This window comes from Cryptomeria japonica, chromosome 11, assembly GCF_030272615.1.
Source record: "Cryptomeria japonica chromosome 11, Sugi_1.0, whole genome shotgun sequence".
Classification (NCBI taxonomy): domain Eukaryota; kingdom Viridiplantae; phylum Streptophyta; class Pinopsida; order Cupressales; family Cupressaceae; genus Cryptomeria; species Cryptomeria japonica.
The window spans coordinates 692,384,896-692,456,984 of record NC_081415.1 but is presented as its reverse complement, the minus strand read 5'-3'; the positions used below and the strand labels follow the sequence as shown (position 1 = coordinate 692,456,984).

At 38.2% G+C, this 72,089-nt stretch overlaps 2 protein-coding genes across 2 annotated transcripts; both read right to left on the bottom strand.

The window, feature by feature from the left end:
* Positions 1-32,457: 32,457 nt before the first annotated feature.
* LOC131038131 (uncharacterized) lies at positions 32,458-43,776 on the bottom strand. The gene is made up of 3 exons (XM_057970458.2): positions 43,245-43,776; positions 41,134-43,055; positions 32,458-32,717 (listed from the first exon to the last, which is right to left on the bottom strand). Exon 2 carries the CDS (start codon positions 42,924-42,926, stop codon positions 41,145-41,147), a length of 1,782 nt encoding a protein of 593 aa, XP_057826441.2. The 5' UTR covers positions 42,927-43,055; positions 43,245-43,776; the 3' UTR covers positions 32,458-32,717; positions 41,134-41,144.
* On the bottom strand, positions 34,729-36,439 carry LOC131859766 (uncharacterized). Its single transcript, XM_059213802.1, has 3 exons — positions 35,791-36,439; positions 35,463-35,678; positions 34,729-35,360 (listed from the first exon to the last, which is right to left on the bottom strand). The coding sequence occupies exons 1-3, from the start codon at positions 36,425-36,427 to the stop codon at positions 35,116-35,118; spliced, it is 1,098 nt and encodes a 365-aa protein (XP_059069785.1). The 5' UTR covers positions 36,428-36,439; the 3' UTR covers positions 34,729-35,115.
* Positions 43,777-72,089: the final 28,313 nt, after the last annotated feature.

Sequence of the window (72,089 nt, the reverse complement as noted above, 5' to 3'; positions counted from 1 at the left end):
TTGAGCCCAGGTGGGTATACCTTTTGTGAATTAACTTCACACTTTTAAACAACAAACCCACAGCAAACCAAACCAGTCCAGAAAACCAGTGGATTTATTCACCTTGAAAGCAACTGAAAACAAAGAATGAAACAATACTTAACTTCAGCATATTCGATCAACAAAGCATGCAATAAACAGCTTCGATTAATACCAGTGCTTTATCCAAGGTTACAAAGTCACCTAACTCAAATAAAACTCCTGAAACAATATATCTATATGCCTCCCATCTGCTTGGTTTCCATTAATCCTTACATATGCCTGGCACATACAAGAATTTTATCATTTCACACTAAACTATGGTCCTCAAAATCCAAAGTTCCTCCCAAAGAATTTACTGGTATAAGTGATCTTGCATATTTAATTTCCCTCCTAAAGAGAAAAGCTAAAAACACTCACACTGAGATTGCTTTGCAATTCCATTCAAATAGAAAAATCCTAGATCGTTCAGAATGAAAACAGTAAATAAATTTGTGAATAAACTTTGAAGACAACACAGAGTTTTACTCAAAAAACTGATGGCCTGTATATTGATATTCATTCAAAAAGATTTTACAAAAAGTTATGTTTCTCCATTAACTTCGAAAAGCTCAGATAATTTTTCTGCAACATTTTCTTACAAAATTTTGTGATCCTTTTCCCTCTAGTCCTGGTATCCATTTATAACAACATGGATGCACAAAGCTTCGGACTTCTCGAGGAGAGTTTGTTACAATTATTTCCAAAATTGATGTGGTTACAATTTTTGCGTAAAGCAGTTATGTGCTCTTTTCAGCTTCCCCAGCAGTCTGTTCAACGGGTTGTTCAGTTGCAACCTCTTCTAGCTCTTTAGGGACGCTCTCCAACTGCTCCGAATCTTGGGTGGAATATTTAACTCCCCACTCGTTGTATGTCTCTTCTGTCGGCCATGAAAAACTAATCACATCATTTTTAACTTTAGTCAACCTTTTCCAAGAATTCCTCAGTTTGTTGACTTCTGAGTTAAGAAAACTATAATGTGATTTAATTCTTTCTATTTCCTGTATGGTTATAACAAAGAAAGAGGTATCATCCAAATCAATGATTCCCTTGACTCTTGCTGACAACTTGGCTTCTATCTCATTGAGCCATATTTGCTTATCTTTCAGCTGATCTGGATTGGCAAAAATTCCTAGGAGCAACTCAAAAACCTGATCAGTGTATTCCTTCTTGCATAAATTGACCTTCCTATCCACATTGTCTACATCTGCAGCCAATTGCATCAAAACTTTAGCAACATCAGAGGTAGATTTTATAATGGGATTGGCCCTTGCTTCATCACAGGAAACACACATGAACTCTAAATCTTGCTCCCTAGGCCTCCATCTGTCAAAAATGGGTGTCAAAATGGCCTTATCTCTCCTTAATTCATTCCATATCTCCATGACCTTTCCTACACTATTGTGAAGCAGTGAGGCATTTATAGTGTCTGCAAAACTAGAGATTGTGGCTTTTATTTTCTCCTCATACTTCCTCGCATAAAAGGCCTGAGTCTGCTTTAGGTTCTCCAATTCTTGGGGAGTTATCTCAATCATTTGAGAACTGGAAGGCGCAGGAGATGGTGGGAGCTCAATAATGGGGCTAGTAGGTGGAGGTCTTGCAGGAGAAGAGGCGATCATCAATGTTGAAGACTCACCTTGTTGGCGTTGTCCTACCAGCTGGCTCTGCAATTTGGCAATGATGCTATCTTTGCCTCTTATCTCCTCCTTGGCACTGTCATAGGCCTTCAAAACTGTTTCCAATTTAATCTGGAGGGCCTCCTTTTCTTTGGCTTCCTTTTCAGCCACTGCAACACTGAATTTGGCAGTCTCTAACACAGTGCTAGCAGCCTCTACTACCCTTGTACTCTCTACTCTTTTAATCATTAATCCACCAATGTGACTTGTCCCTGAGGTGTCTTTACCTTTCTTGTTCTCATTTTTTTTGAGGGACCACATGACTAGTGCAGCATTGTCCTTACTGAATGTAACCCCTTCCATGGGTTTAGTCTCTTTTCTTACTGCATCTAACACCAGAGCATCAGCAATATTCCACTCTGGTAAAATGAGCACTCCCGCTTGTGCTACTAAATCTCTTCCCTATTCAGGAGTGATGGTTTTGAATTCTTCCATCATCTCTTGTTTTATTTCTTCCTCCACTGAGGCTGGATCTTTATTAGGCTGCTCTGCCTTTCTTGCTTCACATCTAGCATTATATTTATCTATATGCTACTTCCAGATAAATTGCATGAATGCTTCAGATGTGACAAAGCTATCATCAGCTAGAAAGGCACTAGTGGCCTTCTTTATCTCAGGATCCCACTCCTGGCCTTTAAGTTCAGTTGAAGTGATGTCCATCTGTGCTTCAGTGGGCTCTTCTGGCATCCCTTCTTCCACTTCATCATAGGTATATGCAATCTCCCCCAAGCTGCCCAACTGAGAGAGGTATTCAGTTGCTGCTTGTTCATCTCCTATGTGGAGAGGGGATTGGGATGGGGAATACAGGGGTGTATCTGATTGCACTTCCTTCCCCACCCTCTGCTTCTTTGGGCTGTCCTGAATGTCAATGACATCTTGTACCTTCCTCTTTCCTTTGGATGAAGAGGGTTCTCCTATTGTAGACACCAACACACTGTAACCTGCTTTCTTATGCAGGGTGTAGTCACCAGGAGGGATTGCTTTAGTGGAAGCTGACTTTCCTAAAATCATTCTTGCCTTTTCAGGGTTATTCTTAATTACAGCTTCCCTCTTCTCCTTTAGTGTTTGCATCACATCCTCAAAGCAAACAATCAAAAATTTTATTTTTTCTTCCAATGGGAAGAAGCTAGACAATGGGTCATAGCTAGCATCAAATTGATGCACAAAATCCAGGGCTTTCTTGTAAGCCACCCATTTTTCTTTGCTCAACTCCTGTTCATCTAAATCAAATTCATTCCTGATGAGGTCTTCAGGAAAGTGGAATTGATGAGGCCTACCTCTGCATGCTACCTTCTTCCGGAACACACCATTGTAGAAGTCCTCTGGATCAGCACATCTAGACACTGCAGTGGACAAATGGTAGGGTTTGAGGAAATCCTCAAAACAATTCCAGCCTCCCTTGGTGATTACAAATTGGTGGGCTATTGCAGTTGCAGGGAAAATAGTCCCTTTACCTCTGCCTGTTAGCTCTGCCTCTTGTAGGCCACCAATTTGTCTAAGAATCTCAGCTATTCCCACTTTGAGGGGGACCTGGTATGGTAACAAAAATGGGGTGCCTCTGAAACCAAAGACTCTGAAAACTGTAGAGACTGGATATAAGTACATATCACCCCAGTTATGAACTATCTTGATATTCTCTGCGAATTCTTTTGGTCTTAAGAATTCCAGAAGAACCTTGGGGACTCTTGGGTTGTCAGAGCAAAGGAGAGTTCTTATTTTGGATGCAAAATATTTATCAAACTTTAAGAAACTAGCATCCTCTCTGTCCCATGACAACACAGTGCTCCATAGTTGTACCGGCATCTTCTCTCCTTCCTTCTTTTTTACCAGGTCCATTCCACTGGCGAAATAATCACCACCTTTGAAGAGAAAGAGGTGCATCAAGAGTGAATACCATCCGAATGGCCTATCCACCTTTCCATTTTTTATTCCTATCAACCCTCCATGGATAGCATCGGCAATATAAGAAGCATAATCAAATGTAATAGCAAGAGAAGGATTCAAAATTTGAACAATCATTAACAAATAATGGTTTGGCATATTGGATTCAGCATCCTCTCCTAGAACTTGGTAAAGTGCCCAATACATCCCTTTCGTCCTCAAGGTAAACATACTAAATGAAAAAGGCTCTTGTGTGTTGGGCCCTACAACCGCTAACCCTCCTATTTTCAGAAAAAGTTCTTTAAGAGGCCCATTCCTAAGATGACTCCTCTATGCACTGTACACTTGGGCTAATTGTGTGAAGTTTATGGGTTCCAAGAAGTTTGTAAACTCACTGAGCCCAAACGCTGTTCTCAACTCTTCTGCATTGATCTCCACGAGGGTTTTCCCATTTACATCCCGGATGCACCTTGTGATTGAATCATAGTTTAATGCCATTTGGGTTAGCAAGTCTGTATCCATGAATACTCCTGGGACTACCAACTTCCCGATATCTAGTTCGCAAATGCTATTTTGAGGAGCAGGAGAATTCCTCATCCCAAATCCGACTCTAAACAGCCCCAACCCTGACAGTCCAACCTGTGGGTCTCTTAACCAATTACCTTTATCATATAATCCTTCTCCTATCTTCAAACGGGGAGCCCTAGGTACTAACTCTTTGGCCTTAGATGCCTGGTTAGTTGACAGCGTCAACTGCTCTAAAAAGTCATCACATACACTTCTTTCTAAATAATCAACCTTGCCAGAAAATTCCCTTTTAGGAGCCATTTGAAATGCAACAAGATGAATATCACTTCTTAAACACTCCTGTAACACGAGAATAATTTCACTTATTACAACACACAAGAATAGCTGCAAAATAAGAAAGAACCTGATGCTTGCTTGAAGGAATTCGCTCTGCAACTGATTCACCTTCTCTGTATTTGAAAAAGATAACTCTGCGTTACTCTTCTGCAAAATCCTTTTAAAAGATACCTACACTTGGTTGTTAGGAAATCAAATGCTTGTACTCTGGGCCTTAACTATAACATTGATTCCGCATGCTTCGGCCGTCCCTTCAAAATCAAATTCATACGAGAATTCATATTTTAGCTCCAACGGGTCGCAGCCTTCCTGCAAGTGTCTCACTGTTAACTTCATTTTGACGGCTTTGTCTTTAGTCTAGGTCCCGTCTTTCTATTGGCTACATAATACCACGCGGCATCCGACCATTGGCTTAGAAAATCCCTTCGCATTCTGTTTTGATACTGGCCGAATGTATCCCTTTATACTGTGGCGGGCCCATGTTTTTCCCTTTTGGCCATGTCATCATCATAACACGTGGACGGCTCTCGTTAACTCTCGCTATTTCGCGGCCTTAAGAAGTGAGCACCTCACTTTTGCGAAATAGCGTGGGCCGTTGGATCATGCTTCAAGTTGATCACTTTTTAATCCTTCGAAAAGGTCCTCAGGAATGGTGGGCCCGCTGAGTTGTCACTAACACCTGGCACCTAGTCACCTGCCGTGCCGATTTGTCGCTCTGTCACTTGCCAGAAGAAGAACCATGGGGGCCCCACTTTCGTCTCAATAGGTCTATCTCCCACGTCATCATCAAGACACGTGGACAGCTGATGTTCATTCTCGCTATTTCGCGGCCTTAAAGGGTGAGCACTTAACCCTTGCGAAATAGCGCCGACCGTCAGATCATCTCTGCAGTCGATCGGTGTTTAACCCCTTGAGAAGGCTCTTAGAGATGGTGGGCCCACGGACACGTCATGGACACCTGGCGCCTTGTCACTTTCGGAGCTGACCTGTCAATTTTTCATTTGTCAAGCAGGAACCATAGGGACCCACAGTTTCCTTTTAGACCGCGTGTCATCAAGACACGTGGACGGTCCTTGTTCATTTTCGCTATTTCGCGGCCTTAAGAAGTGAGCATCTCACCCTTGCAAAATAGCGCGGGTCGTTGGATCATGCTTCAGGTTGCTCAGCTTTTAACCCCTTGAGAAAGCTCTCAGAAGTGGTGGGCCCACGAACACGCCATGGACACCTGGCGCCTTGTCATTTTCGGAGCTGACCTGTCAATTTTTCATTTGCTGGAAGGAGCCACAGGGTCTCAATGAATTGTAAGAGCTGTCCCTGCCAGGTCATCTCCACCTGTGAGCTGACTCATCTTTGGGGCCCACTTTTGAACCTTTAATCCTAACCCGCTGACTGTGGTGACTTGTGCCACGTGCTGCCTTCTAATACGCTAGAAGAAAACCACGGAGGGGGGGGGGGCCTACCTTCTTTGACGACCACATCCTTTACTTCCTCCGTCATGACACATGGACGGCTGATATTCATTCTCTCTATTTCGCGGCCTTAAAGGGTGAGCACTTAACCCTTGCGAAATAGCGCCGACCATCAGATCATCCCTCAAGTTGATCGGCGTTTACTGGGCCCGACACTTTAGAATGAAATAATACAAGGCGAAAATTTTTCAAATAATCAACGTAACCGCCTAGATAACTAACAAGGGGGGACACTCCCTACGACCCCGCGACCCATAATCTAAGTGAAATAAAGTAACGGCAAAATAGAAACCAGAGGGTTTAACACAAAAAGATAAGGTCTAAAACTTTTAAAAAACCCTTAAACCCTCTAGGTTAAGAACAAAGAAGCTGAGGCACCAGGGACTACACCTTATTCAAAAAAATTTTAAAAATACCACAGCCAATTATGGGAAAGAAGAACCCAATTTTAAAACAGTGATAACAGGGCCTATGTGGTTTCTACCATCGTTTCGTTAACGGTTATTCACGCCATGCGCAACCTTTGACAAACTTGATGAAAAAGGGTGCCTTCTTATGGACTCCTGAGGCCCAGGAGTGTTTTGAGAGGTTCAAGGAGCTCATGACTTCATGTCCAGCACTTGCTACACCTAACTTCTCGAAGTCATTTGAGTTACAATGTGATGCCTCTGGTGAGGGCATTAGGGCGGTGCTTATGCAGGACAAGCACCCTATTACTTATGAGAGTAGGAAACTCCCTGTACCTGAGAGAATCTACAGCATTTATGATAAGGAAATGTTGGCCATAATGCATGCACTGGCCAAGTTTAGACAGTACTTAGTGGGCAGCAAGTTTTGCATTAAGACTAGCCACAATAGTTTGAGGCATTTCCTTGGGCAGCGTGACTTAAATGACAGGCAACAAAAGTGGGTCAGCAAACTTCAAACTTACAACTTTGATATTTCCTATATCAAAGGCACACAGAATGTAGTTGCAGATGCCTTGTCACATCGTCCCCACCTAAATTCTATGGTCCAGATAGTAGAGGATTGGCAGCATATTATAGTGGTAGAGTATGCCAAAGATAGTTGGGTTGTAGGTGTGATAGAGGGGTCAGTAGTGGATAGTAAGTATACAATTGTAAATGAATTGATCATCTACAAGGGGAGAGTGTACTTGATCCCAGGATCGGAGTTGAGTAGGGTACTGCGGTTTTTTCATGATGAACCGATGGCAAGACATCCCGAGTTTTTCAAAACCTACAGACAGGTTTGTGAGCGCTTCACATGGAAAGGGCTCAACGCGGATGTTCTACAGTTTGTTAGAGAGTGCCCTATTTGTCAGCAGAATAAAGAAGGGCATACATACCCTGTTGGTTTACTTCAGCCACTTCCAATTCCTAACAGGAAGTGGGAATGTTTGTCTATGGATTTCATCACAGGGTTGTTGAGAGCACAGGGACATGATTGCATATTTGTGGTTGTGGATCGTTTGACGAAGTATGCTCACTTCTATCTGATCACCACCGCTTATTCAGCTATTCAGGTAGCAGAGTTGTTCTTCAGAGAGGTATTCAGATTACATGGCTTGCCTCGGACTATTGTCAGTGATAGGGACACTCGGTTTTTGAGCCACTTTTGGCAGGAGCTTTTCAGACTCTGTGGGACCGAGCTTACACCGAGCACCAGTTACCACCCTCAAACCGATGGCCAAACTGAGATAGTTAACAAATGGGTGGAGGGATACCTCAGGAACTATATTTCAGGGCAGCAAAAGGCGTGGGTGAAGTGGATTTACCTCTGTGAATACTGTTGCAATACCACTCACCACATGTCCATTCAGATGACACCATTTACAGCACTGTATGAGTATGAGCCTCCTAGTTTCATTGACTTATTGCTGAGTGACAGTAGGGTGCCTAGTGCGGGAGACCTGATACAGGAGAGCCAGGACATTGTGAAGACTCTTAAGGAAAATATAGCCAAGGCACAAAATCAGCAAAAACAATATGCTCATTAGAAGAGGACAGAGAGGTCATTTGAGGTAGGAGACATGGTGTATTTGATGTTGCAGCCTTATGGGCAATCTACTCTCAGGAGGAGTGGAGCAAAGAAGCTCAAGCCACGATATTATGGCCCTTTCAAAGTAACCAAGCGTATAGCTGAGGTGGCTTATGAGTTGGATTTACCGACAGATAGCAGAGTACACAATGTGTTTCACGTGTCACGTCTCAAAAAGGCGTTGGGACACCGTATTGTTCCTTCCACGGTCTTACCACCCCTGGATGATAAGGGGAAGTTGATACTCGTACCTGGGGCTATCATTGAGTTCAGGAGGAATTTCAAGAGACGTACTATCACAGAGTACCTGGTGAAATGGAAGGATTTGCCGATAGAGGATGCTACTTGGGAGAGCGAGGAGATTTTACAGCATCCAGAGTTGAGATTGCTTGAGGACAAGCAATTTCAGGAGGGGCGGATTGTGATGTCCCCTTCTAGTTGACATCTGTCAGCTAAGTAGATTAGCCTATCACTGACCCTCGTAGGCTGATGATGTTGGTTAGAGGGTCCTTAAGAGTTTGATTCGTCATCTTCAAAGCAAGCACTCCAAGACTGGTTTTCATTTGAGGTCTTCAGGACTGTTGGCATTATGTGAACCGGCATGGCATTATGTGAACCGGCATGAAGACATAATGATATTGTATGTTGTCATTGATGTCAATATGAGACATAGTGTGAACCGGCACATGTGATAAGTGAAGAGAGAGAGGAACCGGCATTTGTATGAACCGGTTTATATGCCAAAGTGAAGCGGCATATTTGTTCAAGGTGAACCGGCATGTAGTTATGGGAACCGCCACATGGAAGCATTGTATGACTACCGGTTGGTAGGTAGCTTCCACTTCAGGATTTCCGGTTGGAGTTACCTCAAGTCTGTGTGACTCAATCGGTGATCTTTGTGTGATGAGTTAGCAGTATGATGGAGGACAAATCATGTTGCCACGTAAGCTCTGTGTGCGTGAAGGATCTTGCATGAAGATGAATATTCCTATCTACCTCGAAAATGTGCAAAGTCTGTCAAACGGTGATAACGCGTGATGGGTTATCAGCCCCCATGAAATCGGTGGATAATGGACGATGGAGAATGTCTTGAGATCGATTCAAGATTGTTGCATTTAATGCAGTATGATTCAACGGTCAGGATCGAACCGTTTGAATTGTTTAACCTAACAGGTTTAGGGTTTAGGGTTTTTGCTACCGACCTGTATGTTTCCTATAAGGTCGATGTTGCGTTTCTTTCTGAGGTTGTTGGCAAAAGTTGTCAGTGTGTATCCAAGGGAAGTGATACGTAATTCTTGCCAGACCAAAGAAGAGAAGAGATACTTGCAAAGTGAATGTGCAGAAGGAAAAGAGGAGCCTAAATGGATCTGCATTAGCACTGAGTGTTGTTAACAAATCATTATAATTCCTGTTGATCTCTAACCACTTCAACAGTCGTAAAATCCCCTAACAAAGTAGCCTTAACTGGCTTGATTCAAAATCTCTTAAATCGGGTGGTCCTAACAGGCTTGATTCAAATCCCTTAACCGGGTAACTCGAGGCTAATGAGTTCTGAGAAGCTACAGAGCTTAGGAGATCCTTTCAGCTATTGAGTTCTTGAAATCCTCTAACAAGGTGACCCTACCGGGTTTAACCCTTAACCGGGTGATCCCTAACAGGATCGGTTCCTAGTAGAACCTATTGTAATGTCTTTAACCGGACAAGGCTCCTAACAGAGCGGACTTCTAAAGAGTTCAAAAAGCAGCTTGTGGGTATTCATCCCCACCGTGGTTTTTCCCAGTTGGGTTTCCACGTGAAAAATATGTGTGTCATGTGAAATGCTTTTGTCTTGTGATGCTTTGTTTTACTTGTTAAGCATATGAAGGTTCTATGTTTTATGTATGTCTATAAAACATATTGAACTCGCTGTTGTGAAGATCTGATGGTTAAGTTTACCCGTTTATGCATGAGAATATAATGATGTTGTAGTATTGAGCTAAGAGGGTAGCTTATTGAGTGACCGGTTGATGACTGATTGAGTTGTACTGGATGTTACCGGTTGCACTCTGTTTTACCGGTATCCCTGTTTGTCAATCATTTGGGGTATTTGCTGTCAAACTGGTTTTGGACTGTATTTGAGTTTGTACTGATTCACCCCCCCCCCCTCTCAGTACCGATTTGGTATTCGTGGTTCATCATTGACTTATCAATTGGTATCAGAGCACTCCAGGTCCTCTGTGTTGCAAGCTTAACTGCTTGAGGAAAATATCCTAGTCAAATGATGAAGAGGGAAGGTCCAAAGTTTAACAAGGAAAATTTTGGTATATGGAAAGACAGGATGAAGATATTCATCAAAAACATGGGTGTTCAACACTGGAGTTATGTTGAAAATGTATATGTTGTTCCTACCGATACTCTCACTGATGACCAAAAGAGAGAGATACAAGAAAATGGGCAAGTCATGGAAGCCCTCATCAGTAGTCTATCTAACATTGAGTTTATTGATGTTCAGGACAAGGCAAATCCCAAAGAGGTATGGGATGCTCTTGAAAATATCTACGGTGGTGATGAACATGTAAAACAGGCTAAGGAAGAAAGATTGAGAAGGAAGTTTGAAGACATGCGGATGGTTGAAGGAGAGACCATTCAGCAGTATGGAATAAGAATCAAAACAGTTATTGGAGAAATAAAGAGTGCAGGTGGCAAAATAGAAGATTCCACTATGGTAAGTAAAGTCCTGAGATCCCTGTTGTCGGTCTATGCAATAAGGGTCACTGCTATTCAGGAGCTGAGATCAATAGACAAGTCTAAGGTGTCCTTGGATTCCATCATAGCCAAGTTGACAGCCTATGAACTGAATAGTTTTGATGGCAGTGTTCAAAAGACAGAATCGTCTTTTAAAGCCTCTGTTATACCATCCAGAAAAGGAAAAGAGGCTAGCACTAGTGGGGAACCTAATCAGAACAGAGAAATGAAGGATGAAGAGTTTCTGATGGAATTTGAAGCTCTTCTTGCCAGGAGATTTCCAAAAGGAACTAGTAAATACAAAGGTAAGCTCCCTTTGAAATGTTTTTCCTGTAACCGGATAGGACATATTGCTATGAACTGTCCCAATAGTGACAACAAGGATAAACCAGAAAGGTTCAAGAAATTCAAAGGAGGAAATCGGAGAAACTATTTTGTGGCAGTTGATGAAGGTGTCACAGATGAGGAATCAGAAGATGGAGAGAATGAAGACATTGTGTTTGTTGTTGTAAAGGAAGATGTGGCAGACAAGAAGGCTCTTGTCTCCCGGTTTGATAATTCCAATGAGTGGATCATTGACAGTGGTTGTTCTCACCATATGACTGGTGACCGGAGCAAGTTTTTATCCTTAGAGGAGTATGATGGTGGTGTGGTTCGCTTTGGCAATGATGCACCATGCATGGTCAAAGGCAGAGGGTCCATCTCTTTGAATGGAAAGAGTAGTGTTGACAATGTGTACTGGGTTGATGGTCTCAGACACAACCTTCTAAGTGTTGTCCAGCTAAATGACAGTGGCCTCACTTTGAAATTCAAGAATGGAGCTTACAGAATCAAGGGAAAAGATGGTAAATTGGTGGCCACCGGCATGCAGACTAAAGGTAACTTATTTCATCTGAATGCAAATATAAGTACATGTCTTATGGCTAAGTTTGATGATAGTTCGATATGGCATAGGAGACTCTGCCATATAAACTTTGATAACATTGTAAAGGCTAGTAAGATCAAGGCAATTAGAGGGTTGCCGATGTTGAGCAAACCGGACAATACCTTATGCAGAGAGTGTCAATTGGGGAAAATGTCTTCCTCAACCTTTAAAGGTAAATCTTTCACTGCTGACAACTTGCTTGATCTTGTGCATACTGATTTATGTGGTCCTATGAAAACTAGAAGTGTGCAGGGTGATAGGTACTTCATGATTCTCACTGATGACTGCTCAAGAATGATGTGGGTCACATTCTTGAAAGACAAGTTTGAAGCCTTTGTGAAATTCAAAGCTTTCAGAGCATTAGTGGAGAAGGAAAGTGGCAAAAGGATCAAGTGTCTCAGAACTGATCAAGGAGGGGAATTCACTTCCGATGAATTGAACAAGTATTGTGAAGAATTTGGCATCAAGAGATAGTTGTCTGCCCCTCAGACTCCACAGCAAAATGGCCTAGCAGAGAGAAATAACCGAACAGTGGTTGAAGCAGCTAGAACCATGTTGATTCAAGGAAAGGTAGCTCACACCTTTTGGAGAGAAGCGGTGAGCACTGCAGTCTACACTATGAACCAGGTACTCATCAAAAAAGGTGAGGACAAAACTCCTTATGAGTATTGGACCGGTAAGACACCTATGGTTAACTACTTTAAGGTATTTGGTAGCAAATGTTACATCAAGAGGAGTGAACATCAGGGCAAATTTGAAGCTAAATGTGATGAGGAAATATTTCTAGGATATTCCACCAAGAGTAAAGTTTTCAAGTGCTACAACAATAGGACTCAGAGAATTATGGAAAGCATCAATGTAAGAGTTGATGAATCCTCTGAGAAGACTGAGGAAACCGGTAGTGAGCAAGTTGTAAATGAACCGGTTGCAGCCTTCTGGGAACCGGTTGTCAGTCAACTGAGTACCAGTAACAGTGTTCCTAAACTAATGAATGCTGATACTGATGAAGATGAGGATGAAGAAGAAAAGCAAGAAGAACCAGTTAAGACCATTCCTCGGTATGTCAAGTTGAATCATAATCCCAAGCAGATCATAGGTGATAAGGATCCAGGAATCCTTACTAGAAGAAAGATCAGAGAAAACTCATGTATGATCTTTGAATTTGAGCCTAAGTCATTCAAAGAGGCTCATAAAGATGAAGACTGGATCAAGGCAATGGAAGAAGAACTTGACCAGATAGAGAAAAATGGAACATGGTCCTTGGTACCCAGACCAAAGCATAAAAATGTCATTGGCACCAAATGGGTGTTCAGAAATAAGTTGAATGAGGATGGCACAGTGATTAGGAATAAAGTCAGATTGGTATGCAAAGGATATGCTCAAGAAGAAGGAGAAGACTATGGGGAAACCTTTGCTCCTGAAGCCAGATTGGAAGGAGTTCATGTGTTTCTTGCATATGCAGCTTTTAAGAGGTTCAAGGTATATCAAATGGATGTAAAATCTGCATTCCTAAATGGTGTACTTGAAGAGGAGGTGTATATTGAGCAACCAAATGGGTTTGCCCTATCTGAAGACAGTGACATGGTATGTAGGCTACATAAAGCATTATATGGTCTAAAGCAAGCACCTAGGGCATGGTATGAGCGCCTACATTCCCATCTTGTGAAGATTGGATTTGAGAGAACAAATGAAGATAGCAATATCTACTTGAAGTTTGAAGGAGATCAGATCCTGATCTATGAAGTTTTTGTTGATGACATCATCTTTGGTGGAGATGACAAGATGAGTCATGAGTTTGCTGATGAGATGAAGAAAGAGTTTGAGATGTCACTCATAGGGGAGATTAAGTTCTTCATTGGACTGCAGATCCAGCAGATGGGAGATGGAATCTTCATCACTCAGTCCAAATATGTCAAAGAGGTGTTGAAGACTTTTGGCATGGAAGATAGCAAACCGGTTGGTACACCGATGGTGACCGGTTGCAAATTGACAAAAGAAGATGATTTTGTACTGGTTGATGAGAAAGAATACCGATCAATGATTGGTAAGTTGCATTATGTAGTGCATAGCAGACCGAATATTGCACATGCAGTTGGCATTACTGCAAGATTCCAAAAGAGTCCAAGAGAATCTCACTTGATTGTAGTCAAGCAGATCTTAGGTATCTGAAGGGACCAGTTGACTATGGATTGTGGTACCCATACAGCAATAATTTCAATCTGAAAGTGTTCACAGATGCTGATTGGGTAGGTAATGTGGATGACCGGAAAAGCACAACCGGTGGTGCATTCTTTCTCGGTGGTAGACTGGTCTCATGGATGAGCAAAAAGCAAAGTTGTATCTCTCCGTCTATAGCGGAAGCGGAGTATGTTGCAGCTTTCATGAACTGCACTCAGACAATCTAGATGAAGCATGTACTGGAAAGCTTCAAGATCCCTGTATCTGAACTGGTAAGTATATTCTTTGATAACACAAGTGCCATCAATATATCAAAGAATCCGGTTTTACATTCTAGAACCAAGCATTTTTAGCTTAAGTATCATTTCTTGAGGGAAAAGGTTCAGAATAAAGAGATTGCACTGGAGCATGTGTCCAGTAAGAGCAGTTAGTAGACATATTCACCAAGCCTCTCCCAAAGACAATATTTGTGCATTTGAGAGGTGAATTAGGGGTATTGCCCCTTCAGGAGGTGAACTAAAAGTGATTGTTCCACATCAGTCAGGTACTGGAAAGACAAATTTTTGGTTGATTGGTGTGTTGAAGGATGCTACTCCTTAGGGGGAGCAGCATGATGAAACAGAGATGATTGTACCTCCACTTTGGCATTGTTGTCAAAGAGGGAGAAGGAGTGAAGCGAAAAGATATCTACAGCAAATGGGGAGAAGATGTGAAGCATAGAAGATATCTTTTGTATATTGCCATCAATGCCAAAGGGGGAGATTGTTGGCATTATGTGAACCGGCATGAAGACATAATGATATTGTATGTTGTCATTGATGTCAATATGAGACATAGTGTGAACCGGCACATGTGATAAGTGAAGAGAGAGAGGAACCAGCATTTGTATGAACCGGTTTATATGCCAAAGTGAAGCAGCATATTTGTTCAAGGTGAACCAGCATGTAGTTATGGGAACCGCCACATGGAAGCATTGTATGACTACCAGTTGGTAGGTAGCTTCCACTTCAGGATTCCCAGTTGGAGTACCTCAAGTCTGTGTGACTCAATCGGTGATCTTTGTGTGATGAGTTAGCAGTATGATGGAGGATAGATCGCGTTGCCACGTAAGCTCTGTGTGCGTGAAGGATCTTGCATGAAGATGACTATTCCTATCTACCTCGGGAATGTGTGAAGTCTGTCAAACGGTGATAATGCGTGATGGGTTATCAGACACCATGAAATCGGTGGATAATGGACGATGGAGAATGTCTTGAGATCGATTCAAGATTGTTGCATTTAATGTAGTATGATTCAATGGTCAAGATCGAACCGTTTGAATTGCTTAACCTAACAGGTTTAGGGTTTAGGGTTTTCGCTACCGACCTGTATGTTTCCTATAAGGTCGATGTTGTGTTTCTTTCTGAGGTTGTTGGCAAAAGTTGTGAGTGTGTATCCAAGGGAAGTGATACATAATTCTTGCCAGACCAAAGGAGAGAAGAGATACCTGCAAAGTGAATGTGCAGAAGGAAAAGAGGAGCCTAAACGGATCTGCATTAGCATTGAGTGATGTTAACAGATCATTGTAATTACTGTTGATCTCTAACCACTTCAACAGTTGTAAAATCCCCTAACAAGGTAGCCTTAACTGGCTTGATTCAAAATCCCTTAAATCGGGGGGTCCTAACAGGCTTGATTCAAATCCCTTAACCAGGTAACTCGAGGCTAATGAGTTCTGAGAAGCTACAGAGCTTAGGAGATCCTTTCAGCTATTGAGTTCTTGAAATCCTCTAACAAGGTGACCCTACCGGGTTTAACCCTTAACCGGGTGATCCCTAACAAGATCGGTTCCTAGCAGAACCTATTGTAATGTCTTTAACCAGACAAGGCTCCTAACAGAGCGGACTTCTAAAGAGTTCAAAAAGCAGCTTGTGGGTATTCATCCCCCCTGTGGTTTTTCCCAGTTGGATTTCCACGTGAAAAATATGTGTGTCATGTGAAATGCTTTTGTCTTGTGATGCTTTGTTTTACCTGTTAAGCATATGAAGGTTCTATGCTTTATGCCTATCTATAAAACATATTGAACTCACTGTTGTTAAGATCTGATGGTTAAGTTTACCTGTTTATGCATGAGAATATAATGATGTTGTAGTATTGAGCTAAGAGGGTAGCTTATTGAGTGATCGGTTCATGACTGATTGAGTTGTACTAGATGTTACCGGTTGCACTCTGTTTTACCAGTATCCCTGTTTGTCAGTCATTTGGGGTATTTGTTGTCAAACCGGTTTTGGACTGTATTTGTGTTTGTACTGATTCACCCCCCCCCCCCCCCTCTCAGTACCGGTTTGGTACTCATGGTTCATCATTGACTTATCAAGGACTCTGTTTGAGATACTTTCTATTTTTAGCAGTCCTGTTATTTATAGCCAGTGGGTTGGGCAGGGGCAGAGTATGGTTTGGCAGTCTCCAGTTCAGATGGCAGGGAGATATTAATATTTAATTATTTTAATTAAATATTAAATGGGCAAACTTTAATGTTTTAATGTTTTAAAAGTCACTTTAAGTTATAACTTGAGTGAGGATCTATTTCTCATCAGATAGGGTCAATTTTTATATTAAATAAAAAATGGTTTATTTTTTACACTTCAATAGTCAAAAATAAATAATAAAAGTTAAAACATCATTAAATGTCACAAATCGCACCTTTCTTGGGAATTGCACCAAACCCTTAAGTGGAGAAGATTGAAGAAGATTTTAGGTCTTTTCATTACGTTGAGTTTAGATATTTTGGAATTGAGCTCTGAGACGAGTTGTTGGCCAAGGGTTTCAATAGAAGATTCTTCTGCAGTGATCGAAGGTATCGGTGCAGGAAAATGTGGGATTCTTGTACAACAGCATCAGAGGCTGTGAAATATCAGTTGATCTTGTTTATTCAGTTGGTTTCATTTAGGGATCAAGTTTGTGCTAATTAATCAGAGAGTCATCGTCAGTCTTCAGTGTTTTGTTGAAGCAACGAAAGGGAAACAAAGATACACAAAGGGGATATTATTTGGTGGTTGTACGGTTGCTTGGGAGTTGCGCCAATCACCTGAAGGAGGTTGCGATCTGCATGCTGGAGGGTTGCAAAAATATATTAAAAGAAGCAGAAGGTGCGCCTAGCCTGGACTCTTCCATTAAGCTATCATGCAAGCTGCTCGGGCCAGTCTGGAATAAATTACAACATGTTGTCATAATGGACTGTGTATGACCAACAAGAAGGAAATAAGGGGTTTCAGAATTTCTTGGTATTTATCAGTTCCCTCTCTAGTAGTGTTTGTTTATGTATTGAGGTTAAATAAAGGTTAAATAAATGTAATGAGGGTTTGATCAGTTTACTATCGAATTATAATTGATTTCTAGCAATTCCCCATAGTTGCTTTTTGAGCTTGTAATAGTCAAAGTTATACTTGTTCAAAAAATTGTAAAGAACAAACTTAAAACACAACAAGTTCAACTAAACTTCAGTTGTAAGAGTTGAGGGCCTTTTGAGGTTCTTACAAAAGACTTGTTCACAAGTTATGACAAAAATGGATGAGATACAAGGCTTGGACTACTATGATACGAAATTATGAAAATTGTATGCAAATTTGAAATTAGGTAATCTTAATGTGAAATTACCATTATTAGATCCATCTTCTTTATGATGCTAAAATCAAAGAACATATCATGTTTAATAACACTACCTTATGCGAACTTATAGCAACAATAAATAAAAGAAATCGTCACCATAAGATAACAGCAAAGAGGCACAAATCAGCAACATAAAAGGCATCACATAACACAAGATTGACATGGAGAAACTCTTGCAAAAAAAAAAATCTACCAAGAAGAGAGGTCAATTATGCATTATCTTTGAAACAAGATCACAATTTGTCACACAATTCCATTCTCCTCTTTGCCTCCAACATAGCAACACTTGTGTACCTATGAACAACCTCTTTATGCTCTAACTTGTCTTTGTTTTTGCAAAGTAACTTTACATTCAATTGTTTCTCATTATTTCCACATCCAAGGCGCTGATTTTATAGACTTGTAAAGAGATCTTAAGTACCAAACATGATGCCCAAAGATGACTTTTCATTCCAAACATCCCAACCCTTGATATGCATCCCCATAATGTGAAACAATGCCAATTTGCCTCCAAAATTTTCCCTCCAACTTAGTTGCTCAAACTAGGAAATGAAACATTACATTAAATGCCACAAAAAACAAAATACTAAGAAACAACAAACTAAAGAACTTGTGAAAAGCTTTTTCCAATAGCAAAAACATTTTGAGAAATCTATGTTTACTGGCATTAATAGTAGCTCCAAAAGCAAGTAGAGATTTGTCAAGGCAGCCCTTTACCTTCTTACATTCAATTTAGTTGGTTATCCAACAAGAAAGTATTACCAAATTGAGCATGGGTAACCTCCTTGACACCACTAACAACCTTAATTTCAATAATGTGCTTGGCTCTCCTTTTTGTTGAGAGGGATCTACTCAAAGCCTTAGCTAGAATAAAATACAATGTGGGGTTAAGGGATAACCTTTGTGGAGGTCATTCACAAACTTAGTTGCTTATCCAACAAGGTGGTGTTACCAAATTGAGCATGGGTAACCTCCTTGACACCACTAACAACCTTAATTCCAATAATGTCCTTAGCTCTCCTTTTTGTTGAGAGGGATCTACTCAAAACCTTAGCTAGAATAAAATACAAATAAGGTTAAATACAAATAGTGGGTTAAGGGATAACCTTGGTGGAGGTCATTCACAAACTTAGTTGCTTATCCAACAAGAGAGTGCTACCAAATTTAGCATGGATAACCTCCTTGACACCACTAACAACCTTAATTTCAATAATGTCCTTAGGGAGTGAAAATTTCTCAGCATTTAATATTAGAACTTAAGGATTTGGTTATGGGTATTCCTTCCTTTTTTATTTAGGCCTAACAAGCTTGTTGAGATCTATTAAAAGGAATTAAAGGTTGTTGGAGGCATGCGGTCTAAGTTAACTTCTTCTTTTTTATCTATGCAATTGGAAGCCATGGATATTTTCAATGTGCTCTATGTTGGGCATTGGAAACTCGTGATTGTGGATCCTCGTGGAGTTAGTTATGTTTTGGTAACTTGGATCTTTTGTTTGACAATATGTGAGCATCCTCTTGTTTGGTGGTTTTGTTCCTTTAACTTGTGGTCATTTGCAATGAAAAGGTTTTCTTGTTGGATGGTTACTTTTTGACATCCTAGTCATATGAAAACACTTGCTATTTGGACTACGGAATGGATTGCTTATGTTGGCTTCATTGTTTTAGCCTATGGTTACATGAAAGCACTGGAGGATAACACATTGACCTCTTTGTGAGCTGTGGAGATGATATGTTTCATATGTTAGAAGCTCCTAAACAACTTGGTTTTCTTGTTGAGTTTGTAATTTTCTCTTGTTTTAGCTGTGGGTTTGTACATTTATGCTTATTCCATTGTTCACATGACTTGTTTGATGTGAATGACTGGATGTTTAAGTAGATTTCAGATTTAGAGAAATGGTTTTGTAGGTTTTACATGTTAACCAAAATCTATGATATGTAGATCTATGGTAAGATTGTATTCAATGTATTGTGGATGAAGATAGTTACAAGTTTGCATAGTTGCTTGAGAGGTTCTTATTGATCATTTTTTTACTGTGTTTTAAGTTTTGATTAGATAAACACAGGAGGGGCCCAGACCCAAAACAAGTCAGCCATCAAGGCAAATAGAGTGAATCTCACAAGGGGCGAGATTGAGAAAGAGAAGAAGAAGAGAGAGAGAGAGAGAGAGAGAGAGAGAGAGCTTTTGACAAGAGCTAGGAATGGCAAGAGACAAGGGTCCTGACCCTATATCACAAAATTCTCTTTCACCACCCCCAAAAGAATAGAGGGAGAAGGATAATGGCAAGAGACAAGGGTCCTGACCCTATATCACAAAATTCTCTTTCACCACCCCCAAAAGAATAGGAGGAGGAGGACAACCTTTCCTCCTTTGGCAAACTATCGTCCAAGCAATGCTATCACCTTTGAGCTTTGAGTTGAAGAGATAACTATTGGTTAAATTTGCTGGAAAAATTTTAAGAAGCGCATACTACGTTTCAACAATAAGTGGCTTAGTCTTGATAATAGATTGGTTTTAATCAAATCTATATTATCTCTAGCCACCTTATTTATCAACTAAAGATTTACTATGACCCTCCTTCCATTTTCTATTCTTTAGATAAAAATATTGGGGATTTCTTATAGCAAGGGGCAAGTAAACTCACTAAAAGAAATTTCATCTTGTGAATTGGTGCCAAAGTTACTAAAGAAAAGCCACATCATGGTTTGGGCATTCAATCTGTAAGCACCATAAGCGCTCCTCTTCGGGCAATGCTTGTTTGGATCCTACTGAATCCTCCTATGACGCTTTGGAAGCAAATTATCCTTACAAATATAAAATAGTGATGGCAACCAAGGTATGAGTTAGCTTAATAGCATTTTCTAGAAGTCAAGTGTCTCTAAAATATGGTTGCTGATTGTTGAACTATCGGTTTAAGAAAAAATAATATTTCTTGGTACGTCATAAATAAACGCAGCATTAGATGCTGGGATGAGCCTGTCCTAAGTAACAAGCTCCTTTATGCCTAGGGGATCTTCTCTTATCCATGTAATAATTTGGAATTGAATAAATTGTGCATCGCATTAATTGGGAGGAAAATCATCCAAAATGGTTTATGGCTGGATAAAGAACAACGGATAGTGGTATCTAATAAAGAAACGATTCATGGGCATTACTCGGATTGATTCTAACAATGAGAATAGCTTTATTTGGGGCAAGATAAATTCCAAGGGCTGTGTTGACGTGTATTTTGTACACCATCATACACAGAATAAAATACCTAAAGATATCTTATCCTCTCTTGAATAAGGTCACTAACTGCTGAAGATTCGCAAGAAGGATCAGTTAGGATGACTCCAATGTTCTGGTTAGTAGGGTCTCTACGTGTGGATAAGCACCAGTGGTCGTTGTGATTTGCTGTGTCCTCAAGGGGCCTTACGTTATCGAAATTTTTTTTTTGCTAAACTAAACAAGCTTTTCAAAAAAAAATAACAAAAAGATAGTGTTTTGCGAGAGGTCTAATCTGGTCTAACCCTAAGAATGACTTCATGTGGACAAGACTTGGCAAGATTCTACCAACTTCAATTTTGCCATAAAATAACAACTCAATTGAAATTGATGCGATCTTCTAAGGTAACAAATGATTTTTCAATGCATCAAAGATCAAAGACACTACCACGAAGGTACATATCCAAGATACAATAATGATTGAAGGTTAAGTGATTCAAGTATCTCCAGTTGACCACACAAGGCGTTCCTACAATCAGCAAGAAGCTAGTGGTTTGGAAAGCGAATCCTACCAAAGATCAAGTCCCACACTTTGTCCTTCGAATTAACACACTACTTTGATTGAGAATGATTCAAGTAAATTGAACAACCATGAAGATAACCAAGAAAGTTGCAACAAAACACCATAACTTCAATATTTCATTGATTTCAAAGTCATCATGTACAACAATTGTTTGAATCCCTTTCCTCAAAACTCAATCTTGCTACAAAAGTAAATTGCTTCTAAACTCTAATCTCTCTAATACATCAAACTCTCTGATATCTAACTATTCACTATTACAAAATGAAATGAAAATGAAGGTATAAATAACATCCTCAATTACAATGAATGGTCCAGATCAAAAACAGATCAACGGTCAAGATCATGACACCTAAACCCTAATTAGGGTTTGTTACAAATGGCCTCTTTTTTACTGAACAATATTAAATGCATAGCCAAATATTAAATTTGGCACAAAAACCTAGGAGACATAAACCAATGACAATTAAGGTGCCATGTCATCTATAACAACCTCTCATCTATAATCTTATTCCCTTTCCAATGCTCTTTTTTAGCATATGCAATGAATCTTGACACGATTCCTTCGATCTCAGCAATTGGAATCTCGGGAAGATTCTTCATACTTTCTTCCAAGTGGATGACCTGATCAAATGCATCTAGAAGAGCTGCGTCCCATGAAGATTCAAGTTCCTTAGTTCTTTCAATCAGGAGCATGGTGGCAAACATCTGGTCATGTTGCTCGTCCGTGATATTAGCGTCCCTGCAAAAGATGACCTTGATTCTATCCTCCAATTCCTGCAAATCCACATCTGTCTCGACCTCGATCCTCCTGCCAAGAATGGTACAAAGTACCTCGAATACTCTGTCCTGGATCGGATTGATCACCTCCTCAACTTGGCTACATCTAGTACTGATGTCCTCAAAGAGAACACTCTTCATCTGGAGTAAGGTTGACCATTGAAGCAAACTGTGAGGTCCTCCATCCATGATCTTTTCCTGTGCTAAGACTTTCCTCGATGTTTGTCTGATTACTTTCAAGACAGGAATGATAACATCTCTGGTATGAGCAAAAGCGGCTACTGTTATCATCAAGTTGTGGATTATCTCAAGAACCTGGATAGCCCTATGAATAGTCTTCATCATCCTTGTTACAAATTCTACGGCAACTGTATGAGATTTATCCATCCAAGTACTCATACGCTGGACCATATTCCTGAATCTTTCTGCCTCATTAATTGATTGAAGGGGAAGTGCCTGCACTGGTGATCTAGCTAGATCCTGACGTCCCAAAGGCTCATTGAGATGACTGAAATATGTCCTCCATGCACCGACCTCTCTCTCAAGCTTTCTATTCTTCTCCATTCTTCTCTAAGCTTGTCTTTCAATGCCTCAAATGAATCGGTGGCATCATCTAGTGTCTGCTCGGCTGTGGATGGTCCTAACTCAAATGTCTCTGTATCATATTCCTCTGCTAGGATCTCACCTTCATATTTGTCTACTGCCGGTGTAGCTATCTGTAATTTTCTAGATCCAGTCTCATCTCTAATCATCTTGGACATCTTGGTAGCCTTCCTCTTCTCTGTTACTTCCTGAGAACGTCCAACAAGGCTCTCTAAATCAATTACATTGTCCTCGTCCTCTATCACGATCACCTTAGTTAATCTTTCCTTCAACCAATCTGGGATGGCCGATTTTGTCTCTTTAACCTAAATTTCCTTATGCACTACTTCTTCTTCTCTGGGAGGAGATGTTACCTCGTTATCTTCTCTATCTTCATTTAGGTCATAATCTTGGAGAGATCCATCTGGTGACCCTTGCGGTGCTTGTCCTTCTTCCTGCCTATCATTCTGTACCATCGACTCCATAGATTCTTCCACTTGAAGTGTCCTCTTTTCTGGTCTAGAAGATGTACCGGATGAACGATCTCGATTGGCCCCTTGCTTCTTCTTGGAAGATTCTTTCTTTTCGGGTCTCTCTTTTCTCTTCGAACCTCTTGGATGGAGATTGCCTTCACTTGCACATCGAAGGTTACCTTCACTTGTATTTCTAGGATTAGGATTGCCTTCGCTCACACTAGCTCCACCTTCGACTGGTTTCTCTTCCAAAGTGAAAGTCATAGCCATGCCTTGCTCTCTCGGCCTCTGATGTTGTACGTCAACCCATCTGCGAGTACAAGACAAGACTGGAGCCATCAAAGCATCTAAATCCACGACTTCGGGCTCATTCCAATCTAACCTTATTGATTTGCTTTCTCGATCATAGGATGATTGGATATGTCTGCCACTGTCCTGTGCTTGGTCGGCCACTCTGTAAATCCTGCATTTCCTGATGAAATCCAAAGGCAATCTAGAATGCATCTTTCTTTTCACTTCAAGATCATCTAAGAGATTCATCATAAAATCTTTTATTTGGTACTCATGCTTAAACTTCTTACCGACTGTCTCCTCTAAATATCCATGTGGATCAAAGCTTTCTCTCAAGGCAAAGGATGAAAAAGAATACAAGGCTAACTCCTTCTCTGCGTCATCCATAGCTAAAGCATTAGGACATACCTCAACTGAATTACCCAATATGATAGGTACCGGAACTCCATTCCCATGTCTGTGTCTGAATGCCTTCGCATATGCTACCAACTGTCTTGTTACTTCAAGTAACACAATTCTGTCTGTCAGATATCTCGGCAACATGTATGGAGGTGAAGGACATCCATGTACTTTAATATAAGTGAACTTTGGAAACTGAATAAACCAAGCGCCGTACCTCTTCACTAGTTCCTGTGCATCCTGAGATAATCTGTTGTGAATCCCACCTTGCAACGTCCTTGTGATGTTCATCGTGAAGGTATCATTAACTAGCTTGTAGTTGCTTCCTGGCGGATGATGCAAGTGGACATAGGAATCACAAACTCTGACCTCGTCGGGTCCTCTTCCAATCACTCCTCTATGAGGTAGTCCTGCATACTCAAAGCTCCTGATCAAGGCATATATGACGTATGAACTCATATGGAAGGACTTGGTAGCCTTGAGTCTCCTCAACTGTACGTCCAAGCAATGGCTAATCATCCTAGCCCAATGAATTGTTCCTTTTCCCTGAACTATCACCTGGATGAAGTAAAACATCCACTTCTCAAAGTAGAAGGCGTGAGGGGCTCCTGTGACTCGGTTGAGCATTGTGATCAAATCTCTGTACTCCTCCTGGAAATCAATCCTATGCGGTGTGTTCGGGATCTTGCTCAGGCGAGGACGACTCTTGAGTAACCAGTTCTTGTTGATTATGCTTAGACAAGCATCTGGATCATCTTCGTACATTGACCTGGCTCCTTCTATGCTCTTGTATATCATGTCTCTGTGCTCTGGAAGATGGAAAGCTTCACTTATAGCTTCCTCTGGAAGATGGAAAGCTTCACTTATGGCTTCCTCTGAAAGATATGCCAAAGTGTTTCCTTCATTGGACACGATCGTTCTGGACTGAGGATCATAATGACGAGCACACTCGATCATCAACTCATGGCATTGGACTGCTGGAGGGAAGTCGGCCGCCTTAATGATGCCACTCGATTATTCTCCGGGCGACAGGTGATGGCTTGCCAATGTAAGGGACCTCTCGAAACTTCTTCGTGCTGAAGTTGCCCAAGTTGGTATCTCCAATGTTGCTCCATTTAGACACGATCTTGGTCTCCACTTCTTCGGTCTTTTGATCTTCCTTCATGAGAGCTGGACGGCTAGTGGATGCTCCCGCCTTTGGGGTCGCCATACCTACACAACATTTCATAATAAGAACTAGATCTTGCAATACATAACATAGATTAGAGAGTAAATTTTAGGAAACCTCATGATAAGTCCTAGAGTTATCATTTCCTAAAAAACGATTGAGCTAGTGGAATTCAAAATTTCAAAATTCAAAATTTAAGGCTATGACGATCAACATTCAAAATCAAAACAATAAATCAATATCGCCATACCTTTCTCGAGAGCTAACTCTAAAATGCAAAACGAATAGATTCGCCTAGGCAAAATTAACGTTTAAAGCCTTTTCCACGTGATCTTCAAGCGAACGTCCTTCCTATCAACTCGCCACCTTTGGGGTGCCTTTGATGTGTTCTTCAATGTCTTTCGCCTTAACTCTAACCAAGGTTCGCACGTACTCTCTTTTGATAATGCTTCGCACACCTTGCTTGAAATGGAAATTCGCACCACCTTGAATAGAAACTCGCACTTCTCCTTTATGAAATTCGCTCCCTCTTATCTTCTCCAAAATCGCATATGAGTGAAGGTGAAATAATGATTTAAAAATGAAACCATCACCTTCCCTTTATAAGCACTCACCTCTCACAATTACCTTAGGCCGACTTTGTAAAAATGAGGTAATTAAAATGATTTTTTAAATAAAACCAAAGCCGACTTTTGTAAAATAAATCCAAGCGCTCCAATTTATTAAAAATAGTAATTAATTAATAAATGCCATCGTTTTTTAATTAATAAACTCGATTTTTTTAAAAGGCAAAAATCAATTAATTAATGTCTTGCGCTATATTTAAATGCTATTTTAATTGAATTTTTAATTTATCGAATTTTCTAGCATTTAATAAAATCCAAAATGTTTTAGCGCCAAGAATTTGAAGGTGGAAAAGTACAAACCTCATCGCCCTGGTCCCTGAGGGACAGGAGCGATCTACCATTTTAGCCTGGAATCTTGTGCTTTTGACGTTCAAAATCTCCATCCTTACGTTGAAACTGGCGTATTTACAAGGGATTTCGAACTTGAGTGACTTGACTTTGTAAATGAATGCCTCTTGAGGTGATATCGCCCTGGTCCCTTGGAGAGGGACAGGAGCAATCTAGGTGTTTTCTCCTTGATCTTGCTTGTTCAATCACCAAATTTCATTATATGGTAAGTAATGACGTTGTCCTTCCATTCCACGCTCGCTTTATTCGTTGTTAACAAGGCATTTAGATGTTTAAATAGATTATCGCCCTAGTCCCTTGGAGAGGGACAGGAGCGAACCTTGTATCTTAACCAAAATTCTTCGTACTTAATCCTTTGTTTCTTGTTCATTGCCTTCCAAACGATATTCTTGATCTTGTGCAATCTTGGCTTTGACGTGATCTTGAAGGAAATGAGTGATTTAATGAAAATCGCCCTGGTCCTTACCTGAAGGACAGGAGCGATATTGTCTCCTTGACTTAATTGATCACACTTTGACGTTCGATTTGTTTGCATATCATCTTCTTAAGATACCTTAGACCCTGTGCAACCTTGTCTAGGCATGATTTTGAATGAATTGGCAAATATAGTGAATATCGCTCTGGTCCCTGACTGAGGGACAGGAGCGAACTTCAATGTCCTAGGCTCATGCTTGCTTTCATCAACTTGCCATTGCCTTCATCATGTCAAATGAAGTCCTTTGATCCCTCTTGGCCACTTGATACTTGATAAACCTTTAAAACTTAGGCCATCATAGGAATTTCGCTCTGGTCCCTGACTGAGGGACAGGAGCGAATTTGGGTATATAATGAAAATTTTCCATCATCTTAACTTGTAATTGTCTTCAAAGTGCAAAACGATGTTCCTAACTCCCCTTTGAATATTCAAAATGTGGATAGCAACCCAAATTTAGCCTCATTTGAACACTTTCGCTCTGGTCCCTGCCTGAGGGACAGGAGCGAACTGGGTGTTTTGGTGTAATTCTTTCAATATTGGCGACCCTTGATACTTTGTTCTTCATTGAGACGCTTCAAAACGTCCTTGCCACCTTTCACCTTGACTTGGAGTGGTTTGAACTTGGAAGAAAGGCAACATAACCATCATATCGCCCTGGTCCCTGGCTGAGGGACAGGAGCGAATTTGTACTTGTAGGCTCCATCACACTTTGTTAACTTCAAAATTTATCTTCAACGGATCCGTTATACCATCTTTGCTTGCCTCAAACCTAAAACTTGCTTGCTTTTTGCCCAAAACATGCCTCATGAGGAATTTCGCTATGGTCCCTGGGAGAGGGACGGGAGCTACACTGAACTTTGCCCTGGTCCCTGGCTGAGGGACAGGAGCGATTTTGCTTCAAAGTCAAATTTTCCTTCACGAAGGCACTTCAAGTTATATTCAATTGATAAAACATATCTCCTTTGATCTCTTCAAATCGTCAAGTTATTCAAATCCTGCAAGGACAAGGCAATGTTTGATTTTGAGCTCCGGTCCTTCACTGAGGGACAGGAGCGATTTTGACTCCTGGGGCATTTCCGTGTTCATGAAATTCTTCAAATTATATTCAATGGAAAGATCATGCCTTCCTTTATTACTTCCAATCGAAAAATCATCTTGATCCTGCAGAGACAGTAAGATTTTTGAAAACGAGCTCCAGTCCTTAACTGAGGGACAGGAGCGATTTTGCTCCTACAGGCCAAAATATCATGATTTCACAAGTTTAATCACTTCACGAGGCAAAAACAAATCATTTCCAATGCCCGTGATCAAATATCAAAAAACTCAAAATTTGGTCAAAATTACTCAATTGGACAAAATTCACAATTTCATCATCAACACTTAGACAAATTTATTCAAAATTCCAATTGAAAATGGACCAACTCACTTAGCCTCTGGCGAATTCACTTTATTCAAAACTGCATCCTACGAAAGGAAGCTCAAAAAAGCTCTCAAGACTGACTGGACTCTGGCCTGAAAAGACAGTAACGGAAACCCTAAGGCTTGACCCTAATCCAGACAACTGACAAACTACCAAAACCCTAAAAAGCAAAGCGAAAGGCGAGCAAAAACGAGCAAAAAGAGGGGGTCCCCATTTAAATGGGGCGATGTGTGAAATGGTCACAACAGGCTGCTACACAGTCTGAGCTAGAGTCTACTCTATCCATGAAGAAGAATCATTTGATCACAATCTGAACATATGGGAACAAAATAAGATTCTTATCAGAGAACCTCATCAAAAGAGCCATCTTGGGACCTCATATTTGTTTCAGATGTTTTAAAGAATGTGAAGCTCAATCTCACCTTATCATTGACTGAAAAAGATGGATCTCTCTCACTCTCAACTTTGGAGTTTGCTTCAATAACAGATTGAACCTTGAGATTTGTACTCAAAAATGTAATATTTGCTACAACTCATTCAAAAGCAAGCTTCTATTAAAATTTTCATGGTCTTCTTTACCATTCTTTTTGCATGTGGTTAATTTGGATTGACAAGAATGAGAGAATTTTCAAGATACTGCTACTCCGAAGAATGTTCTGATATATAAGATTTAGCATTTTGTAGAAAATGCCAAAACCTGATTCAAATAGAAACAAAAGGTGAACGTGCTATCTAGACATTAAAAGCATGTCATAAAAAATAGAATCTTGCTGATTTTATCAACAACTCTCTGGCTGGCTGCCCTCCTCTAAAACTACACTTAGCTATCCTGCTCTGTTTTTTGACAGAGCTTCGAAATCCAACCCTAGTATTGCTGCTGCTAGAGGCATTCTATGGTCTGAACCTCGCCTTCAGATTCCTGACTATAGCATGAATTTTGGACAGGTCTCACGATGTTGCCAAGCTTATGGGCTACAAGTTTGGACTTTATGTGTAATCAAATAATAGACTCAAAATCTAAACGTTTAAGAGATTCCAAGTTGAATATCCAGTGCTTCTCCAATATCAAGTGGTCAAATCTATCTAGCTTCAATTTTTGCTAGCACACATCTCAAAGATTTTGCAAAGCTTTGATAAAATTTATTGGCAGCATATTCCTGGGACGTTGAATCATTTTGCTGACAAAAATGCAAACAAAGGTGTTAAGTTACACCCTCTTTCAGCTTGCATACAAAATTTCCGAAGCCAAGGACCTAGCATTCTGATAAATTTTGAGCATCTCATTGGTAGAGTTGGAACCCTTTATTGACAAAATTATTCTTGGAACGAACTTACCCAGTTTAGTGAATTGCCCTGCACTTTAATGGAGGATTTGTTGTTTTGATCCAATGTTGTCCCCTCCTTCAGATCCGTTCTTGTAAATTTTGAAAGATTTCTGTGATTAAATAAAACTTTTACTTTTACTTCAAGAAAATAAAAATTGTAAAGTGAGACTGAAGTGTCATAGAGAATGTATCTGCCCTTTTGGACAGATGTATAAAAAAATGGCACCCTTCCATAGGTCTGTGGTTCATGCCTTGCCGCCATCAGCATCCTCAGATAATGGAGTATAATCTTTTGTAATTTAGAGGAATGTAATAGGCTTTGTCCATGGTCTACCCAATCTTTTGGATGGCCACTTTTTCAATAGTTTGGTTTCAAAATGATATTAAATATATTTATGTGGCCGTTGTGATTAATATTTGTGAGTGAGATTGACACGTCTAGGTGTGTGGAGCATGCCTTGGCACCCTTGGCGCCTTCAGATAATAGCGAATAATCTTCTGCACCACTAGTGGAATGTAATATAATTTGTTCATGGCCTACCCAAATTTTTGGGTGGCCACTTTTTCAGTGTGCCTGGGAGCCTGCTGAATTCAAAGGTTGCGTTCATCATGTTAAACATAAACAAATCTTCTGTACCAGGCAGTGGAAAATAACATGATAAATGATGATTAGAAAGAATCTCAAAAAATGGTATGATAAAGAAATGAACATGTAGACGCTAGTTTTTATCACTCTTGGTGTGCAATGATTCCAACTATGATGCAAAGAAGAAACGAAAAGACCACCTGACACAAATTTCAGATTTGCCTGTCTTATTCATTTTCTTAAAACCTTATTTTTTGTGTTTATAGGGCTGCGTTGGATCTTCTAAAAAAGCAGTTGATTTATTTGTTAGCATCTATATTCTGATTTAAAGAAATGGTTAATAAATTAATAGTCAAATAGATTCAAATTAGAGTTAGAAGTTAACATTTTATGAAGTCAATGAAGTATGCTGTCAAAGAGGTTTTAAGTTCCTATCCTACCTTTTTCAGTCAATTTATGTCATAATTTGAAGGAGAAGTTGATGTTTCAATGTTTATAATTTTAGAGTGTGTTGTATAAGGCTTTCTTGTAAAAAGGATGCATTCTCAATTGAACCCAACATCTTATTTTTCCATGGTTCTTACAATTATGCATTACAACCTTGATTCTACTAATGAGGCTTTCAAAGATTATTGTGTTCTATTTAATTCCTAAAATTTGGGGGAGGTTTGAAGAAGAGGTTGGAGAACCCACCTAGGGGATGGAAGATCATTCCCATCTCTAATTAGCTCATTGCTTAGAGATGTATACTGCTCAGGAGGCAGTTTCGTAGTTGTTCTTTAGTTGTAATTTTTTCAATTCAATGTATTTGCAGTTTTAGCAGTAGTTATTTTTTAGTTGCAATTTTATTCAATTCAATGTATTTGCAGTTTTGGCTTTCATGTTCAATGTAGTGTTTGTAATATTGTGCTCTTATTTTTGGTTTTCCATTTTTGAGCTTTGATGAGGAGCAAAGATGGTGTGAATGTTATAAACACCACTGATAGAGAGGAGGTTGAAGGTATTGGTAACCAGAGGATTAATAGTGATCAATATAAGCAGGTTCTGCTCTCACATAGAGAAGTTGATGTTTTTAAGCTTGTAATTTTGGAGTGTGTTATATAAGGCATTGTAATGGAAATATAAGGTGTTATCGTAAAAAGAATGTATTCATCGTTGAACCCACCAGCTTATTTTTCCATGGTTCTTACAAATATGCATGAGAACCTTGATTCTACCAATGAGGCTTTCAAAATTATTACGTTGTATTTAGTTGTTGAAATTTAAAGGAGGTCAAAGAGGAGGTTGGAGAACCCATCAAGGTGATGGAATGTCATTCCCATCTCTGGTTAGCTTCTGGCTTAGGATTGGGTGTACTGCTCAAGAAGCGATTCTGGTAGTAGTTTTTTCAATTCAATGTGTTTGCAGTTTTGTCTTTCATGTTTCTTGTTGTGTTTGTAACAGTGTTCCTATTTTTGGTTTCCATTTTTGAGCTTTGACAAGGAGCAAAGATGGTGTGAAGGCTATACTTTGTCCCACACAACTAATAGGAAGAAGGTTGAAGGTTTTGGTGACCAGCCATTAATGGTGATCAATACAAGCTGACAAGTGCTGCTACACAGTAATGCAGAGCAAAGTGATCAAGTAAGCTTGAGCCTTAGATAGAGATGAATTCAGTGATTACAGGTACAGGTTGATCAATGGGATAGTGTCACTATGGTTGAGCAACATACACGTTGTTTACATTGCATGGTCCCTGTGGTGGATTTCTTATAATTTAATGGAAGGTCAGAGGAATGTTAAGTCAATGATACTTCAACATGATTGTGTCAAAGTGAGACGGGGTGGTCAATACCAATTGTAGAAGACCAGGTTTGCAGAGTTGCTAAATAGCAACCAAGCCTCCAAATCATCTTATTTTTTCCACTGTGGACTAAGAGTGTTGTTGGATCTTGATGGTTGTTTGTTTGTGTTGTTAATGTTATGGTTTAGTAATTAATGTTAAAAATTAGTTGATGGATCACAGGGAGTATTCCCATTAGGTGGTTTGAGCAGTATTGAGAATTCAAATCTTTGTTGTCTTGTGAATTGAATATCATGCTGTTTTGTCTCGTTGACTAAAGAGTAGATGAATGAGGTACATGTTTAACAGTCATTAATTAGAGGAGGATATCTTGTAGGCAAGAAGGCACGCCAAAATCTTTTTGGGGATGTATGATGGATGAACAAAAGCTCATTTCTTTGTAACGCAAACAACTCTTGCTTTTACCATAAAGATGGCAATGCCCACTTCAAATGGCAAGTAAAGGTTGTCTTTGATGAGAAATCATTTCAGCTAGCCAAAGTACACATATGTCCCCTAACAAAATAAACATTCAAATTTCAATTTCAGTCAAAACCTTGATAAACTGGATCCAAAAGTATCAATAGGTACCAGATGATGTCTAAGTCAAGTTGGAGGCCATGCATGGTCTTTTTGCATTTTTCTTTGCAAATAAAAACAATAAAATGAATTCTTCCAAGGGAACACTGGGTTTCATGGGAAAGTGTTCATTTGCATCAAATATTTAACTACACCCCAAATAAGAGTTCCAACAATTTCATCAATCTAAGTACATATAGTTGCTGACCTCTAAAATTCTAGAACGGATGTTACTTAAAATCTACCATGCCCATTGAATATGTTAAGGAATCTAACCATAGTCGGCAATCCACTACGTATGCACATATTTGTTGGAACAACAATCTAGAGAAGCCCTTTAAAAAGAAAAATTGTTTATCAATGACGGGCAAAATATGACCATTCAGTAGAGTACAAGAATATACCTTTCTAAAGTTTAAAACTGTCGTGCATGTCTTATTTTCAAATAGAAAGGTAACAAATGCACCTCAAACTCAGCCACAACAGCATAGCATACTCACCAAAATTTCCAACCCATGCCAAAAACTTCATTAACAAAATCTGCCCAAAAACACCCCAAAACATTCTGCCAGTCACGGCATTCATTGACAGAAAATCTGATCAAAGTCAACAAAAACAGACAACTGTTAAATAAAATCCCGAGCTATTATATTAGTGCATCATAATAAATTTTACGTATTTCAAATCTTCACTAAAGTTAAATGTAATTATTTCTCAAAAGAAACTTCTAATGTCATGAATAAATTGATAATAACTTCTCACAAAGTTATCACCGATGCACATTTGTCTATGCTGCCAACTATTTCTACTTCTGTAGATAAATTGAATTAAAAATACGATTGTGTATAGAAGAAAGTAAAGTTGAGGTATCAAGACAAAGAAATGAGAAAAAAAAGCATTAACATAAGGTAAGCCAACAAGGTCAAAATACAAACAACCATATGACAAAATATTCACAATCTAGTTCCATCTTTGAGCAACCAACCAGATAAAAAACCAAAATGAAGGTAGAAATAAAAAACCAAAATGAAGGTAGAAGGCAAGGTCAACTATAATTTTAAATCACAATTAAGTAAAATATGAATTTGGTAGTATTTTCCTTAGCCTATTTGGGATATGCAAATGTGCATGGGATGACTACTAGCATACTGCTTCAATGTCCCAATCATAGTGCAAGGTGGATTTTGTTAAACGTAAGCCTATGTTACCAGAACCACCTGCAGACTGGCCGGATCCTGTTTTGGTTTGAATTGGATCTGTTATCCAGTCAAATCTGCCTGCTGATACAGTCAAGATGAAGGAAAGTGGGGTCGGGTTCATCTGGGATGAACCTGAACAGGATCCGAGGGAACCCAAGTGAACCTAGGGCAAAACCATCTATTTTTTCTGCCTTTTTTTTGGCTTTCTTTTTCACCTTTGATGTTGTATTTTTAAAAAATTATGAAAATGATGTGCACCGTGAAGATCTATGTAGTTTTGAAGGCCTTCATTTGAGCTTATTTGCGGATGTTCTACCCCTCAGCCCCATCTTGTATCAATCAACAAGGCACACACCAAAGGCGCTGCCCCTGGACCCCCCCCCAAAGGGGCACTGCCCCTCAACCCTGCTAGGTGCCTTGCCCCCAAACCCCCATGAAGCTGTGGATATGGAGACAGAGCAATTGACTTTTAGTTTTTGATTCTACCATTTTCCAACATGATACACTTGAGTTCAAAAATTGAGCACACTTTTAGTGCAAGTGGCAGTGGAATTCAAATGTTTCTGCATCATTTAATGTCAATGCTGATAATGATGTCGATAATTTAAAAAATCCTAGTGACACTAAAAATTGATTGATATTATTATCTTAACATTGATCTTGAAGTTTAAACAATGAATATTTTATAATGTTTATCATTTATACTATAAATGACATTAGATTTCAAGGTGGTTTTGTTGATTATGTTATGCTATGTGGTTTTCTAAACTTAATTCCTATTTGTAGTCTGCAGTTATACCCAAAACAACCCCAGACTCAAATTGTTTTTTGCCAAATCTACAAACCCGAACCAGAATTCGTAACAAAATCAGTGCAATAGATTTAAACTAGTCCATAAGCTTTCAGAAATTGATGAATTTAATAAAAACTGTATGTACAGATATACAATATCCGTTGGCAAATGTATGTACCCTGAAGATCACACACTAACTCCATTGACAACATATATGATTTTTACTTTCTTTTGTATGGACAACCCCAAAACAAACCTAAACTCAATTGGTTTTTTCTGAATTTACAAACCCCAACCAGGATCCATACCAGAACCATTGACATTGATTTAAACTAGTCCATAAGCTTTCGGAAGTTGATGAATTTAATAAAAACTTCACCTACAGATATACAATATCCGTTGGAAAATGTATGTACCATGAAGATCACACTCTAACTCCATCAGCAACATCTAGGGATATATATTATCACAGGTACTGATAGGAGTATCAAGGCTATTGCATAGAAATGTCAGCTGTCTTTATTATTTAACCATTCAAGTTGGTCAAGGTTTTGAACTCGTCAGTAATGCCTATCACCAAGCACTTTAAAGTTCCAAGGAAACAATAATCGTTTGGGGAATTAATCGGCAAAACAAAAGTATAAGATTTTTTCAAAAAATCGGGAAAAAATCGGGAAAAAATCGGATATACAAAAAAACGTAAAAAATTGCAGAAAAACAATCAAAAACTACTTTTTTTATATATTTTAGGGTATTTCCATAGCATAGAGATATTGTAGGCAAATAAAATAGACACTTGAAAACATGAATTGCAGGAAATAGATTTTTGTTGTTTATATTCATATCACTGATTACGTTCCACAAAATATACTACACCATAAATAATATCTAGATGGTGATAGATGTGAAAATGTCAATTACAATATAGTTTGTGACTTTGAATAAAGTCAACCTGTAAACTAAGTACAAAATTCCAAAATCTCAAATGTAGGCAATGACATGCTAGAGAGCAGGAGGCCCTGATGATGAAGCTCCTGGGTAAGAGCCTGTCCTAATTCCTTCAACCCATTCAGGACGAAAGTTGGCTTGCCTCATGATATCAAAATCTTCAGACACAAGCGGACGATCAGCAACAACATAATCATCATCAACATCATCATCATCATCATCATCATCAGCAGCAGCAATCAACTCGCACTCTGGATATATCTCATCGAGGTCAATTGGCAAGCATTCCTCAATAGTTCCTGATTTTGCCCATGTAGAAATTAGTGTTTCCCTTACAAATGAAAAACCAATGAATAGTGAATAAAAGTCAAAAAACTGCAACTATATATTAATATTCTCACCTTGAGCTTTCCTTATCTTCAAGCGGAGGTTGTGATGAACAAATACCAAGTCATTTAGTCGTTGTTGTGATAGGCGGTTGCGTTTCTTAGAATGTATGTGTTCAAACACACTCCAATTACGCTCACAAGCTGATGAGCTACATGGTTGGCTCAAAATACGCACCGCCATCCACCTTAAATTTGGTATTTCATCTCCAAAAGAAGCCCACCATGCAGCTGAAAAACACATTATATGGAGATGATATTGTAAGACTAAGAGTATGTTATAATCTTAACAAACTTAATGGTTGGCAAAATAAAGAGATTGTCAAAAGTTTATAGAGTCTACCTGGTTGAATTGTCTTTCTGCTTTGTATAGCAGCCCTAGAAGAGAGAAAGCCCTTAGCATGCTTGTACATTTCCAGCTCTATCGTAGCCGCATCAAATTTTTCCAAGTCAGGAAACATTTTTTCCATGCACTTGAAGAAGCCTTGTTTGATCTCAGCATCAATTTCCAGGAAGTCAGTCTTATAGAATAACAGAGGATTGAGAAAATATCCTGCAGCATGGAGAGGAGTGTGCATTTGTCCATCCCATCTCCTATCAATTATGTCCCACAACGGCATATACTTATCTCTGTTATTTTCCATCTTACTCCTTATCACCTCCTTGGCCCTATCCATAGCCTCATACACATATCCCATGGGGGGTTTATCTCCATCCACTAGTCTCAAGACTTTTACTAAAGGCTCTGAAAATTCTACAATTTGTTCAATAGATTCCCAAAATGTGGTAGAATACATATACTCTGCCACTGCTATGCCATTTGCTTGACTTGTGAAACCAGACTCCATCCACTCAGCTGAAACAAACATTCGCCTCAAATTACCTTTTTGTTCACATAATGTTTGTAATGCAAGGAAATATGTTGCAAATCTTGTCACTCCTGGTCGAACTAGCTCCTTGCCTCCTGTGAAAAAGCGCATTATAGCCAAAACCCTTGTGTGATTATAAACAAATTTGGTAACCTTGTGAGTTTTCTAAAATGCAACCTTAATCCATTCAATTTTGCCAATGTCCTCTAGGGTTAGATCAAGGCAATGTGTTGCACATGGTGTAAAAAACATGGAAGGATATTTATCTGTCAGAAGTCTCCCTGCAGCAACACAAGCAGCAGCATTGTCTGTGATAAATTGAACCACATTTTGTGGCCCTACATCCGTAACTACCACGTCATACATCTCAAACAATGCATTTGTGGATTTCATCATATTAGATGCATCCACAGATTTCAAAAAAACAGTGCCAATCTCACAAGAGACAAGGAAGTTAATGAGAGTTCGGTTCCTTCTATCTGTCCAACCATCTGACATGATGCTGCAACCGGTTCTAGCCCACTGCAATCGATGTTGTTTAACAACATCTTGAACATCCTCTACTGCATCTTTCAGCATACCAACCCTCAATGATTCACAAGATGGGGCTTGAAACCCAGGACCTACAGCTGCAATAGCATCTACCATGGGTTGCCAATATGGATTTCTGGAAGCATGGAATGCTGTGTGAGAGGAGTACCAATAATTAGCAATTGCCTTCTTTGCTTGTTCAGTGACAGTTTTCCTCCATCCTGTACTCTCCAAAGTGGTTTGTGATCCTGGTGTGGTACGAGGTTGGAAGAAAGCATTAGTGTTTCCTCCACCTGTGTTTGGTCCACGTGCTATAGAATTATGTGTCGACCCAGATTCCCTGAAACTCCCATCTTCACCATCCTCACCCAAATCATGCATCCTAGGATTTGTAGAAGAAGAACCTAGTTCAACCCCAATTCTTGCCTTTTTGGCCTTATTCTCAGCAATCCCTTCAAGAGATTGCTTTGCCTGATACGAGACATCTGCAGGGCATTTTTTGCATATCTCGGTGTTATTTCCTCGTTCTTTTGACAAATGCCATTTGAAACGATAAATTCCACCACCGATCTCATCTTGACACCAATTGCACTTGACCTTCGTGCTACCAGGAATTGCTGTGCAATGTGTCCATGCAAAGTCTTTTTGGCGTGGCATGGTGATCAAGAATTAGTTCCGCAAAAACATTACACTCAGTTTTTAAATTTTTTGAAGCAGTATGCAAAAGACATTTTAATTCCAAGACCAGTGATACAAATAGGATCTAGTGAAGTTAAAGTGCCCTTTCCTCCTGCAGGTACCTCAAGTGCTTCTACTTAGTTTCTATTTTATTGTGTTTAAGTTGAGATGAAATATTCACATAAATGCTGATGAAAGGCCAAAGCACGGGGGGTTAAAGTTGGACACCCTGTTATCACTACCACCAAGTAGAAACTATGAAGAGGAATAAAGTAAGAACAAAATATATAAGATAGACTCCAGTTCAATGATTAAGTCAATAAGTAAATACTAAATATGCTCAAGAGTCCCTTGAAGAAAACCCAAAGGCAATTTAAAATTTGAACTTACAACAGAAAAGTTTACAGTCTCAGCCTAAGAAAAGACAAATGCAAAATGGTGTTAGTTTCCCAGAGTATTCCATAGAGCAAAAACAGAGTCAACACTTGTTGTTTTCTTCCTTAATTGATCTAAAGAAGAACACTGATAAAGCTACTAAGATTAAAGCCCAGTTGTACACAAGTGTACAAACTGCTTTAGGATTGTAGAGGAAGGTAAAATTCATTTCTCAAGCCATCTATACCTTCTCGGATTTTATTATTGCCTAAATCAGAAATTGAGTTAGTAACGTTACCAACCAAGGGACCTAGGAGACAAACAATATTTTGAATAAATGATTTAGGCAATGGATATAATACTACAAGCATTTAACAAATATCAAGTGACCTAGGAGACAAACAATCTCAGAGGCTCAGAGCAGGACAATCGGAGTTTACTATCAAAGATATAGCAGGAAATACAGTCAAGAACACTTGTCATAAGAGTACTATCATATCAACTCAAAATCACAAGGCAACTGATCAAAAAGATTCAGTCGCTGATCTAAAAGGTATTAGTACAGAGAAGCTTTATGGGTTTGACAGTGATTGAAATTACAAAAGGGGTTGTTTTACATAAGCTACAGACTATTGCAAATTACTAGATAGTTTAACAGTAATTTCTGAAATTACTAAGTTTTAAATAGTTTAATTACGTAATGATAATCTAATAATTAAACAATTAAACAGTAATTTAACAGTAATACATAATATTTAATAATTACAGTAATATTAACTTAAAACTATGAAATACATTATAAATGCGAAAAGTTAATAGTGTGAAAATTTATACATTTATAATGTATTTCACAGTATTAATTTTTTGCATCTATAATGTATTTCACAGTATGTAAACTGTGAATGTTAGTTTCAAATCAAAATACGTTTTTCTCACTGTATTTCTAGTATTGAGCTGTAGATTTATGGTAATATTCTTTATTAGTCTGATGATAAAATATCATTAGGGTTTTGGTACAGCTAATGGCATTCGACTCTTTTACTCAACCTGGAAATATAATATCATAGTTGGATTGGTCCATCCCATTTGGTAGTGCTATTTTATCAGTTTAATTTTGTTAAATTATTGAATATCATTTTGTAATTTTTTAATAAGAATTAATGTTTTAAATGTAAGGAGTCCAGGAATTGAGATAAAGTGATTGAAGTGTTAGGTTCTCATTGTTGAGAACTATATTCAAAATTCTAATATGACAGTTAAAGGTGGAATTCTAAGTGCTGTCTTCGTCTTCTACTGTTAGGCTTCTAGCAGTAATTTCAAAGTTGCTTCTCTTAAGGAGTTAAATATTGGTTGCTTGTAAGGAGTAAGTATTTGTATTAGTTCGTTCATATGGTCTTTTGAGTTGTGTTTGTAGATTATCAGAAAATATATTTTTTTAAATGTAAGAAAGAAATAATTCAATTTTAAGTTAATCTGTTAGACCTGGGTGTTCATATTTTGATTGCATTTTTCCACAGGAAAAAACATTAAGTCTGAAGAGCCCAACGAAGAGCATATCTCTAGTAGTAGCTGTGTAGATGAAGACATTTCTACCTTTTTTGCAGGGTCAGATGTATTGCCTGTTACCGATTGTTACAATCACAATTCTGAAGTAGGGAAGGAACAGTCCGGTGTCACTGATACCCTAATTACTGTGTTGAGTGATGCATTGGGTGTGGTCTTCCAGCAGATGGTCTCGACAAATTTCACAAGAAATCAACTATGTGAGCATGGCTCATGTCTCTGAAGTAATGTCCAGGGTGCATATGAAACTCTAAAACTACACCATTGACAATTCTTGAATCTTAAGACCTGTATGGAGAGGCAGTAAGCAAAAATTGGGCTAATTGGGACTACTTTTTGTGTATCGAAACAACTGCTTGCTAAAGGGATTACTAATCACAATTCGAAGAGCATACCAACGAGGAGGATGCTGAGACATATTCATATTTACGGTGCTTTAGTAGATTTTAGTATGGTGTCAGTTGGTGAATAATGTATTAATTTTTTGCATCTATAATGTATTTCACAGTATGTAAACTGTGAATGTTAGTTTCAAATCAAAATACGTTTTTCTCACTGTATTTCTAGTATTTAACAAGTAAACAGTAATTTAACAGTAATATTGAAACCTTCTTGAGCATAAATACTAGGAAGTTGGTAAATAACTTTTGATAAATACGTTTTTTTTTGCATCTATAATGTATTTCACAGTATGACAAATATTGCACAGACTGGAGAATGGTCATTTATCACAGAATGTATGTTGAGCGTAAATACCTGGAAGTGTTGCAACACCAGCGAGGTGAAGAATGGCGGTGGGGAGAGGTAGCCCAGTTCGGTGAAGGAGCCGGAAAGAACTGGAGCGAACTAGCGTAGCAACACCAGCGAGGAGAGCAAACTAAATGTTATCGCACTCTCAGCGTGCAAACCGTAAACCGCACTCTCAGCCTGCAAGTTATCGGGCGAGATATGGAAAACCCGAAGCGCGAAACAGTTATAAAGAAAAAAAGCAGACGATTTTCGCGCGGTTCAGGGTTATTTTTTACGTGGCATTTTATTGGCGATTTTCGTCGATTTTCGGCGCGATTTTCGGCGCAATTTTCCGCGATTTAATCGGTAAAAAATCGTTGAAAAAAGTCAACGATTTTTTTGCGCGATTTTGGGGTATTCATCGGCATTCCATCCGATCCGCGATTAATCGGGAAAAAACGCGTTTTTTTCCCGACTGTGGTTTCTATGCTTTAAACAAATTAAACAACTTTATGTTTGCAAAATAACTAATAGCAATTACTATCTCTTTTCTCTTAACCTACTGGTGCCAATTGGCTAATGGTGTATTACAATATCTTGCACTGTGATTAGTTCACCAAAAGAAAACTACAATTCAAATGCAAATGCCTAACATATCTCTAGACATTTGTAAAATTCCTAACATATCACGCGGTTGCAAAGCTGTAATCATCCATCTTGTATACTATTTACAGATGAACGTCAGAAACCAAACATTAAAGATCAAGGAAGCCTATAAAAAAGAAAGAATCTGATGATAGAAACACTGAAAAGATTTTTTAAGTTTTCACTTTGTGTAGGCCGCATACAATATTCAGCAAAAGAAATCTGTAAAACATTATCAATGCCCACATTAGGGGGAAAACCAAAACAATTTAATCCATTCATTCATGAGCACTGACCTTTTACAAGACTATGAAACCATCAAAAATCCAAGACGATATAGAGCAAGGTTCAAGCAGGTTAGTGCAGCCCACACAGATTGCATCCACCAAGCCATGAAAATGGCTGCTTCTTGAACAAACGTTGATGAAACAAGAAAGCTGCCTGGCAAGTTTGGACCAATATCAATACTCTTCGTCCGAGACAAGCCTACAAATAGCAATACCAAAGAACCTGGAATGAAGAACTGTAATGCAACCTGGCAGATGAAATAATTATGTAGAAAGAGTTTTGCCCTGCTAAAGTCAAGATTGGGAACCTTGCTACCATGCAGCCTCTGATACCAGATTAAAACAGCTTCATTTAAATACATCTGCAAATTGGACCGCACTAGCAACAGTTGCAACACTCCAGTGAATAATAAACACCAAATCCTAAATTGTTCAAAAGATGCTGGAGACATGCCAATCTGCTGAGCCCAATTTTCTTGATGGAATGAATAGGAGGCTCTCCAGGAATACCATTTTATATCTTCTCCTTCATTGTAAAACATACCAGAATCAGACATGTCTGACTTCGGATCTAGATTCTTTTCAGAATTACTGATTTCACTCATTTGCCTCTGATAGAATGTATGCTCACATTGACTTAAAAATCCCTCTTTTGTCTCAGAGCACTTTCTCATTTCGCTTTGGTGTCCAGAATCTTGCATACCTGTATTATCAACTTCAATGTTTTGCCCAATCAGATCATCAGAGTATTCTGTGCCAGGTTGTAGGCCCCTTGGGTTTTTATCATATGGAAGAATCCTAGGCTTCATATTTTTGAATCCTTGTTTCTGACTGGACTCTGAGATAAAGATATCGGCCATTGGGTTAATCCAAAGTAAGGATGTAAAGACAGGCATCATGATATTCAGGTAGAACAAAACTCGAGTGACTTTGCCAGAACCAATGACAGACAAGTTCCATTGTAGTTGATCCGTACCGAGCCAGAATGATCGAACAGCCTTGTGAGCAGGGCTGAAGAGAAGACCACAAAGCCAACCAGAAAAACATGCCAGGAGAAACTTCAAAAAACCAAATTCAAAAGACATCTCACTTCCGTCTTTATCTTTTGATTTTGCAATGCTGCTGACACCAACTCTGAGGTCAACAAATCCAGGTGCAGAAACTGAAAGAATTGTTAGAGATATAAGGAACCCTAAAACACCCACAAAAATACTCAATAGCTTTTCTGATTTTTTTGACGTGTACCTGTCCGAAGATACCCTGCCAAGAAACCTAGCTAACTTGTATATTGCAAAGGATCCCACGAGAATGGGAACCAGGTCACCCCTAAAAAACATAGCAGAAGCCTGTTTATCATCGGATGATAAGCATCCAGGGAGAAACTGATATGTGAGAAGGTTAGAAAGACCTAATGAAGCATATATTACAGCTTCATCATACTCTGCAAAGTACTGTCTTGTCTGGATCTGTGACTCAGCTAGTCTAACTCTAAATATCTGGGCATTAGTTTCATCGAAATCAGTTTTTTCTTTAGGCTTATCCTTTTTCCTTTTCGAACCTTTCGATGGGTTTAGTTTTGACCTTTCCTTCAATTTAGAAGCATTTTCATTTGTGTCTATATTATCTTCAGGTCTCCTAATGGCTGCCCTCACATTTCCTCCATCTCCATTCACAACATTCTCTGGATGAACATAGGTGTGCAGGCTGCCTATAATCCATATAGAAACCCTAGATGTTGTAACCAAGAAGCTTGTAGCAACAGAGACTACGGTATAGACCACCAAACTCGAATACGGAAACATTTTTCTTCCCTGTTTTTCAATACTGGAAGTAAGTTGCCAGTGGGCAAAATCCTTTACCCTTATAATTGTGCATTCAATCCATATCGGTCCTGAGTTACACAGATCATCTTTTGGGCCTCCTAATCGGCTCTGAAAAAAACGCCATAATGAAAACAACAACAAAAATACCAGATGACTAGAATGAATAGATTGCCCGTATAAGAAGAATTCTCCACAATAACATATTCTAAAAGGAAAGCAATTTTTAAACCATACAAAGGTTTGCTTACAGCTCATTTACCTAGGGAAATAAATCAATAGAAACATATCTAGACATACCAGTTATCCAAAATTGTTTTGTAACTGATGTTGTTATTGGATGCGTAGATCTTAAAAGCAACTACAATACAGAAGCAGAAGCAAACATTTGGCATGTGGGTTGCATTAGATCTGATGACAACAGCGACAGAAGAAACATGAAGCCAGCTCAGTCTTCAGACAGGTTTGTTTCTATGTTTAACAAACCAAACTGAAACGCCTTCATGTAGCCCGTTCAGACCAGTTCCATATTCTCCATCTTCCCTACGTTGCCGGTGAGTGAAATTATTCGAATTGTTTTTTGTGTGCTGTCAACGGTGCGTTAGCTGTAACATCACATAGGTTTGCGACCCCTAAAAAGGGGAAAAAATCTCCCAATATGTTCTTCAGTTTGCAAGAATAATCCTTTTGTTAAATTATTTCCTAAACCCTAGCATATTCCTAATTGAGATTTGTATACCCACTCAGACCTCCGTCCGTCTCCCTTGCATTCTCTACTTCCATTATTACTGGCAAGTGCATCTTGGTGTGCATTGGCGGGCAATGGGTACAGTGAATAAGCTGAATAAGCATAGAGAAGGTCATTTAGAAAAGATTAGCTTATTTTTTGTGCATATATTTGTGCAATACATGAGGTCAATTGTTAGATCACGTAGGAAACAATGTTATTAATTTAACAAAGGTCTCAATGGATAAGTGATAGCTTCAAATTAATTGTGCATTTACTTGCATGGATCCAAAAATGAAATAAAACTTATGAATTAGGAAGATAATCAAGATTCATTACTGATAGGATTATGTTATGTTTGCAATAGGGAGAGAGAGATAGGGAGAAAGAGGGAGAGAAAGAGGGAGAGATGGGGAAGAGCAAGAGAGAGATAGAGAAGGGCAAGTGATAGAGCTAGGGGATAGAAATAGAGATGGAGATAAAGATGGAGAAGAAGAGGGATATGGAGAGAAGGGGGGGGAGAGATAAAGAGGTGGGGATAGATAGAGATGGGAGAGATAAAGAGGTGGGGATAGATAGAGATGGGAGAGATAAATATATAGAGAGGGAGAGTGGGAGAGAATGAGAGAGGGGGAGATAGAAAGATAGAGATATGAAGTGACACATAGAGAGGTAGAGAGAGGGTGAGATACACTTGGGTAGAGAGAGATGGACAAATAATGAGATATAGACAGATTGAGAGATGGAAAAAGAAATATGGAGAGATAGAGCTAGAGAAGAAAAAGAGATATTGATCTATATAGTTATAATGAAGATAGATGGAGAGAGGAAAAGGGAGAGAAATAGATAGAGATAAAGAGGTATGGAGAGAGATAGTAAGATAAAGATGGAGAGATAGAGAGGAAGATATATATATAGAGAGAGAGAAAGAGAGAGAGAGAGATATCTCAATATATAGAGAAGGAGAGGGTGGGAGAGGGAGAGGGTGGGAGAGGGAGAGAGAGAGGGGGGGGGGGGGGGAATATAGAAATTGAGAGGGATGGGGAAAGAGATAGATAGATAGGGACATATAGGTAGAGAAAGATATGAATAGAAAGAGATAGAGAGAGGAGTGAGGGAGATAGAGAGGGAGATATAGAGGAATAGGAAGGGAGATAGAGCGATAGCCGACATATATTAAATAATAATTAAAAGATTTGTAAAAAATATTTAGCTCAAAAGGTAAATATTTATAATTAAAAGAGAGTGGAAGAAAGAAATTGTTGACATTGGGGTAGGCATTAAGGGTGATAGAAATATTCTTAATAATTCTAATTGTTTGAACCCTTTTCCTATCTAGTTGCATAATACTCTTTTTACATGGGCTCATATGTTAGTCCTAAGGCATTGATGACCTTCTTTGGCATGACATATATGCTTATGCCATAATCTATCATGGAAAAATGTAACAATTTCTTAAATTCATAATTAGAGTTAAGTAAAATGGCATTGGTATATTCTTGCTTACCTTGATATTAGCATTTGGGAGAAATATGGGTCGATTAACCAAAATAACTTATTTTTGATTATGTCATCTTTTCTCTAGGTTTACCTATCTAAGGGGCCACCTTGATTAGATCCTTTGGTGTCCTAAAAATTTGTTGAAGTAGATTATTTCATTTCAAGATAGAGAAAATGTCACATAATGATACACTCGTGGTTGTATTCTTAAGCTAATCTACTATATTTAGGGGAAAACTACTTGAAGTTTTTGCATATAAGCTCAATTATTTTGATATCTTGGTTTCTCTAGGATCATATTTTATATTCCTATGATTAGATCTATTGCATCTTCTAGATTATCATTGAAATCTATAATCCCTTAATTGAGAGCAATGGGATGAGAGTTTGAATTCTTTGCTATCTTCTAAATAATTTCTTGGTGAATTTTGGGGATTGGATTTTTTATCAATCCCCGGTAGTGATTAAAATGAACATGAGGAGATTACGTTATGATTTTATTGTTGGAAAAGATAACTTTCTCTTCTTATATCCATGAGAACATCACTTGTTATGAGACTATTTCCTCTTTTTTTTTTAAAGGTGTTCCTTATATTTGAATTATAAGAGCAACATTTTGGATTCTTGTGAATCGATATAGAGGCTCTATTAGGGTTACTCTCATCCTAATGGTAGTTTATATTTCCTCAAAAACTTTATTTGCAAAACTCCCTTTAAGGAAAACCATGGAGGGGTGTGTGTCATTATGTTGGAGCACCACATGCTAGAGTTGTCCATAAAATTGCTATCCTAGAATCAAATCCCTTGCTAGATTAGGTAAACAAATTCTTAATGGTGTTGGAACTACAATAATTTTATTATATGTTTGGGTGACGTGTTATCCCTAAACTAGACAAATTTAGTATCTATTTGGTTGATAGTGTGGCTTTTGACCTAGATTTTGTTTCTACATTGATCTAGGATATGCTCTTGTTGCCATTTTAAGTTAAATAATCTCATTTGAAAATGTTCTTAAATATTTATCAGATCATCCATCTCTAAGGTGATTTGAGTTATTGGAGCTCGATGCATTGATGTTTGTGTAGATGGATATAAATACATTGAATGAGGAGCTCGATACAAATTTGGCAACAAATGATTGACTTTTGATAGCTCTTCTTGTACTCAGAGTGATAAATCTAGTAACATTAGTGTAATTAATCAAGAAGAAAGGCTTCTTGTATTAATGAGGTAGTTCTTTGCATGAAGTACCAATTCATATGCTACTAGGAAGTACTATTTGCCTAATGATTGGATCATTATTGATATATTTGAATTGAACACTTTCAAACAATATATGAATGTCATTTCCACAAGAAGATAGGTTGTGTGGTAGGAAAATGAGCATAAGATTCAAAGCACAAACAATTAGCCAACCACAAAACTAAATGCTATGAAAGTAACTCCTATCACAATCAATAGAAGAATTGAAAACAAGACATTCAAAATAAATGAACACCATCACCAATGTCTCCTTCAATTGACCTCCATTGTCCTTCTTTCTCCTCCAAATAGCTTGTTTTGTGGATCTCACCTATAAGTGCAATAAGCAAGAAAGAAAGATTGCAAGATGATTTTGACAGCACAAGGATACTAGAAACATGGTTTATTGAAAAGATTGAAGAAATTCAACCAATTTTTAGGCAAATTGGAGAGATGAGCAAATTAGCATGAAAAGAGTTAAAGAGGCAATTTGATTCGAAAATTGGGAAAAGGGATTGAAAGAAGAAGGTTACATGACACCTTCTATGTCATAAACCATGACACATTTCCAATGCAAAGTGCAAGGACTAAATGTCAAGTTAAGTGTTATGACATGTTGTTATGTCAAGCACTGTGACACATGATAATCTCATGCCTCCACTCTATGACAAGTGAAGCATGAAAATAGGGACAACTAGAGAGGGACAAATTACTTTGAAATTAGAATTGGAAATTTAGGAAAATAGGTGGAAAAAAAGGGAATTAGAAATTAGGAAATTAGTAAATGAGGAAAAAAGGTGAAATTAATTAATAAATTGTCATTCACCAATTAATTCACAAAGGGGGGAATAATTAGCCAATTAAATGAATATTTAATTGTGACAAGAGGAGACTTAAGATTAAATAAGTATCTTTTACTTAACTTAAAAGGGAAATGATGAATAGGATTAGATGAATAAATCATAGAACCCTAGGAGAAAATTAGAGATGAAAGGATGTTGATTAGGTCATGACAAGATTGGAATGGTTAATGCAATTGATATAAGGTCGATTTGATCATGGTTAAAAGATGAGAACTGATAATTGATAAAGTTTCAGCATTGGTTGACAAGGATCAATGACAAATTGGTCAATAATTGACCAAGGATAAAATTGATAGGCGCCAATTGACAAGGACCAATGACTGGTCGGTCCAAATTGACGAGAAATGATGATTGATTGAGATCGATGACAAATCGATCAAAGATTGATAAAATGATCGACTTGATAAAGGTCGAATGACAAAAGACCAATGACAAATCGATCGCAAATTGAAAAGGAATTAACAAATTGATGATTGACAAGGATGCAAAATGATCCAAAATGACTGATAATAGATCGAAGATTGGTTGAAGACGACAAAGATCAAGGAAAAAACCTCAATTCATCATCAAGAAGGGTTGATGATTTCCAATCGACATGATAAAATGATTGACAATGATAAAGATTGAGAACAAAAACCCTAATTCGACATGGTGAAGGGTTGACAATGTCCAATTGATACGATAAAGATTGATAATGACCAAAGATTGAAAGTTATGATGATGTCGACAAGACCTAATTGAAAATTCGAGAAACACAATCAAAAGAGGAAGAAATGCAGAGGAATAACAAGATGTCGACAAATGATGAAGATCAAGTGCGCGACATAGAAGAAATATCAATAAGATGTGAAAACCCTAAAATAAGGTCACGCGAACGTGTTAGAGTATGGAGTCGCAAGCATTGACCATTTTAAAACCCCTACAAGTTGTAATAGTTATTCTCTCCCATGTTTTATATAATATTAAGTTTTAGTTAGTATAGGTATCCTCTCCCATATTTTAGAGTTGAAGTTAGTGACAACTTCTTGTGTATCTCTGTATGGTTCTTAGTTGTTTTGGAAGTGAAGAATGGTCCCTTCTCCTTTTAATTTCTTGAAGAACACATCTCCAAGTTGATCCCAAGAGATGATAAATTTTGGTCCCACTAAATAATACCACTCCAATGCATTTTCTTTAAAAAGATAGCAAAATAAACCTTACTTCCATATTTTATTTTATGATATGATAATTGATAAACAATGTGAAAATCTACAACATCCTAGAGATGATCTACAAGGGTCTTGAATTATTCCTTGGTGAAATTTGGAAGAGCCTTTATGTAATGCCCCACCAATGAACCCTAGAGGATAAGAGCTAAGTACACATGAAATGCATGGAAATAGTTTTTTTAGATGTAATGAAGTGTTATCATGCATAACATATACCATAACAACGCTCAACCTCAAGATAACATAAAACTATCGATAATCAACAATGCACAAGCGGAAGACTAAACACTCAAAACTACAAACATACAAGGGGGAAGGTCTCACAAACCCTAGGACAAGGTCTAAGAGGTGTTTAGGGTCACACACGACCATCCCCAAATTTACCAAGCTCAAAACAACAAGCAAGACAAATTGCTATGTCCCAGGTGTCACAGATGGGCTTCGATGAAACCCTAATTGCAATGTGTATACGGTGAAATTGGAAGACTAAAATTATTATAAAACCTAATAAGATCCAACCACATAAAACCTAGTTCTACAATAAAATCCACCATACACAAATGAAGAACCTAAAACATGCAAAGTAACAAACATGAAAGATTAGACCATTCACATGCTCAGTAGGGTTTGATCTCTATTGTTTCCTATCTCCATTGATCTTGATTGATATTATTGTTGCTCTCATATTTTATGTGTGCATAAGAGCTCAATAAAGAATGGATTGTGTTTGTGCAGATGCTTGATTGATTGATCGCTATGTCATTAGTTCATTAATTAGGGATGGATAGAGAATAAGGATCCTCTTTTATACAGAGCACCCTAAAAATTGAGGGCTAGGATGAGAGGTGGAGGGATAAATGGTTGGCTCAAATTAGAGGGTAGGTATAGAAAATATTAGAAAGGTGGTTAAAGGTAAATTAAGAGATGAATGACACTTGTCATGGAGGGAAAAAAACTAATGAATTAATTAAATAAATATATATATAAATATTTATTTAATTAATAGAAGAGGTGGGGCCAATTAAATAAATAAAATTTATTTAATTTAGGGAAAGGATAATTTAAATAAATAAAAACATTTATTCAAATGGGAAAAGGCTAGAAGAGGATTAATGAATTAATTAAATAAATAAAATATTTATTTAATTAGGCTAGGACAATTTTAGGTGTCTACATTTTTCCCTTCTTTGAGACAATGTAGCTCGCTGCATTGTTTCAAAGAAAAATAAAGCATCGGTACACTAAGTTACCCCTAGTAAGGAAGACGACATGCCCCCTCAAGAGATTGGGTGATTTTTTAAAAAAAATCAGACAATCTCTAGAAAAGAAAATGGCTATAAAAAGGCTAAGTAGGATGAAAAAGAAGGTGAAAATGACTAAAGACCGGCAAGAACAGGGTCTCGAGGGATCACGACAACCACAGGGAGTCACCACGAGCAGGTAGGGTTAGCACCCCTATAAATAAGAGCTAGGAAGAGGGACCACCTCATTTGCATTCATCACTTTCATTGTTCACAACATAGAGCAAAGGAGAGCTTAAGAGCACAGTAGCAGAGCTATGGCGGAGAGATTCCATAGATTAGAGTGTATCCAACGACATGAGTAGCCTGAGGAGTAGATTGAGCTAGTATGTACCCTATCATACTTTTGATTTTGTGCATTTAATGCATCATTAATAGGGCTAGATTGCATTTTGCCAAAAACACCATGACAGTTAAGAAAATATTGAATTCGTGTCTATAATGCATATTAGCGCATCTAGGTTGCATCTTAGTGCATATAGGCTATTAGTGTGTCTATGGTCCAAGAATCTGCATCTAAGGTCTGCAAAAGTGTGTTTATGGTAAAAACATGTTTAGGGTCAATGTTGGCATGTTTGTGATGAACAATAGTGCATATATGGTCAAAGTGTGTATGTGGCACTGATAAATGCGTATGTGATTTGTTAGCGCGCCTATGATAAACATAAGCACGCATAGGGCAGAATTGCATTTTTACATTGTAAAACTGCGTATAGGGATTGTTAGCGGGTCTGTGATAAACACAAGCATGTTTGTGGTCCCAATAAAGGCAAAGCAGGATGTCACTGTGATAAACAAAAGCAACCAATAGGATAAGTCATCAGATTGATGAAATTTGCCGAGTGCCCCAATAGAATAGGTTGCAAAGTGACTGATGAAGTTGATAAAGTTGATGAAGTTGTGAGATAGAGCTGATAAAGCTCCAGTAAAACTAACAAGATTTGATGCTAATGCAAGTGCACTTGTGATTGCAAGTTAACTTAGTCCCTTTAGATTCATGAGAGAGATTCCTGCGAACATAGAGGTTGAGGTGGTAGCTGACAAAGAGTGGCCATGTGACACTGGGAGTTCTAGGATCGTGGCATACTACCTTTATGCTTGAGATTCAAATGAATCTTTGTTTATTATCTTAGGTAGATCAATAACAAGCCATGATGGGGATGAAAAAGTTTATTATGAAATGATAGGCTATGAGTGTGTGCAAAGTGAAAGGGTGAATCCGAGTCTTGAAAGAGGGAGGAGCAAAAAGTCTATGTGTGGTGTCATAGACCCGATTTTCACCACGGTACTTGTCCAGGGCGCCACTGAAGTGGTTTTCACTATTGGACGAATTTATTTCTCTTTACTTTTTCCATTTTTTAATTTTTTGTGTCACGAGGCACCTGTTTGTAGGTTTTCACCAAAGTGACGATTTTTATTTTATTTTTTGTATTTTTGCTCTATTTTTTTTATATTTTTGTATTTTTCAATAGGATTCCTTAAAAAGTTATGCATAAAACCTACAAAGGTGCATGTTGTTGATAGGATCATCCAATGGTTCTCCTTCTAGCATTGATAACTTATATGCAACTGAGCCATAAACTACTGTGATGACGTAAGGCCTAAGCCAATTTGGTTTAAACTTGCCCCTTTTCTCTTTGTCCTGTTGATTTTTGGGGTTTTCTCTTAGCACCAAGTCACCTACCTCAAATGTGTGAGGTTTCACCTTGTGATTGTAGCTACGACTCATGCCTTGTGGATATGCTTTTAGGTGATTAAACACATTATGTTAATGCTCATCTAACAATTTCAAATCTTGCAAGCGGGAGAGCCTGTAGTCTTAGTCACTAATTAGATCACGTAAGGAGACCCGTAAAGATGGTAATGTTGTCATGGAGGATGCACCTGTTTCTACAAAGCAAATAAATACCAATACTTATGCAATCCTATGCAACATGAAAACAAAATCGAGATTGTGGGTTAGCTCATAATGAGATCGAATCTCTAGATTATGGACCGACTCCCTTTGAATACCTCATATAACTATTGATGGGTATGGAAAAGAGTAAGAAATGATTGGAACAAGTTGAAAAATTAAAACTATTCTAGAAGGTGATGCACCAAACTATGATGATTAAAATTTCCATAACTCACAAAAATCTATCAAAAACTCTTCCTACACAAGGTAATTAACTTTCCAATCACATGAGCATTTCTTAGAAAGGTTAAGTAATTAGTAAACTTGGAAGGAAAATTTATTTCAAAACACAAATTTACCAAAACTTGCAACACAAACTAAGACCTATGATTCTAAAAAGCAATGATGCCTACACACTAAGGAGACATAAGATTCAAGGTTTTAGATAAAACACAAAAAAATATTTCTATCAAATATGTCATGAACAAACACAATCACAAAGGCAAACTCATGAAATTATGTAAATAAAAGGAGTATTTTTGCAAAAATAGAATTGAAATATTGTTGTAAATCTCTCTATATCAATGAATGAGTTACAAATCTCTGCAAATTCTCTTAATTCAAGATAACAACAAAGGCAAGAACTCCCATAAAAAACTAACAAGCTTCCCTCCATATACAACAATACTAGGGTATGCAAACCCTAAACAAGAACTGCACTCTCCAAAAAGCTAACTGAAGTCTGAAATCCGAGCTCAAAAGAAAATCCTGCAAAATAGGTGTCAAAACTGCATGAAAAGATGCCATATCACTCCCAATATGTCCTCATGTGAATCCTCAACAATAAAAAACTTCCAAAATGAGCCCCAAATTGCTGATAACCGCCTCGTCTCTTATCAAACTGTTGTTGAAACACTCTCTCTATCCTATGCATGTGTGTGTAATAAGGGGAATTTTATAATAAATATTAAAGTCTAATCGACATGACTTTCACTTTTAATGTTTATTGTATATACTTGAGTTCATCCCTTATTATATTTATAATAAATATTAAAAAGTGATTTATAATGACCACTTTAATATTTATTTTACAATCAATAAATTATGCTTGCATGCATAAAATGGAAAGAAAGACATATTTAAGTGCAATTATTAATTGTTTTATTTAAATAAATAGAAGTATAGAATTTTAAATAAAGATTTAAAATAATCTTTATATTTTTTTTATTTATACTTCTATTTATGTAAGTAAAATAATTAATTAATTATTATTATATTTATTATATTAATAATGGTATAGTTTTATTTATTTATTTAATACCACTATTAATATATTAAATATATTAATACAAAGCATTTATTAATTATTTTGCTTTTAAAAAGACATGGGTTTAAAGCCCCCTCCGGCTGTCAATACTAGGACACGAGTCCTTGTGGGGGAGCATACAGCTCAACCACCACACAACAAATAGTCAATGGCATTTTTAAAAGAAAATCAACCCATAAAAATCTTTGGCACGAATTAGGGCATGAGGGTAAAAGTGTGAAAAAAACTCTAATGCTTTTTTTTTGCATTATTTCATTTTGCACAACTTCATGAAGAAACCTTGTACCGCCATGCATGGACTGATTGTTTGAGTCAGGGCTTCGAATAGGGCTTTCAAACTGGAATTTCTCTGCATTGAGTTTTTTTCTTCCTGCTATCATGTCGTTATTTTAAAAAAGGATCTACCTCAGAAGTCTATGTTTTTTAACATGCATGGATTTTAGGATTTTTTTGTATGAAACCCTTTTCACATACAACCTGTCCCTTTAATCGCATTATCGTTATGTTCAGTTGTTCTATGCATTAACCCAACCCTCTCCATGTTGGGAACATGCACTTTGACAGGGTTTCTTCATGAAGCCTCTTAATAAGCTCTGTATACATGCACTTGGACCATATATCTACATCTGCAACTTTGAGTCTTTGCTTGGTTCGAGGACCGAATCCATGATATGATTGAACTTGATGACTGGGACTCTTTGAGTAGTGTCCTTAGAGTTTTATTGTGTCTTCATAACTTTGCTCTTTTCTTAAAAAGTCACACATCAAATGGCTTCTCTCTAATGATTGAGACCCCTTTGTCCTTGAAAACATTGCTCTTATCATTGTTGTTGATCATTAGGTGCTCTTTGATGGATTTTTTAATCTCTGGTATTTGGAATACAACAGTTGTAGCTCACTTTCATTGTCTTTTTATTGTAATCACTAGGCTTATAGATTGCTAACTCTTGGTATGTATGAAGCTCCTAAATTCTTAATGACACTACTCATAGTCTCTTCGAAAAGGTATTACTATGCATGCTTGTCCATGTCTTCATGACTGCAATCTTACTTTATACAACTTTGGATGGTAGGCTTTTGTTCGTGTTAATCATTTCACACTTTGAAGTGGCATAGATAAGGATAGTCCCTTACTGCTTTGACAAATATTGAATCTCTATGTCACTTTTCTTTCTATGGTCTTGAGAATGAGATTAGTTGTTGTTTTATTCACTATGCATTGTCCTTGATGTTCATGAGATCCTTGATTGTTGGTAATGGTTATGAGCATCTTATACACTATCTTGAATTATTCCTCTATTATGAATGATTCATGAGTGTGCTTGGACCTTTAGGGATTTGAAATAATTGATTGCATTCCCAAGCTTATCCTATGACTGCTCTTTGTAACCTTATGAATGTATTTTTTGTGTCATGGTCATGATGTTTATGTTCTTAAGCTTCTCTGAAACTTGCTATCATTTGTTGTTTTTTATTACGTGCATACATAATATAGTGTTCATGGTTGCAATAAAAACTTAATCAGTTCTTTGGTCTACAAGTTTATATCGGTTTCAATCTTTCCATGACAGATCATAAATTCTCTTTTGGCAAATACATAGTGCCCCTAATTAGTCGTGACTGCTCTTTGCTCTATCATTTGCTGCTCTTTTTTATTGTGATCTATGTTCATTATCAGGTGTATTCCTAATTATGATGAACAACTCTAACGTTGTCGGTTGCACTTTAAGCTTTTATATCTAACCTCCTTTTACTGATAAATAGACTCTAATTTTCATTGTACAATATTGGCTACAAACTTGTGCCTTCTTTATGTTATTTATACCTTTGATTGTGCATAGATAAGAACATATGGGCTACTATGTTGAGTAATCGTCATTGTGATAGGAATTATTACTCTGATCCTACCAGCCTTGCTTCTTAGGACTGCCATTTAGTTCACTGTATTTATATCCTTAGTGTTGGGTCTGGCTGAAGTATCTCTTTTTCAAAAATTTGTGCCTAAATTTGAGTTCCAATCTTTGCTTTTGGCAATGAATAGCTTTGAGTCACTGTTATGACAATGATAAGATTACTATGACTGCATGACTGAAATGCATCTTTATATGTCTCAGGTCAATATATATGGATAACTGAAAAACTGTACATTTTGTAGTGTCGTAAATTGTACACCCTTGCTAGGGTGGTATAATTTCACACTTAGATTAGCACCTGCCTTAGTGTGTCTTGCATCTTGCATTTCTAATTCCCCTTTAAGCATTTAATTAATTAATTAAATTAAATCTAAGGTCATGTTTCATCACTTTACACATTATAAAGTTGGGCCCTTTACCCTAAGTGTGCCCCTTTTCATCTTATTCCTCCAACGAATCATTTAATCATAAACCCTAATTATGTCTTATTTTGATAGTTTAGGCCCAATTTTGCATATCAAAACATCTCGAAATCAACTATAACTTTGGGATGCACTCTAATATCATCATATCTAATGGCCCCGAAAATTTGGTGAAAAGTTGGTCGGACCGTGGTGGGAATGCACATGGTCCGTGACTTTTTCCCCAAAATTTCGGTAGCATAGTCCTATGATATAATAATGATTAACCCCAAAATATCAATGGGAAATTCAAATCCTAGGTTGGCCTAAACATGAAATCAAGATCTAGGGTTTCAATATAAGAGCTCTCTTTCTTCATTTGAAGGGGTCTTCTTCTAAGAATCCAAGAGTAGGTTTTTGGAGCATTAGAGCCTTCTTTGCAGCGAAAGAGTAGATCTTTAAAGTCTTCAACAACATTCAACATTCATCAAGCATCATTTTATCAATTGGGAGCTTTTGAAGATGTAGAAGAACAATAGGAGATCACCGACTGACGATTGGCTTGTACCTCTCCCTTGGGGTTGGGTATGGTTTCATGTCTTTGCATAAGCTTCATTTTGATTCACATTCATTCTTTAGATCACTTTTGCATTGTGGATTTAGAGCATTTACTTTGTTAATTATAAGAAATTAGGGTTTACTCTTTAGGGTTGCTCTAGGTTGTTTACTTTCTTTCTTAGGATCTTGCACACACATTTTTAATACATTATCGGCTATTCATGGAGGTGGAAATCACCAACATGAAGGTTTTACTAAGGTAAAACATTATATAGCCACCCAACCCTATTTTTCAGCTTCAGGTAGAGGTTCGATTTTGAGCATCACTAGAAGTTTCGGGACCGAAAGAGCACACAAAGACACTTCTGGGTTGTAGATCTTGGAAAAAAACCCAAGGATAGGGGTGTGGCACCCTGGTCCTACCTAGGATAGTGGTATGGCACCATGGTCCTACCCTCTGTTAGCAAGACTTGGTAGAACAACACTTTGTAGGCTCCAAAATCCCTCTTATCAGTTGTAGCTCTAGAATTGTAGTATCGAGACAGTGGTGTGGCACCCTAGTCCCAGAAATTTTTTCTTAGATTTTAGACATAGGTGCACCTTTGATTTTGTCTTCTTATTTATACTTTGCAGCAATGTATCAGTTCTTCTTTGCTCTGCATTCTCATAATAGGGTTTGCTTGCTTACTTGCACTCTAGGTTAGATTGCAGTTTGCATCATTCCTCTCTCTCATTTATAGCAAAGGAATAGAAAACCTAAGAGGTAATCCATGACTCTCTCTTTCTCATAAGAAGTAGCCGATGTGCATTACCTCCCTAAGCTCTTTCGTATTACATGAGTTTGTATGAGAGTGGGATTAGGGTTTCCATACTTAGTCTCACTTTTTCCCCTACACATCTTTGGTGAACCCGACGTGAACCCAATTTCATTTTCATTGCATTGCATTGTTAGATATAGATCTAGATTATTTCATTTTCTTTCAAACATAAAAAGAAAAAAAAAAGATAGGTTTCTTTCATTTTCCTTGCATTGTGTGTTTGAGTTTCATGCAATTTTCATTTCAAAATGTCAGATTTGTATTTGCAAGATGTTTATGTTTTTGATGATGTATGTAATTTTGTTGATTTTGAGTTTAGTAAGGATGAATTAGATGAATCTCTAGATGCGTTTTTGAACCCTAAGCCTTCTAAACCCTCATTTTGCCACAAATTAATCAACCTTGTTACTATGCCATTTTGTGGTGATGAGAAAGATAAGTTGAATGATTTCTCTCATGGGTACATTCCTATAAACTCCTCCACTAGATCTAGAAATATGGTTAACTCTCATGATTCCCTCTATGATGTTATGTCTCCTTTTGAGTCCAAAGATAAGCTTATCAATCACTATTATCATGCTTCATTGGATGATGCCCTTGATGACTTTATGTCTTTGCCTAAAATTTCAAACAAGAATAATGCATCTAAAAGGTTAATCAATATGATCAATGTGAATGAACATAGAAAATCACTTTTTGTTGTCCAAGGTGCTTGTCCTTCTCCAACTTCACCTCATCCTAATCAACCTCTTTTCACGGTTCAAGGTGGATATAGTCAAGATTCCTTTAGCACTCCAAACAAGCCTATCATTACGGTTCAAGGAAGGAATCCCACTAAGAGTCCTTATAGCTATGCTAGACAACTAACTAAGGAGAGTTATAATGCAATTTCCCATACCTATAACACAAGAAACAATAGGCAACCTAATCCTCCTTGGTTGTTCTGACTCCTCTACTTCATCCTCAACCCACTCTTCCTCAAGCACCTCACATTTCACAAACCTTTGGTAAGAAATATGATCTTGTCGAACAACTTAAAGCTACTCCTGCCAAGATATCTCTTTGGGATTTGCTTCAAACTTCCTCGACTCATCATGGAATTCTACAAGATTCTTTGAAAACTTTGAATGTACCATCCACAGTGACATCCAATAATATGGCTTCCTTGATTAACTCTATTACAACACCTAAGGTTCAAATTGCATTTACATAAGATGAGCTGCCCTCTAGTGAAGTTCAACAACAATGTGATCCCTTGATGATTGTAGTTATTATAAATGATAGTGCGATTAGATGAACACTAGTGGACAATGGTTCTAGCCTTAATGTTTGTAGAATTAACTTGTTGCATAAGATCAATGTTGATACTTCTCTTATTAAGCCCAATTCTCTCACCATCTATGGATTCGATAATGTTGCTAAATCTTCACTAGGTATCATCACCTTGCATGTTAAGGTAGGTCCTATTACATTACGTACTCCTATCCATGTCATGTCTGAAGAGTTGGCTTACAACTTGTTGCTAGGGAGACCTTGGATTCATAGAATGCAAGGTGTTCCCTCTACATTGCATAGGAAAATCAAATTCATTCACAACAATACAACATATACTTGGTTAGGTGACACAAGATTATAGGCTTGTTTACAAACATCAAGTTCTAAATCCTCTTCAATCAATTCTTCCCCAATTATTTTAGATAATTCTTCCCAATACTTCCTCAAGTGGACCTAAGGTTCTTGAGGAAGAGTCTTCTCAGCTTGACTCTACGATTGAGAACACTTTCTCTCCTAAAAAGATTCTTGAAGAAGATGATTGGGGATCTCTTGATTTCAATCCTACTTTCGTAGGGGAATACATAATTCCCCCTAGAGAACCTAAGGTCAAAAAGATGAAAGAAGAAGAAGAACCTAAAAAGAAATCTACTTTATTTGGGACATTGAGTAATAACTTTGTGGTGACTTCTCATACTTCATCTCCCTTAGTTTTTGGTCTAGAGGATTTTGAATCTTCACTTTTTGAAAATCCTCTTTCTTCTTCGGAAATGACTAATCTTTATGGTCCTGGTTTTCACATCCTAGCTAGGTGTGGATATAATGGAAATGGATGTGGTGCTCAAGAACAAGGGATTAAGGTGCCCTTGGTAAACAACTTTCGTGATATGACATTTGGGCTTGTTTATGATCCTTTCAAGCACACTAAAGCCTCTAAGAGACCATCTATTAGTGTTAATGTCATTTCTGCTTCTCTCTCACTAAAATATCTAAAATATACTGACTGTGACCCTTCTTGTGTCTTTGATTTGGATGTTTTTTCTATCGACGATTCCTTAGCTGAATTCTTGGGAGCTTATGACAACCTTCCTCGTTATCACCATAGTCATAGTTTTCTTTATTGTCTAAATGTGGAAGCTTACTTTGGGAAAGAAAGAAATAACGATGAGATAGTTAAACAAATTCCTCAATTAAGAGACACTCCTCAACAAAGCAATCTCTTAATAAATGACACTAGTGATATCAAGATGGATCCTTGTTTTGAATATAAAATCATCAAGATAGGGAAATGTCTTGACGAAGAAGAGAAAAAACAGTATGTCGAGTTGTTACATGAATTCCCTGAGATCTTTGGTTGGATATATTTTGACATGCCTGGTATAGATCCTAAGATTGTAACTCATAACATTGTCCTAATTCCTGATGCTAAACCTGTGAAGAAAAAGATTCAACAGATTCACCCTAAAGTGGCATTACTTGTCAAATAAAAAATTGAAAAACTATTGGATGTTGGATTCATTTGTCCTATCGATTATTCCCCATGGATTTCAATTATTGTAGGTGTGGCTAAAGTTGAAAATCAGATTAGGATGTGTACATATTTTTGTGATTTAAACAAGGCCTCTTTAAAGGATGACTTTCCTCTCTCGAATATCAATATGATAGTGGATTTGATAGCAAGGTGTGCTTTATTATCCTTTATGGATGGTTTCTTAGGATATAATCAAATCTTCATTAATCCTCAAGATCAACACAAGAGCAACCCACTGGGGTACATTTTGTTGGATTGTGATACCTTTTGGATTGAAAAACACAAGAGCAACCTATCAGTGTGATATGACTCTCATCTTCTATGACTATATGCATAAAACCTTAGAACATTACGTTGATGACATCTTAGCCAAATACGTTCTTTGTACAAATCATGCTAATATCCTTCATCAAATCTTTGATAGAATTCATAAGTATAACATGCATTTGAATCCTTGAAAATGTGTTTTTGGTGTGGATAGTGGAAAACTATTAGGACTCATAGTTTCACATCGAGGTGTTGAGGTGGATATGAAGAAGATAGATGCTACTATTAACATGCCACCTCCTAAGAATGTCTCCCAACTAAAAAGTTTGCAAGGAAAGATCCAAGTTATTCGTAGGTTCGTCTCTCAACTTGCGGATCATACCTTCCCCTTCACACCATTGCTTAAAAAGAATATCACTTTCCAATGGAATGAGGATTGTTGCCAAGCATTTGAAGACCTAAAAACCTATTTGGCCAATCCTCCTATTCTTCAACCTATTGATCCTATTAAGCCTTTTCTTATGTACACCATTGCTTCCACTCAAGCTCTTGCAACCATATTGGCACAATGTGATAAGGATGGTAGAGAATGCTTGGTTTATTACATAAGTTTTACTCTACTTGATTACAAAGTCTGATATTCTGGAATAGAAAGACAGTGCCTTACTTTAGTCTTTGCAACTCAAAAGTTGAGGCATTATCCCTTGAATGTTGAGATCCATGTTATCATTAAATTCGATCCTTTTAAACATCTTTTCTCCAAAACTAACCTTTCCGGACACTTAGCTAAGTGGGTTATGATGTTGACCAAGTTTGACCTTAAGTTTGTCTCACGAAAGGCAATAAAGGGTCAAGCGTTGACTGACCACTTAGTTGATGCTCCTTCACCCTTCTCCCTACCTAATCGAGAGTTCTTTCTTGATGAATACATTTTTTCCACTGAGGTTGATGAGACGAGAATTGTACTTTGATGGCTCTATGTGTCATACAAGATTGGGGGCAAGGGTGGTCTTAATCTCACCTAAAAAGAGGCCCATTCCTTTATCATATCATTTCAATTTCTTATGTACCAACAACATTGTTGAATATGAAGCTCTTATAGATGGAATTAAAGTAGCCTTGGCATTGAATGTGAAACATTTACATATTTATGGAGATTCTCAACTAATCATAAGACAAGTGGTAGGAGTATATCAAGCTAAGCCAGACAAATTATCACAATATAGAGATCTAGCTATATCCTTGTTGCAAGAATTCGATTCTTATACCATGGAGCCTGTTCCTCGAAAAGATAATCGACATGCTGATGCGATGACATGTGTTGCCTCTCTTGTGTCTATAGAGGACCCCGATAGATCTTAAATTCATTATTCACAACCTTATTTCCCCGGCTATTGTTGATAATCCTAGTGATATGGCATATTGTTTCATTATAGATTCTGTTGAATGGTACTCGCATATCGTGAGATATTTGAGTGATGGTACCTTTCCCGACTCTACGAATAAGAATACTAGGGATAGGAATCACAAATTGGCTACTAGATACATTATCATTTTTAATGTTCTTTATAGGAGGGGTTATAATGGTCTTCTCCTTCGATGCTTAAACAAGGCTGAAATCCCTATTGCTCTTGAGGAAGCACATTCAGGTGCTTGTGGGGGGCATTTTGGTTGTAGATCCTTAGTTCAAAGATTGATTTGAATGGGATACTATTGGAAAACTATGGAAAAGGAATCCTTTGCATTTGTGAAACGATGTCATCAATGTCAGCAACATAGAAATTTGATCCATGCCCCTGCCTAAGAGCTTTGATCTCAGGTAGCATCTTGGCCCTTTTCTACATGGGGTTTGGATCTTGTTGGTAAAATATCTCCTCCTTCATCTCAAGGACATACCTTCATCATAATTGCCACTGATTACTTTACGAAGTGGGTGGAAGTTGTTCCTCTTCGATCCACTACCGCTAAAGTAATTTGTCAATTCATTTTGGAAAACATTATTTCCCTATTTGGGATACCTTCTGCCTTAGTTTTAGATAATGGAACATCATTCAAAAATAAGGATGTGAAGAAGTTTCTTGAGAAATATGGTGTAGGAGCACCTAGGACTTAGGCTTATAGTCCTTTCACAATTTTGGCTTGTACTGACCTTAGCCAAGTCAAGTTCCTAATAAGGACTTCGGGAGGGTCCAAGGAGTGAGTGTGATATTTGTTTTGAGTCAAGTGTAGGCCTAGTTGAGTTGGTTTTCTTCCTAGGCTTGCACTTTGTGAGTAGGTGATAGTTTTAGTAGTTGAAATGACCTTCTTGATGGTCAAAAGTGGTAAAAATTGGTGTGAGAATGAGAGAGGTTTAGTATGGTCTTAGGAATTCTTAAAAAGTCATGAGTAATGACTTAAAATAGGTTTTATAGGTTGGTAAAGCAAAAAATGGAAAGTTGTCATGACAACTTTTGTCCTAAAATGCTTAGAGATGGAGTTAGGGATAGCAAAATGCCATAGAATGCCTCCAAATGTGGGGAAGACTATAATAACCTCCTCTTTCATGGTTACCAAGGTTGGAAGTTTATTTTTGTATGATCAACAATCTGAAACTACTCATTTTCGGACTGTTATCACTGTTTTTGGCTCATTTTTCTTACAATGTGAATACAGATGGATTGAATCCATTGATCCAGTTATGGATTGAGCTTATTTGGTGTGTTTTAGAGTCATTTGTTTCATTTCAATCTTTGTAGTTAGTGTGTGTTGGTGTTTTCATAGTTTTGTTTCCAATCAGCCAGTTTTGGCTTGTAAATAGCAATTTTATGTAAAATGGTTCCCTCAGTGCTACCATCATGGCTTGTTGGGACATGGAAGGAAACCACTTATAAAATTTACATATTTAGGGAGAAAATATGGAAGTGGTGTTTGATATGGATACCACCTTGTTCTAGGTGAGTTTAGGAGCAACCTAGCTAGAGAAGACATGGTGAAATTTGAGGGCATAGTGCAGAGGTGAACACAAAACCACAAGAAAATCATTTGGAGGGGTCCATGAAGTCCATACAGAGTTTCCATAGCAAGGAGAATCCTTGGAAAGACCTTTTGATGTCCATTTCACTAATTTGACCAGTCACTATTGGTTAAGAGGCCTAAAAACCCTTCAAAACCGTCATTTTTGGGTTAGGGCATTGCACGGTGAGTTGGGAAACCAAAACCACCAAAATAACTTGGGGATAGGTGAATGAATGAAGAAAATAAAACCTTGTTGCAGGGTCTTTTGGACCATTTTCTTCTAAACCCTTGAAAACCGGATTTTGGAGGCCTAATAGGGGCTCATTCCTTGTAGCCCTTTTCTAGACAAAATGGTGAAATCAATAGGAAGAAGAATGGTTGAAAACCACAAATAGACCCAAATGGAATTAATTTCATGTTAAAAGCCACCTCCACACCTTTGCAACAACTCACAATAGTAGGAGGTGAAATTGGCAAGTCAAAGACAAGACAACAAGAATGAGCATATGGGAAACACTTTGAATTGGTAGGGTTCCTAGTTAAACACTAGTTGCAAACACCTTGAGATTGGGAAGAAGAAAGCCCTAGAAGAGATTGAGAAGGACTTGGAGGTCTTGGAGCATAGCTAGACCTAGATAGGTTGGTGGAATTGAGCAACACCAACTAGGTGAAGTGTGAGCAAGCTAGGCAAACCCCATCAAAATATCATACTCAACATAAATTTTCTACACCTCATTATCCTCAGTCAAATGGTCAAGATGAGTCTAATAGGATAATTGAACAAATTTTTTGAAATATTATAAACAAGCATGGTAAGGATTGGCATATTCAATTAACCTATGCTCTGTGGGCTTATCACACAAGTGTACGTGTTGCTACGGGTTGTACTCCTTATAATCTTGTTTATGGTGTTGATGCCATTATGCCTTTGGAGCTAGAGATTCTTTCTTTGAGAGTCTCTCTTAGGGGTATAATGGATGATGGTTCCTATAGAGAGAAAAGACTTCAACAACTTGAGATGCATGATGAATGGCGAATAAATGCCCTCAAACATATTCAAGCATATCATAAAACTTTGCAATGAAGCTACAATGATAAGGTTATTCAACATTCCTTCTCAGTAGGGGTTTTAGTCCTTTACGAGAATCAATGCAACGTGAATGCCTTACCTGAGGAGAAAGGAAAATTCATCCCTAATTGGCTTGTACTATACATTGTTGTCAAGGTCTATGGATCAGGTGCTTACAAGATAGCAGATGTGGAAGGTGCGCCTCTCAAGGAACCCACAAATGCTATGAACCTTTGTAGATACTATGCCTAGTTCTCTTTTTCTCTCTCTCTCTCTCTAGTCTACTTTCTGTTCTTTCTCTATATCTTGTTCTTCAAAATTGGGTAATATGATAGCATATCTTCATTAAAGTATGTAATATTAAATGATGTTATATTGTTTGATCTACATTACTTCATTCTTGACAAGCATGTTTCATCACTTTATTGTTTGTCTTGGATTCTTTTATGTAAATTGAATAGATTTACATTTCATATATGCTAGCATATTATACAATTTCTTATGTGTTAAGTAGAATTATATCATGTTGTGTTTAATTAGAGTTAATTAAATCGCATTAGTCATATAGTTCTTAGGCTTAATACATTCTTCTTTTACATCATCAAAGTAGCATTTGATTAAATACTTAGCTATTTAATTAAATCACACATGTATCAATTTAATCATGAAGCATTGAGAAATCAATCACATGGAAATTAAAATTAGATATACATGTTCTTCACTCAATATGTTACTTCTAATCTAAGCAATGCATATATTTTTTTAAGCATTAAAATAACATATCCATGAGTGTCATCATATGTACATCAATACATCAAGGTCATCTCCTATCCCTAAGACTAGTAGCTGGAGGATGGTGGCTAGATGCCTCCTCTTGATCTGGCCGTGGGAGTGGCCCCATGGGGGTGTATCATGATATGGACCGCAAGTGACTCCGCGAGGAGCTCCTGCAATCCCTCTCCATCATGATCCCACGGTATGTGGTTGCCTCTATCTATGACGCTGCTAGGTCACACTTTGTTTGTTATAATCTCTCTCATAGTACCTTCATCTCCGTCCGAATAGGGGAGAAAAGGTCCTCGTATCGTCCTGTACTCCTCTAGGATCTGTGCGATATCTGTGAGGAACTAGGAATGTGCGCAGTCACAATGAGGTCTGTCACTACATTCTGAATCAACGAACGCCACTCCTAGATGGTAGCTGCAAGATAGAGAGAAATTTTTTATCAGTAACATTCTATATCATCAAATCTAAAGCAAGTAAGATACATAAGTTAACCATTAACATGACACCTTACTTGGATATCCCTCTCACTAGTAGGGATCGTGGAGAATGATCTCCTGAGAACTGGACCCACTAGGCTCTCTGTGCTCATACTATCTTTGTACAATAGGTGTGGGTCGATGGGGACTAGGATCAGGACCCCTTATAGGGTCCTTCTTCGCCTACAGTGGGAGACTCAGTGGATCTAGGGCTATGGTATCCTCCCCAGAGTGATGAGTAACTACATCTGACTCGTCCTTGTCCTCCTCCTCATCCTCCTCATTCTCGTCCTCATCCTCCTCATCCTCATCCTCCTCCTCATCATCTCCATCCTGATCTCCCTCTCTGGTATCAAGATAATCTCCGTCTCTGCCTACCTCCTTCCCTCCTATGTCATCAACCTTATCATATGAGCCCTCCTCAAATGTATCAGATCCCTCTTCATCGCCTAACTGTCTCCATGGTCTGGGGTTCCCACCAAGGAAATCTGCTAGGAAAATGGCTCCAGGGTATGTCCTTCCCCACCATGTGATGTATCATCGGTGTGCACCTGAATCATCTCTATAGTTTGTCGCAATGTCCTGATCCAACCCATCTGAATTTGTGATGTCGATATGATCACTGGTAGGCCTAGGAATGGCTCCTAGCCTTGACATCACGCGTGAGTGTCAGATATACACAAACACATCAATAGGAACACACTGCTTGAACCCAAACTATTGCCTAACTTGGTTGAAGTAGAAGGGAATGACTATGTGGATGTACTGCCCCTCTAGTAGACGGTTCCTATGCATGTTGAACATCTGCCTGTGTATCCCTTCCCGCATCCTGAGGTAGGGTTTCCATATGACTTTGCCCATTGTCAATCTATCTAAGCTCAATCTCCAATGCAGGAGATCGTCGAAACGCCACTCATGGGTAAGAGGATAAGCAAATTGTTGGCATATGTAGAGTTTGATGACATGATGTTATTGTATGATTGTCATTGATGTCAATATGCTGAAGAGTGAACCAGTATATTGATCCGGTATGATCCGGTATGATATAGTGAACCGGTATGTTGGAATGTGAATTGGTATATGGAATGTTTTATATTAAGGCTTCACATGGTATGACTACCGGTTGGTAGTCTTGGCTTCAGGGTTTCCAGTTGAAGTGTTCCAAGCATGTGTGACTCAATCGATTAAGTTGTAAGATGAGTTAGCATTGTAATGAAGAGCAGATTGTGTTGCCATGTTAGCCTTGTGTGCGTAAAGGATCTTGCATGAAGGAGATTGATCCTATCTACCTCGGGAATGTGTGAAGTCTCTATAAATGATGGAGAACACGTGATGGGCTATCAACCTCCAAGAAGTAGTGAAAAATGAATGATGGAGAATGTCTTGAGATCTGCTCAAGACTGTTGTATTCAATGCAAAGTGTTCAATGGTCAGGATTGAACTGACTGAATTGCTTAACCCAAATGTTTAGGGTTTAGGGTTTATACTACCGACCTATCTGTTTCCTATAAGGTCAATGTTGTGTTTCATGTTGAAGTTGTTGGCAAATGTTGTGTGTGTATCTAAGAGCAGAGATACATGATTCTTGCCAGACCAGATAAGTTAATAGATACATGCAGAGTGTGATTGCAGAAGGAAGGAGTCGAAGAAGATCTGCATTGGCATTGAGTGCTGTTACCATATCATTGTAATACCTATTGATCTCTAACCACTTCAACAGTTCGAAAATCCCTTAACAGGGTAGCTTTAACCAGCTTGCTGTAAATCTTTTAACAGGGTGACTCAAAATCATTGAGTTCTTGAAATCCTCTAACAAGGTAACCTTTGATAGGGTTTAACCCTTAACCGGGTATTTAGCCATCCCTTAACCGGGTAATCCCTAGCAGGATCGGTTCCTAACAAAACCTATTGTAACAGTCTTTAACTGGACCAGGCTCCTAATAGAGTGGACTTCAAAAGAGTCAAAGAACAACTTGTGGGTATTCATCCCCACCGTGGTTTTTCCTAGTTGGGTTTCCACGTGAAAAATATGTGTGTCATGAATGATGTGTTTTCATGTGGTGCTTTGTTATTTTTTGTCAAGTGGTAAATCATGTTGAACTAGCAGGTTATTATATTTCTGACTATAGAATACCAACGTATGCATATGGGTGAAGTGGGAATAAGATGTTAGATTGTATGGAAAACTAAGTGTTACCAATTTAGGTCCTTCACCATCTTACTGTGTTTAACCGATAGTAATCTAGTTTAGATAGATGTTAGTGATTGCCATTCAAGTGCACTGTCTGCAGTCAAACCGGTTCAAGGAGAGTGATTTTTGTTTATATTGATCCACCCCCCCCTCTCAGTACCAGTTTGGTACTAACTGTTCATCATTTAGTCATCACAAATACCCTAGGCTGCTCTAGGACTTGCTCTATGGGGGCTCCAGTAGGCCTAGTGCAGGTAATATGCTCAAACATCCACACCTGTAGTAGCATGCATGTCATCAAGCTGCATCCCTACCCGAACACATACTCCCCAAGGTTGTGATAGAGATACGCAAGCATTCTCTAACCCCAAGAGTATACCCTCCTATGTCTCTCCATCGCTCAGATAGCGTAGATGAGTCCTCCATGCATATATGTGTCGCACCCATTAGGGCACACGACTAATGCAAGGGTCGTAATCATGAGTCACCTCACTAATGGAACCTTGCCAGTAGGGTGTAGGAACTAGCTGACCATGATACAACCCCTCATCTCACTGGGTATCACTCTTCCCATAGCATATACCTTCTCTCTCTCCTGTAATCCTCCTTTGTCTGGTTGGATCGATATCTCATGGTCTCTCCTCTAATGTGAAGGCACAAAATCTAGTATACATCCTCAAGGGTGACCATCATGTCCCCCACAGGTAATGAGAACATCAAGATGTTTGCATCTCGCCTCTCCATCAATGCCATCAACATCACATAATGGAATCAGATGGCCGACATGGTCATCACATCCCATAATCCCACTGCATGTATAAAATCCCTCTCTCCTACTGTCAGCCTTGGGATCTGCTCCCGAAGGATCCAGAAGGTGAGACCGACAGTATGCTTGCAGATGTATGGCAATGTCTATAAAACACAAAACAATATATCATCAGTAATCAATCATCATCACTATCATCTAATCAATGCAATCATTCTATCAATTCTACCATTCATTGCCTGATCCTGTGTAACCATTGGTCGCCCTGAACAGGGATGAGGGTGCCCTGAATAGGGACTAGGGCGCCCTAAACAGGGACTAGGGTGCCCTATTGGGACCATGGCACCCAGGTAGGACCAGGGCACCCAGATTGGACTAGGGTGCCCCCTTGGGACCATGGCACCCTAGGAGGACCAAGGCATCCTAAGACCCCTAGGTTTCCAATGAGGGGGCCCAAGCCCATACTTGGTGATGACATCATCATTCCTAAAAACTATGAAAGCATGACAAAGTCAAATGGAGTCAAAGGAAGGTCAACTCACCTCATTGAGTGGTCAGTCGATGAGTATGGATTGGTGCATGATCTCCATCCTTGTAAGTCACTCAGGTTGGCGTTGAGGAATGATGGCTAGTATGTGGGCTCCTCTATAGCAAACAGTGCCAAAAAGTTAGAAAGTGACAAATGAAGGTGTCACTTTCATATTTATGTGTTATGCACTTTTTAACTTTATGTTTTTAAGTTAAAACCCTAATTTCTGCACTTTTTCTTCAATCTATCATATCTTGAGCTAAGGAAGCTTCGTTTCTCGCACTATCAATGGCATTGGAATCATGGGTTCTCCCTCTCACTCCACATTAGTTTCATAACGTGCTTGGATGAGAAATCAAGCCTTGTTGTGAACTTGCTTCATCAAAATCTATCACAATTCACTGTGGAAAACATGATACCCTGTTTCACCTCACTAATAAGCAAGTCAAAACAGGGGGGCATATAGCTACCCGCAAATTTCATCACCTTCCTTAGTAAGCATTAGGTGATTTTGTAATCTAACATGTGGTTTTGTAGGGTGTGGTCCCTAACTATGTACTGCAGATACCATCGGGGGCTTCATCCGACAACTTGTGGATATATCCCTTTTCAAATGATGTATACTTTTCTGTACTTTAGCTTGCATATGCACGTAGTGTCATATGACCGCTAAAGTGGGGGCTAAATGTAGTGTCATAAATTGTACACCCTTGCTAGGGTGGTACAATTTCACACTTAAATTAGCACCCGCCTTAGTGTGTCTTCTATCTTGCATTTCTAATTCCCCTTTAAGCATTTAATTAATTAATTTGATTAACTCTAATGTCATGTTTCATCACTTTACACATTATAAAGTTGGACCCTTTACCCTAAATGTGCCCCTTTTCATCTTATTCCTCCAATGAATCATTTAATCATAAACCCTAATTATGTCTTATTTTGACTGTTTAGGATCGATTTCGCATCAAAACATCTAGAAATCAAATGTAACTTTGGGATGCCCTCTAATATCGTCATATCTAATGACCCCAAAAATTTGGTGAAAAGTTGGTCAGACCGTGGTGAGAATGCACATGGTCTGTGGCTTTTTTCCTAAAATTTTGAGAGAACAATCCTATGATATAATAATGCTTAACTCCAAAATATCAGTGGGAAATTCAAATCCTAGGTCAGCCTAAACATAAAATTAAGATCTAGGGTTTCATACTTAAGAGCTCTCTTTCTTCATTTGAAGGGGTCTTCTTCTAAGAATCTAAGAGAAGGTTTTTGGAACATTGGAGCCTTCTTTGCAGTGAAAGAGTAGATCTTTAAAGTCTTCAACAACATTCAACATTCATCAAGCATCATTTTATCAATTGGGGGCTTTTGAAGATGTAGAAGAACAATAGGAGATCGTCGACTGACGATTGGCTTGTACCTCTCCCTTGGGGTTGGGTATGGTTTCATGTTATTTTTGTTTCTTTGCATAAGCTTCATTTTGATTCACATTCATGCTTTAGATCACTTTTGCATTATGGATTTAGAGCATTTACTTTGTCAATTATAAGCAATTAGGGTTTACTCTTTAGGGTTGCTCTAGGTTGTTTACTTTCATTCTTAGGATTTTGCACACACACAAGGTTATTGCACACACATTTTTAGTACATTATCGGCTATTCGTGGAGGTGGAAATCACCAACATGGGGGTTTTACTAAGGAAAAACCCTATATATCCCTTCAAACCCTCTTTTTCAGCTTTAGGTATAGGTTCGGATCCGAGCATTGCTGGAAGTTTCAGGATCGGAAGAGTACACAGGGATAGTTCTGGGTTGCAAATCTTGGCAAAACCCCTAAGGATAGGGGTGTGGTGCCCTAGTCCTGCCTAAGATAGTGGTGTGGTGCCATGATCATGCCCTCTGTCAATAGGACTTGGCAGGACAACACTTTGCAGGCTCCAGAATCTCTCTTGTCAGTTGCAGCTCCAGAATTGCAAATTCAGGATAGTGATGTGGCACCCTGGTCCCAGACATTTCTACTTAGATTTTAGACACAAGTGCACCTCTTATTTTTCCTTCTAATCTATACTTTGTGGCAGTGTATCAGTTCTCTTTGATCTGCATTTTCATATTAGGGTTTGCTTGCTTACTTGCATTCTAGGTTAGATTGCATTTTGCATCATTCCTCTCTCTCATTTAAAGCAGAGGAATAGAAAACCTAAGAGGTAAGCCATGACTCTCTCTTTCTCATAAGAAGTAGCCAACATGCATTACCTCCCTAGGCTCTTTCGTATTCCATGAGTGTGTATGAGAGTGGGATTAGGGTTTCCATACTTAGTCTCACTTTTTTCCCTACACACTTTTATTTGTGACATTGAATATTTGTGTGCACTGTGATTTCATCACTGTCTTTCTTGTTGCATCTTTTGCATCTGCTCCTTGTACTTTACTATCATTGCATTATTTAAAGACTATGAATTAGCTATGAATGATCCATGCAATGTTAAGGGAATGTCTCTTTAAAATGTATCCTTGAGGCTTTGATCCTTGGCATCATGATGATTGTCCTTTAGTGCTTATTGATGGCTCCATGGCCTACATCTTAATGACTTAATGTCTTTGTATGCACTATCACTTGCTAGTAATGGACTGGTAATGAGCTCATACACTGTCATTATCTTCTATATAAGTTGTCTTCAAGAAAGTGTGACTTTGAATGATGATTGTAGTGATTGTTGTCCTCTCAAATTTTGATGATGACTAATGGGCTACAAAAAAACTCCTTCACCTTATTGTTGTAATATTGTAGGCTAATAATATTGGTCACTTTACCATGACTAATCTGAATATTGTGATTGTAGAATGTGTTATGCTTTATAGATGCATACTCCTTTGGTAATGTATTTGTGTATAAGACTTGTGAAGCTGTTAAGTACTCTTTGATTTTCGTAGGGCTATTTCAGAGTGATTCTAGATCTTTACTTTTATGATTACCATTATTTTGTGTTACAAACAGTCACTTACCACTGAATATTGTACTTTGATCTTTGATCAACTCCCTTAAAACTGTGATTTGATAGCTTGATTGTTTTAACTGAGATCTTTATTATCTGTCTTATGAAGTTGTGTTGGTTATATTTTTCTAAGTTTGATCACTCTTACTTTCACAGTATTTTATGTGATGGCTCTAGTCATCTATTGATTATTGAGTGCAGTTTATCCATTATTGTGTATATTGCCATTGGATGGTAGTTTATACTATCATTGAATCACAATGTATGGGACCATGGATACAGTTACATCTATGGTTAACAACTGATTAGTGTCACCCTGTGAGTGAGGACTGGTATGCTGAGCTCAACCCTTGTGGGAACCCATTTTTTCCCACATATATTGATATTTATGAAATGGAAATTTGTCCTATACCTGCATAGTGAACAAACAAGTTAGAAAAAATAAGAAGCTAATGAAGCTTCTGATGATTTGCCATTTTGATCTCGCTGATTCTCTTGTTTGATATGATATGATTTTCTT

What these genes read in the sequence shown, in the direction of transcription:
- LOC131859766 (XM_059213802.1), bottom strand. Translation starts at nt 36,427, where the DNA reads ATGCGCTTTTTCACAGGAGGCAAGGAGCTAGTTCGACCAGGAGTGACA. An exon ending in CAGAAAGACAATTCAACCAG is followed by an intron (nt 35,679 to 35,790) that starts GTAGACTCTATA and finishes TGTGTTTTTCAG; the next exon opens with CTGCATGGTGGGCTTCTTTT. An exon ending in GAAGATAAGGAAAGCTCAAG is followed by an intron (nt 35,361 to 35,462) that starts GTGAGAATATTA and finishes GGGCAAAATCAG; the next exon opens with GAACTATTGAGGAATGCTTG.
- LOC131038131 (XM_057970458.2), bottom strand. Translation starts at nt 42,926, where the DNA reads ATGTTTCCGTATTCGAGTTTGGTGGTCTATACCGTAGTCTCTGTTGCT.